Raw genomic sequence first — 72,089 nt, 5'->3', positions numbered from 1 at the left:
ACTCAATAAATGGCTTCATTCTTATAATAAGATTTATCTTTTATCCAATCAGAATTTGGATAATTAAAGTCCCCATAATGATCACTAGTTATCCATCAGAGTAAATTGACAATGCTTTTCATCGTCACCTGCAATGAGTCGACAGGTCTGTAGCAACTATTAGCCTCCACTTCACACTAGATAGTCTCAAATTCACTATTACCTGCCACTATTACCATTATTGTTTTCATACGCTTCTATCTAACTGGACTCAAATCGTCTATCATTAGTAGTTTCTCTTCCACTGATATCTCTTCTGTCATTACTAAAAATACTATATCCTTTACATTCGATTCCAGTGTACAATATCTGATTCTGACAGCCAGGTTTCACTAATGCCAACAATCTTAGGTCATAACGTATTCAATGAAGCGAAGAACTCAACCCCTTTATTTCTGATACTCCAGATATTTGACACAGACCTAACAAATTGCCACCTGGCCTTTTCTTATACTTAGATATGCGGTTTTCGAGAACTTTCTCTTTTCTCTCTTCAGACACATTCACATGGTCCGAACCCAAAGCGTACACTTCCACACCTTCGCCAGGTGCATAACCATGTTCAAAGCTATTCATATCTTTATCACTTCCGCGTACCATAGCTGAACCTTCACATACATTTTTTTCCCATTCTTCCCATGATGATCTGGTTTCCCTGACTCTGCAAAAAAATCCTTATTATAATGATTTCTCTCATCATGACGAGAATCCAATTCAGGTGTTTTCCAATTGAAGTGCGTAATGTCCCATTGTTTATCCAACTGCACTAGGTGGCTACATTGCTTTACAATATTGTGTGTTCTGCAATTGCAGTCCGCACGAGTGTGGAATCTTCTCTGTGTTTCCAGAATACGTTTTATAATCTTTAGAATGCAACGATTGTAATCTACGTTTGTAGTCTGCACAGAATGAGTATGTTGTAATTGCATGTCTTAAGATGTTTTCACATAATGCCTTATATATTACTATTTTTATTTATATGGGAGTATTATGCGATATTAAGACAATTGATGTCAAGTTATTAGTCTCTATATGTAAGTAGCTCAATCGTGTAGATACTTAACCGCAAACTGTGTTTGCTTACACTTGGATAAAGGATTAAACCAAGAATATCATTTCTTGGAATTTGTAATTTATATTATAACCAAGTGAAAAAACTTTCGGCATACATGTATCTCTGATCCAGAGTAATTTAAGTAAGGTGATACACTTCTGAATTATGCAGTGTTGACTCTGCATAATTCAGAGGGCCTGTCAGGAGGTCGAATTCCAGTTGACTGCAGTAAAGCTCCCATAGTTCCCAGCTATATAAAAAAAAAGTGAATAATGCTGAATATGGAATTTTCAATTAAATATTCCAGGTACTGGAATATTTAATTGAAACTAGAGGAAATTTTTCTAAGCCTTTTTTCGACCGGTTCCCGAGTTAGTCGATCTTGGCACGGGCAAGCGGTTTTTCCTCCCGGAAACTCGGGTTTTTCGTCCTGTAAACTCAAGAAAATCGACCGTAGAACCCACATTATTTCAGACATTAAATATATTGTGTTACGGTTAGGGACCACGAGATGGCGGCACATTTGAGCCGTCTCTCTTCACTGTGTACCGCTTAATTAATGATAGCCTTGGTCCATCTATCTCTGATTGGTACCAGTGGAGATTGAACTGCCCACTCAATCTCCAAAAGTTAGAGAGGGCTAAAATGGCCTCGCCTACTCCCCGTATACGGGAATAAAAAAGGCGTTAGCTTATTTTTTATTTTTTTTTATATTCTAGGTAAGATATATACTAACATACTTCAGAAGAAGTCGAGAAATATTGTGGAAGAGAAACATTGAGAAGAACAAGCTGGGTTCGGACCGAATACAGGCTGTCAAGATGAGATTTTCACTTTACGACAAACAGTTGAGAAATCATGGGAATATGACAAGGACCTGTATACTTAAGTAGTGATCTGGCAAAGGCAGATAACAAGATGCCAGAGAAAAGCTTTTCAAAAAGTTACAATTATATGGGGTAAATGGAACATTACACAGAGCAATAGTGGACGGCTCGTGCATAGGCACTGCGGAACTGCAGCACCCCCAATTTTTCTCGATATATAAATATATTTATTAATTTATTTATATTTGCTTGTAATATTTAATTTTATCATCAACAATCTTATACAATTCTCTTATTTTATATAAAAAATAATAAAAATTCATCTTGTAGCACTTAGGAGGACGAAGGACGCTAGCAGCACTGTGGTTATATACCACAGTGTCATATTGCTAGTATTTGCTACGCGCGCAAGCATATGCACGTCATGAGATGCGAGCTATTAGGATAATGGGCACTGTCCGTCGCACAGTTCCACTGGTTTGCGCCAGTAGTAGAGTGTTCGTAGTGCTTATCGTGTTTACTCCGTCTCTTTAAATATTTGGACATTACAATTAAAGACATAACATATGTTATAGTTTTTATTTTAGAACATTACTGGGGTTATGATAATGGATTTTATTTTTAAGTAATTTTGAATTATACTAAACTGCATAATTTTATCGATAATAAACAATATTTTTTCATGTTTAATTTTTTTTATAAATTTTTACCATCATTTTGATATTTTATCCAAACACGTATACTCTGTACTTACAGTGTGTATGTATATTTCGAAAGTTGCAGCACCCCCACGATTTCAAGCCACGAGCCGCCACTCTACGTAGTCTATATTTAAGTTGTACGTTGGTAGTTAGAACTGAAGGAAATGCAGGAAGATGGTTTCATATAAAATCAAGAAAGTGGCATTAGGCGTGATATTATAATGTAATTGTGGATGTGAAACTTAGTTCTTTGCTTTATGCAGATAGTGCTCTACTCCTAAACACATCTAATGTAAATCACCAGTATTTTCTAACTAAATTGTAACAAATTGGGCATGAAAATCAACAATAAAAAGATCAAAACTATGAACACATCAACTGCATATTGAATGGGGAGGCTACAGAACAAGTAAATTATTTCAGCTATTAAGGCAGGTTTTTAGTGAAGATGGAAGAAGCTGGTATAGTGGGTAGACAGCTGAATAAATTTATATGGAATAAGAGAGAAATTAGCCAAAACATCAGATTAACCGTGTACTGTGTTGAAACCAGTTTTAAGTTATGAATCTGAGAATTGGGTAGAAATAAAGCACTTTATCAGACTACCCACAGATATGGGAGTTCTGAGAAAAATCAGGTAAACCGGTGGCATCGATGGCAGAATTATATTAAAAATGAAGATATAAGAAAGGAACTTGACATTGTTAGCATTCAAGAATGTGTAAACAGAGCTAATTTGAGGGTATGGCCATTTAAATAGAACGGTTGAGGAATGGTTAGCCAAACAGGTGTTTGATGCAAATATGGCAGGAAAGAAACCCAGAGGAAGACCAAGGTCTAGGTGGATTGAAGCACGTGTTAGATATGACAATATTGAAGTGTTGACAAGTAATAGACTAATTCGGAGGAAAATTGTGGATAGGAGATTCATAATCATGTAAATCTAATCATGTAGTGATGTCATAGTAGCTTGAACATCCCTTGAGGTACACATCAGGAAGTTGATGTTTCACTACTTGTATATGGGAAATACGTGACTTCTGCATTACTTCAAACTTAATATCTCTTCTGGATGTGACTTTCTCTGATGAGATCTGAATAACTGGACACTACCCAGACCGGTCCAAACCAGTATGTGTACTGGTCCTTCTCAGAATGCATAGCATTTTAGACGTACGTACGAAAGTGGGTGTGTGTGTGCTTTGCATAATGGGATACTAAGGCAACTGATGCGAAGTCATTAGCCTCTTATGCAAGTAGCCCACTCATGAAGATACTTCACGCGCAAACAGTTTGCTTATACTTGAATAAAAAACCATGCTACCGGCCAGGACGTATATATACGTCCACATTTCCATGGATGCGAAGTGCATATTAAAATTGTAATACAATTGATATCCCATTGATATTTATGATGGATACGAACGTTTTGAGGGTGCGTATTTGATCTTCAATGGCCGGTAAGGTGGTTAAATCAAGAATATAATTTCTTGGCATCTTTATAGGGTGCAGATAGTTTATGTGGCTATTCTAACTTAGATCAGCATCGATGTGAAGTCCGACTTAAAAGTTAAAGTGTTATATTCACCTGTGTGATAGCTACGGTTTTAACAGAATCAATGCTATAGGGAGATGAATGTCGGATAGTAGGCGCATAGTTTTTGTTGTTTGGGTTCCGAGTGGGGGGAGGATTCAATACCTTTAGTTCTGTTTTTTCAGAGTTCATGTGTATGCCGTTTTCAGTTAGTTAATGGTGACCATATTAATGTTGTATAATTGTAACACAGTTGTATACGCTGTCTTTACATCATTATGAACAGAGACGATGGCCGTGTTGTCTGCGTATTGAAATACTTTCTAAGGGAACTTGGTTAATATCGTGGTGTATATGTTGACTAGAATCGGAGAAAGAATATCTCCAGGTTACCGGTAGCTCTTTGTTACCTGTTGTTCCTATAAGAGTGATGTGCTTTCTGTTTTCAATGTACGCTTTGACCCACAGGAATAGACACCCTCCAATCCCTATGTGTAAGTTTGTTCAACAAGGTTTTGTGCGTAAGTGTATCAAACACTTTTTAACAAACACTTTTGTTAAGTCAATAAAAGCAACTAATACTGTTCTGTTTTATCTTCAGCATTTATTAGGTCTGTGAAATCTTCCAGGAGTGTTGTTGTTGTTGTTCCTTTTTTCTTCTGAAAAGCATATTGTGTTTTCGGGATGATGCGAATTTTTCTATGTATGTTGAATGCTTACAATATGCAATGCGCTTCAAAATTCCTTAATTTCGTTGATTACCCTAACAATGTGGCGATGGGTCTGCAGTTAGTCATGTTTCTTTTTCCGTGTTTGTGTTACGTGTCGAAAATTTTGTTTAACAGTTTTCGTATAACAGGACAATCAAGTTGAGTGTCTTTTGGTCGTCTGATTCCGTCTATACCTGCTCCCTTGTTGTAGTTATTTGAGGAACTGCAAGTGACAGTTCTTCCTATGTTACCGTTGAGAATTGTATTGACCGGACTGCTTATGGTCCTGGTTTAAAGTATTGCTTTGTGTGGAGAGAGAATGCTTGCAGCAGTTTTTGGACGGGGTTCAGAGTGTGCTGGTTAAAGTAGTTTTCCACTTGTTTGAGAGATTTGGGCTCGCAAGCAAAGCTGTTTTATTGTTTCAGAGGCAGTGGCTTTATGTGTATTATCTAGCATTTCGTTGATCAGATGTCAGGTGTTTTATGTCGCTCTGGGTGTTAGTTTATTTCTATAATAGTTTCTTTTTTTGCGGTTCAACTCTGTGTTGTAAAGTTATAACTTTTTCTTTTATATTCGGCTTGTAATACAGTATTGTTAAGAGACCTATAAGTTGTTGCCATCTTTTTTTTTGTATTTCTATGAATATGTTTTCTGTTACCCATGGATTCACTTTGGTTATAATAATAATAATAATAATAATAATAATAATAATAATAATAATAATAATAATAATAATAATAATAATAAAATTGATAAAATTAATCAAAGACCAAAGAAAAGAATTCTTCTATTACTTGGAAGCAAAGTTTCCCTATAAAGCTTTTGGCCTCAGAAATGCCACTCCATAAACGCTATTACTACTACCACTACCAGAACGAGAAAGGATGTTACAAATGTTCAAAAAAATTAACAGGTAAAATGCAAAACTGATTTTTTTTTCATTCTGTCATCAGTGAAAGCGATGAATTATACATATAAATACTAATGTGCAAGTGATTATTCAATAAATAAAACTAATTCATGAAATCAACTCCTGCTGAGCAGTGCGACTGCATCATAGGCCATTTTCCAACATAGAAGTAATATCATTGATGTCACTTCTATGTTGATGTCACTTCAACAGCATGAATAATGATAATCTGTTGCTTTCATGTAAATATGTAATATTGTCTTATAACAACTGTTATTCTTGTGTCATTTATCTCAACAATTAATGAGCATGTAGCCTCTGTGCCTGACTGCGGAGAACCAAAACCGGTTAATACTGTGAACATAAGATTGTTTTACACACACACACACACACACACACACACACACACACACACACACACACACACACACACACACACACACACACACACACACACACACACACACACACACACACACACACACACACACACACACACACACACACGCACACACACACACACACACACACACACACACGAACGCACGCACGCACGCACGCACGCACACACACACGCACGCACGCACGCACGTAGTTTTTCCAATTGCGCTACGGAGGCTATCTGTACTTCGTACAGATCACAAATTGTCCTTAATTCACAATGCCTCAAAGTTGGCCTCCGTTATTTCAGTCAGTGGTATCACATATTGTAGGAGACAGGAAGATAAGGGTTAATCTCATAGGATATTATGAGAAAGCACACTATTATACCATATGTCATTATTATATTACATCATCGTATTTAACACGTACGCATTTGTCATTGTTGATTCGACTACTCTGTATTTTGACTGAAAACTGAAAATCGACATCAAGTGCTTCGCCGTCCAAATTACTTTCCCCACACCAGTCGTGTGTTCTAGCCTGATTCATTTTTGAAATAGTGTTAAAACTGGTAATGTGAATAAATTAAATGTGAGATTAATACAACATTGTTCGATCAATTGATGTTATCTCTATACTTATTCGCTCTTAACTCGGAGGGAAAAAAAAGTAACTACGGGTACACCCACAGAATAGAAATATGATGTTGATTTTTGTATGTAATAGCGGCACAGGTTTAAAAAGAAATAAGTAAAAAAAAAATAATTTGTAGATAGGAAGAATTAAAATACTTTGGACTATATTCACACATTAAGACAGCTCATTGAAAAATCAGTTGAATACAATAAACCTTATGTCTGGCCTATATAGACTACGAAAAAGGCATTTGATTCAGTTAAAACATCTGCAACACTAAAAGCACTTAAACCCAGGGAACTGAGAAACCATATATTGAAACACTAAAACATATTTACAATAATGCAACTTCTGTAATTAAGTTATATAAAAACAGTGAAAAGTTCCCAATACAAAAAGGCATCCGGCAAGGTGACACCATATCTCCCAAATTATTTACAGTCGCACTAGAGGAAGTCTTTAAAAGCCTTGATTGGGAAACAAAAGGAATAAGCATAAATGGAGAAAAACTGCATCATCAGAAATTTGCAGATGATATTGTCCTGATAGCAGAAGATCTTGAAGATCTGGAAGAAAGGCTAAATCAGCTAAATGAAACTTCCAGAGAAATTGGATTAAAAATAGAGAAAAAACAAAAATAATGATGAATAAATACATAAGCCATAGAACTATCAAAGTTGAAAACCATGAAATAGAACAAGTTACTTCATATGTATAGTTGGGCCAATTGTTATCCTTTGAGGAATGCCAAAGAAAAGAGATTGAACGAAGAATTCACCTTGGATGGATGGCTTATGGGAAAATGAGAGACATATTCAGAAGTGACATCCCTATGAGTCTAAAAAGGAAAGCTTTCGACCAGTGCATACTTCCTGTCCTAACATATGGAGGAGAAACATGGACTTTAACAGAAGCCCTAAACAAAAAGCTGCGAACAACACAACATCGCATGGAAAGAAGTATGCTAAAAATAACATTAAGAGATAGGAAGACAAATATCTGGATAAGATCTCAAACAGGTGTCATGAATATTGTAAAATACATTAAAGAGGCTAAGTGGAGATGGGCTGTCCATATTGCCAGATGCACCGAGAAGAAGGTGGAGAGATGAACTGGAACAAATTGCAGGAGTGAGGTGGATGGGAAAAGCAGAAAACCGAGTGATCTGGAAAATCATGGAGGAGACCTTCGTCCAGCAGTGGACAGAATCAGAAGGTTGAAGAAGAAGAATATAGCAAGTAAAACAAATTGCTGTTTTAGAATAGGAAAAAGAAAACTTACAATTTAGTGCTGAGGAGAAATTTTAGTTTTTTTAAAAAAAATCTAAATTTCAAAAACATTTGAAATAATTTTTTTTTCTCTCCTTGAACTGTTGACTGCGTCGGCTGAAACTCAAATTCTTGTTGTTCTTGACGCAAGCAAGAATCTGGCAGGGTCCAATGATTTTCGCTATTATCAGTGGGAACGGTGAAGTTTCTAATGTCAGTTGTGCTTGAAGAAGCCTCCAGAGATGATTTGTTGTTTTGTTATGACCTCGTAAACAAATAAAAGACGTCGTTTCTACTTGAGAAGTTTCTAATAATAATTTGAACGGAAAATTGTAAAGGTTCAATTTGGAAGAAAGAAACCGGGAATTCCGATTTTTTTTTTCCCAGTATATTAACTGCCAACCGTAAATAGATGCGAATTTACGAGAGGGGTCTGGAAAGTTCTGATAAACACCTCAAACAAAAATGAATTAAATTATGTCTTTTTATATATTTATAAAAGGAAAAAAATATCATTTAAAGATATTTTCTGATAAAATATTTTTGAAAAAACATTTCTGTTACAGGTGTTTATCAGAACTTTCCAGATCCCCGTCGTATATACATAGACTAATCACTGATTTTTTTATTTTTTAAATAAAAATGAGAACCATTATTCCCTCCAATATATGGACAAAATCTCTCCTAAGAGGAAGAAAGGAAACAGCTATATAATACTCATACAGTTATATGGTACTCATTATACCATATGTTATTATTATACCATTTGTACCCTACCCGATTACATCATATCCTCATATTTCACGCATGCGTAATTCTGTACTGCAGCTTTAATATAAAAAAGCTGTTCAAAGGACTCTTGATAATTATCGTTGTTAAAACGCAGGCGTTCGTTAATAATAATAACGATGATCTCTATGCTGGTTTCTGCCATACTTTTATGGGTAAATCTGGCCCATACAGCTGATGGTAATGGGGAATGTCTATATGAACAGAATGTGATCGATGATTTCAACAGTACTGAGGTAATAACGAATAGTTTTATGTTTATTCGTATGATGTTAGTGGTCAATTACCACTCGCTATTTTTTCACTTTTGCTGTTTTTGCATAAAATTATCGAAAAAGGGTGTAATAACAGAACTGCTCAGAGTTTATTGTATATAACAGACACAAATTAATAACATTGTAGTATCTGATTAATGCATTCGTCAGTGACGTAACTACAAATTAGGGTTCCTTTCCCCCTCTGAAGCAGGCTCTCGATGGTTCGTTGGATCTACTAACTGTAAGTTGTCAGAACATCACATTGGCCTTAACTGGGCAATAAGAGGCTAACCTAGTTATTTTAGCTCTTCCCATTGAGGCAAAATGAGCCTGACTGGGCCTGCATTGCTAATTTAATGAAGTTTTGTTTTCTTTGAACAAGGGCCTTGGTTTGTTCCTGGTGACGAGGCTTTCTCAGTATGATAGTTATGTTCATAACATTTAACAAATATTATCAACGGAACCGTTCATAATATTTGTTAAATGCTAATTTCAATTCTTTGCAGCTGTTTGGAACGTGGCATTGGGTTGGACGACTCGAACGAGATCCACCAGGAGGTTTCGGAAATATTTCAAATATGTGCTACGATGTAAAGTTATTTCCACATCCAGATTTTTCTCTGTGTATTCAACCATCTACGTAAGTGTCATGTAACATATGCGTATAATAGTGCATGTATATATGTACCTTAGATTCTAAATGAAGAATGGCTGAACAGATTTGCTCAAATTACTAAGTAATGTTAGAGAAAGATTACAGTCTACTTATATATTTCCATCATCCGAAGTTTCACTGACTGCAAAAATATACATTAATGGCATTCTATTTTTGAAACTTGCTGATAGATGGCGATAACGTGGTAAGATAAGTTGATAAAATTCATAACTATACGGTAACGCCATCTCTCAGTAAGTTTGAAAAACAGAACGTCGATCATGCATATTTTCGCAGTCGGTGGATATATTCATTTCAGCCTAATAGAAATTTATATGGACACTCAGCTTATGGTAAAATGTAACTCCTAATCTTGGAGAAAACTTTCAGTAAGGTTTTAAATAAATATGCACTAGCGAACATTATTAAGTAAACGACTCTTGCATCATTTCTAATATGATAAAGATTAATCATTCATCCTATAAAACTCAAAAGTACCTCAGCTAAAATATTCATAGTGGTTTCACCCTTCACTACATGATTTTTTTCTCGAAAGAAAAAAAAAATATAATTATTCATACACGAAATCCGTCACACTAAATATTTTTTTGAAAAACTTTCATGTTGCACATTGTGTATTATAAAGCATCTGTTTATTTTATTTAAGTATACTAAAGTACTAATACTAAATATACTTTAGTACACTTATTATACTAAAGCTTTTTTTTCAATGCGATATAGTGATGGATGACAATCGAGCTGAGTAAACCTTTTTCCATTAATATCGACTCTACAGCTTAAAAGGAAGCTTTGTAAACGATGCAAGAAAAGACAAATGACTTTTATAGATGTAAACCAGCATCCAGATAACACGATCTCTATTAACGACTGTTTAAGCCATTGGTGTGTCAGACTGACAAGTGCACATTCCACTTACTATTTATCCTATCTCATTATCTGGACTGTCTTGCTTACTTCTATGTTCTGCACCCTGTTATGATGATTACAGCACATGTAATCGGCTTCTTGCATTGAGCATCTATAAACAGCAAAAAATCGAATCTTCATCTTTACTTTCACAAAGGGAAAACGTACTCTGGCATTGCTACCAAACTATAGAAATAAGCCATCTTTAACATTCACAGAGAATTTATTAAGCCACTGTTTATTTTCTGACGTTTCTTTGCACAGGTTTAGTCCAATCTCTCTGATATTGTTTCTATAACGTTTGTCATTCCAACAATAATTTTGAAATTAACTTGGATTTTCAGGGAACTAATAATGTTAAGAATAATTTAATGTATTATTTTTTATGTTCCCGTTTCTAGACATTCTGATAGCAGTGGCAAACGATGTATAGCGGCACTCGAGCAAATAGGTGCTGAATCGAAATATCATTTGCATTTTGAAGGAGAAGAACCTGGTAAGTATTAGAGAAACGGATATTAATCAACAATTTTCCGCACAGATATGACTGTAACATGGCATCCTATCACAACGCCTTTTTCAAACTCCATCAGTTCCCTTCTGATCATATTTCTCCAATTCATACTGGCTACAAACATGTGACTCGTTATTTGGCACGATGTGCCTTGCCCATGGTGGGTGTCCGTTGACTTCTTTCTAAGCAGTATATATTACAAATTTGTTTCTCTAGAGTAAGTGTAAAGCTTTTAGAGAAGTTGGTTAGAACTCACACACAGAAATGGGTGGACAAACAGGATATAATTTGCAAGGAATAGCATGAGTTTACTAAAGAAAAGTCATACTTTAGCAATTTGCTCATATTTTATAACAATGTTACGGCCGAGTTAGATAAAGGGATATTGGGGATACACTATGATAATGTTGGATTTTTCTATGACTATCCAATAGAACAACATCCCTATCACATGAAAGGCAGTTATATAAACTAGAGAACATGGGATTGGAATATAAACTATTGGCTTGGTTAAGCGGGTGGCTGATTGAAAAGTATCAGAAAGTGATATATTCGGGATGTGAATCTGCTAGATTTAAGATGATTATTGGTGTGCCCCAGGGATCACTCCTTGGACCATCGTTGTTTAATGTATACATTAATGATATCGGAAGGGGGTTGCTCATGGGAGCTCTTCGGTTGTTTGCTGATGATGCAAAGATAGGCAGGGTAATCAGGGATTCTACCGATATACTGTACATCATTTACAGGGTGATTTTAATAAGCTGGAAGTAGAAACAAACGATAATAGTTTTCAGTTCAATGTAAGTAAGTGTAACGTTATGCCCTTTAGCGTGATGCGATATTTAACAACATGTTATATTGGTAGGATTATGCTTGGAGTAACTGACGAGGCAAGAGATTTTGAAGTTATGGTGGAACCTTGAGTTACCAGAAAGGTTTGCCTGTTGAAGTATCGAGTACATCTAGTGTGAAGGAGTTTAGAAGTGCGACAGTTGGTACGGGTGATGTATGGTCTCCTTCGATGAAGACTTGACTCCCAGGAGGTCTAATAATAATAATAATAATAATAATAATAATAATAATAATAATAATAATAATAATATGCCAAAAAGGGCATCAGAAGAAAGTTCAAGTTACATTACGAAATATGCAAATACAACTCAGAGGGTAATTCCGATGTTGAAACGAACATTGTTATCTAAGAATATCGAAGTCATATTGCCTCTTTATAAGGCCCTGATATGACCGCATCTGGACTACTGTGCAAAGATTTAGTCTCAGGGGTTCTAACGGGATAAGGAAGTTGCTGAAAGGGGCGCAAAGAAGAGTTAAAAAGATGATATACGAGTTATGGAATGTATATTAGATTGAGATTGAATATGTGAACTGCAGACACTGGTAAACAAAGAAAGAGGATGATAAGATAGAGGTCCATAAATTTTGAGAGGGATCATAGGATATCCGTTGATAAAAGTTTTCATTATATGAAAGGAGAGGACAAGTGGACATTCATGGAAGTTAACTTTGTGCACATTTAAGAAAGGGGTAAGTACTAGATTTTTCTCTCATAGAACCTTGAGTTAGCAGGAAGGTTTGCCTGTTGAAGTATCGAGTGCATCTAGTCTGAAGGAGTTTAGAAGTGCGACAGATGGTATGGGTGATGTATGGTCTCCTTCGATGAAGATAGAGGTCCAGGAGGTCTAATAATAATAATAATATGCCAAAAGTTGGCATCAGAAGATTTCTCTAGTATCTAAAATATGGCATACTAAACTCAATGATTCCAGTTCAAAGCTTTGTAGCAAGTCATCTAAGCTACTATCAATACTTTTAGAAATATTCATAAAGTCAACAGATCTTTCAACAATGTCAACTGACTTACCAGCGATTTCAACAAAATGAATAATCATTGTCATTTGCCATTCGCTGTTATTGTCAGGTGTCAAGTATGATCCAATGATATTTTGAATTAACTACGAATGGAATTTTTTCAAAAATATGACTGCTGCTTAAGTGAATGAATTCATTCTGCATATCGTTTTTTAAAGAGTGGTTAAAGATTTAACTTCTTATTTACTGAACACGCTCATTTAAAACTGGCCCGAATTTTGTTAAAAACTCCACTAATTTTAAGAAAAGCTTCCACTCGTTTGGCAATTTTTATTTTATTCAGCTACAAAAAAGGTACTTTTAGCAAAAGCAGTGACTCACAAATGCTGCCAAAGTGTGTACCAATAAATGTTTTCAGCATTAACCTGTTTTATTATTTCTTTGTCTGTTGTTTCACATTTATTTAAGTGATTTTCAACAAAAATAATTAGGTTCATGACCGGCAAGATTTTTCAAGTAAATAGACGCCTTCACTAATAAATTTGCATTTTATGGTTCCAAAACGTTTCCAGCAAAAACAATATATACTACTTTTCTTTAAAAAATTAATAAATTAATCACGAGCGATTAAATTATTAATTATTTTATCATTAGAAAACTACCTTATATAAAAGAAGGCCCGGGTAGCTCAGTGGAAGTGGCGCTTGCGTCTTCTGCGCTTGATGGCTCGAAGTCAGACTTAAGTTCAAGTCTAGGTGCTGACTGGAGGAACTTTTTCTAAGCCTTTCTTCGACCTATTCCCGAGTTAGTCGAACTCTGGCACAGACAAGTGGGATTTTCTTCCCGGAAACTCGGTTTTTTTCATCCCGTAAACTCAAGAAAATCGACCGTAGTACTCACATTATTTCAAACAGTAACCTATCTTGTTAGGGTTAGGTACCAAGAGATGGTAGCACTTGTTTGCCAGCTTCTTCATCGGTGGATGCTTTAATTAGTGATAGACATGGGAAAGCTATCTTTGATTGGCTACGGGTGGAGATTGAACTGGCCACTCAGTCTCCAAAAGCTAGATAGGGTATAAAGGCCTTGCCTACTCCCTATAAGGGAATAAAAGGTGTTAGCTGATTTAGTTATTTTATTTATTATAAAATAAGGCAGGTGTTGGAGAAGCTAGTAAGGATAAGGATTCAGAACTGGGTTGACAGCAAGCAACAGAATTCTCTTTAATGAACAACATGGGTTTGCCAAAGAAAGATCATGTTTTAGCAATCTACTTACTTATTATAACAAGGTGATGAATACATGTGACTGAAGGGCTCACTTTAGTGAGTACAGGCATGGCAAACCCGAGGTACCTGATGCTGGACTATGCCCTACTTCATGTAATATAGATCTGTTATATTATCTGTAGACTGGTCCCTCCCCTTCTTTCTTTACTTCTTTCTTTTCTTCTTGCTCCTCCCCCAATGCCATTACAGGGCTAGGGGTGAATTTTTCCTATTTTGCTATTTCATCTTATGTGGAAAGGGCCTCTGTAACCCCTACCACTTTCTTCTTGCAGTAACTTCACTCCAAAATGCTAATATGGTTGTGCCTTATAACGCATCTCATGCTGCATCGGCTGTCGCGCAGAATAATCAGAGCCGCGTTCAGGGCTTAGGCAGAGGGTCCTGTTTGAGAAGTATATTACCGTCTTCATCAAATGTCAGTGATACTGTGAATGAGCAACACAGAAGGTATAAGATTAATCTTAGAAGGGAATTTTACATAGGCACATGGAATGTTCGGGTGTACAGATAGGTACTCTTGAGATTGTCTGTAAAGAAATGGATAGGTATAAAATTGACATCCTGGGAATTACAGAGACCAGATGGAAGAAGGTCACTTCAAAAGACAGGATGGTAAGGTACGTAGTTATTTATTCAGGTGGTGACTCAAAACATCATGGGGTAGCTGTGATACTGAAGCCAGCTTAGGCAAGAAGCGTTCTTGGTTATGGTAGTTAAAGCATCCCACACGGATAGGCCCGGGGTCGGATTTAGACTTGCTGAGTCCCTAAGCTATACAGAACCCAGAGGGCCCCCCTACTGTTTTAAATTACATCAGCAAGTCTTTTTGTTTTTTTATTTGCGGCCCCGGCAGATTGCGAAGCCCTAACCTGTAGCTTTTTTAGCTTATACGTAAATCCGGCACTGGATAGGCCTGAAGAAGAGAGTGAGGAATTCTATGATAACTTACAAACTGTTTTGGACTGCCTACCAAGGAGAGACATACTTTACATCTTAGGGGACTTAAATGCAAAAAAACGGGAAAGAGTATGAGAGTCAGGCTGGAGTGTGGCATGTTTGGTCTGGATGAACGTAACACCCGTGGTGAAAGACTGTTGGAATTTGCTCGTGCTAACAGATTACTTATTACCAATACCTGCTTCCAGAAACATCCACGACGGACCTATACTTGGACATCTAACATTGATAGGTCAAGGCACCAGATTGATTACATCCTGGCTCTCCAGTGGTGAACGACAAGCATCTGTGATGTGCATACTTGTCCTGGAGCAGATTATGGTACAGACCATCAGCTAGTAAGAGCCAAAGTAAGACTAAGACTCCGAAACCTTCTAGATCATGCACATCCCACTAGATTAGATGTTAGAATAATTCCTAGTGGATTCTGTGAATTATCCCACCGAGTTGGAGTCCAACTCGGTGGGATAATTTTTGGAGACCAATGAGAAGAACTCACTAGAAATGTTTTGGGAAGGAGTTAAGCTGATAATACAGGATACAGCGAAAAAGTATCTCGCCCAATAAGAAGACTAAGAAACCCATGGATATCAGATTCAACATGGGAACTAATCAAAAGAAGGCGGTTGGAAAAACAAAGAGACACAGGAACCGAAGAATACAAGAGATTACATAGAGAAGTCAGAAGAGCCATCAAGCAGGAGAAGGGAAATTTTTATATTAATAAATGTGAAGAAATAGAGTTCCAGATGAGGAGGCACAATTATAAAAGGATGTTTTATTTAAGCCTAAATTGAATGTCATCAAAGACAGGAATGGAGCATTACTAACAGAAGAGTTGTAAATCAAAAGCAGATGGAAAGAATACTGTGAGGAACTGTACAACAGGGTGGATAAAGAAAATGTGGAGTCCTCCTACCAAGAAAATTTTGATCTGGAACCTCCTCCACTTAGGCATGAGGTAGAAAGAGCAGTTGAGCAGCTTAACAGCAATAAGGCCCCAGGTGCAGAAGAAATCCCAGAAGAGTTAATTAAGGCCACAGGGGACGGAGGGATAAAGGTATTTCATAGATTGATTGCAAGGATATGGGAGACAGGATCATGGCCTAGAGACTGGAAGAAGTCGGTTTTCATACCACTACATAAGAAAGGTTATATGAAGGCATGGAAGAACTATAGAACTATTAGTTTGATATCTCATGCAAGCAGAATTTTATTGAATATCATGCTAAATAGGATTAAGGCCAAAGTTGAGGCAGAGATGCCCAAGGAACAAGCAGGTTTTAGGAAAAATAAGGACACCAGAGATCAGACCCTTTGCCTTAGACAGATCATAGAAAAATATAAAGAATTCAGACTCCCTCTGGTAATGTGTCTCTTAGACTACTCTAAAGCTTTTGACTGTATTGAGCATGTGAAATTGTGGGAAGTAATGAAAAGAATGGGTTTTCCTCAACATACTATCAGGTTGATAGCCAACTTGTATAAGGAGGAAGAAGCCACGGTAAGAACAGGATTGACTGACTGACTTCCAGTTGGAAAAGGAGTTAGGCAAGCATGTTTACTTTCTCCTCACTTGTTTAGTATATATGCGGAGGACATCATGCTTGAAGCATTAGATGAGCTCAGGACAGGAATTAGGATAGGAGGTAGATTGATCAGTAATCTGAGGTATGCTGATGATACAGTACTCCTTTGTAATGACATGGAAATGGACTAATTCTTGACAAAGTTAACAAGATAAGTAATAACATAGGACTTCAACTCAATCTCCTAGCAAGACAAAGATTATAGTTCTCAAAGGAAATACAAACAGGGACACTATTGAGTAACAAGTGTACCTTAATGGAGAAATAATTGAGGAAATCAGCAAGTTTGAGTACCTGGGATCCATTATTAATGTGAAGAATTGCTGTTTTCAGAAGACGTCAGAAAAAGGTTAAGAATGGCTAAAAGTCAGAGACCTGTCTAAAATCTGGAAAGATGGATCTATTTCCATGGAAATAAAGTTGAGGAATTTGGATGCAGTTGTTTTTCCAACAGCGACTTATGGATGTGACACTTGAAACCTAAAGAAGTCAGATAAGAAACGGATATCCGCTTTTGAGATGTGGTGTTACAGAAGGCTGTTGAGGATATCATATACTTAAAGGTATACAAATCAATGAGTGTTAGAAAAGATCAGTAGAACTTTAGGGCTCCTTAAGGATATTGACAGAAGAAAGTTAAGATATTTCGGGCACATCGAAAGGATGGAAGGAGGACTTCTCAGAACAGTAATAGAAGGTAAAGATCCTGGAAAAAGAGGACTGGATAAATCATCAATGAGATGGATGGATGGTGTGTGTGTGTGTGTGTGTGTGTGGAGTGACTGATCTTCAGAGAGTTGAGGCTGCCAGAAAAGCAAACAACAGGACTACATGGCGAAAACTGGTGTGGCACATTACCGAGCATCGGAGTGACCATACGGCATCTGTGTAGATGCCCAATGAACACACACACACACACACACACACACACACACACACACACACACACACACACACACACACACACACACACACACACACACACACACACACACACACACACACACACACAGATGAATGCATTGGACAAAGGAGAATCTATAGACAGTAGTATAAAGTATTTAGATTTTGCAAAGACCTTTGATACAGTGACACATGGCAAGTTGATAATTAAATTGGAACAGATGGAGTTGCACAGCAGGTTAGTGTGTTGGAGTGAAGATTGGCTGTCTGGTAGGTATCAACAGGTTGTGTATGAGGAAGCGATATCCCAGAAGAAATCCTTAATGGTACCCCAGGGGCTATTATTGTGTAATTTATATGTAAATGACATTGGAAAGGGCTTAAATGTTGATATACAGTTGTCTGCAGATGATGCAAAGTTCGGGAGAGTTATGAGAAGTAGAGCAGATGTTGTAGTCTTGCAAGAGGATTTGAATAGACAACCTGAACTGGCAAGTATGTGGGATGTCAGTTTAATGTAACGAAGTGTAAGGTTTGAAATTTGGGAAGCAAAAATGGAAAGAAGAATATAGGATTGGTGGGCAAATCTTACAGCAGGTGGAGCAGATGAAAGATCTGGAGGTGGTGGTGGTGGTGGTGGAAAGGGACTTGAAATTTCGTGGACATTTTCCTAAAATTCTGAGGACAACAGCGGATTATGGGAATGATGCGGAGAACATTGACATGTAGAAGTAAGGATGTTATGATTCCATTGTACAAGGTTTTGGTCAGACCGCATATGGATTACTGTGCACCGACTTGGTCGCCTGCTTTTCAAAATGATGAGTTGTTTCTGAGTGTTCAGAAACGATTCACTAAGTCGGTTTCTAGTCTCCGAAATGTGGAGTATGACGACAGATTGAGAGAATGCAAATTGCAGATCCTAGTGAATAGAAGGAAGAGGGTAGACATGGTTGAGGCGTATAAGTTGTTAAGGGGTAATTAACAGATTAGCGTAAGTGAGATTTTTCAAACAATGTCTGGAGACGGGGGGAGTAGAACAAGAAGCCATCACTGGAAGCTGTATAAGAAGGCTGTGAGCAGGGGATTAGGAGTAGATTTTTGCATAAAGTGGTGGGTGATTGGAATGCATTGCCTGAAAGTGTGGTGAGTGCAGACAGTGAATCCATTTAAGCCAAGGTATGATGAGCTGTGGGACCTACAGCTCATCATAATTTTTTTTTGTTTCAGTTAGTAGACAATAGTCTACTAACTGAAACAAAAAAAATTCTTATTCATTATTTTATTATCATGAATAAACTGCCAATCTCGAAAAAAAAAAAAGAAAAAAAAACGAAACCATACACAAATTTACAACCATATAAAACATTTTATGTTACTGTCATTTGTCCACAATAGTCTACCATTGAGGAGATTCATATGAAATTGTATGAATGTCCACAATAGTTTCAAAGTTTCATAAAATAATATATCAAAAATATCGTTCAATATTTTTTGTAAAATAGTTCAAAACTGTCCAAAAGGGCTAATGTTTCAGTAAAAGGAATTAAAATTGTTCAAAAGGACAATTTTAATTCCATTTTAATTTCAATTTCTAAATAAGAGAAAAGGTAGTATTATTTGAGGGTTTTTTTTTATGTTACCTTACCCACAAAAAATTGTAAACCTATAGTACATTTTAATCGTGAGTGGGGCAAAGATTTGTTTTTCTTATTTTTTAAATGTATTTATTTTTATATATTTGTTTCTTTATTTTCGTACATAGTCTGGGATCTCACCTCTAAAGACCAAACATGGAACTTTTTTCAAGCCACTTCAGGCCTTCAACAAGTGGGGTAGTGGCCTCACTCCGGGAGATAAAATCATCTCTCACCCAAGGACAATCACAAAAATCACAAATATTACTACGTAACGGCTGGAAATGCAACAAAAGAATGCATTAGCAATATAGACAATTCCTAAGATAAGACCCAATGTCACTTAATATGTTATTTTTAGTTATCTAAAAGATTTATCTTTTTTTAGGTCCGGACGTTGTTATAGTAAATATGACTAATAACTACGCAATTGTTTCCATATGCAGCGAAAATCATTCTAGTGGTAAGTGAAATTTCACATAATATTGTATATGTCAGAGGATTCCGTTAATGTCCTATCTGACTAAATACAGAATTACTTAATTTTTACACTTAAAACTGTTAAAAAATTATTGTTAAAAAAATGCTACGATTTTCTTGATGTTAAACAATGTTGTTATTGGCTTTTCGCATAAAGATTAGTAGCGTCCTCTCAGTAACGGTAAATTTCTGTCAAAAGTATTTTCAATACGAAAATACTTTTTTTTTTTTAGATATCAAAAATGTCGTGATAAACCTTTTGGTCATTCTTCACATTAAAAATAGAACTGGTTAATTACACTTGTGTTTGAAGGAGAATGCACAAATGTGCGGAATTGATAATTAATTTCAATGTCTTTAATGTAACAATTTGTTATTAGCATTAAATTTCAGTTGCAGTTTTTATCAAACTATTAATGACAGTGCCATTATTCTTTTCAGATGAAGTTGTGATCATCTCTAAGACAGAAAGCCTTGATACATGTGAACAAGACCAAGTAATGCAGTTTGTAGGCAAAGAAAAGAGTGTACGTTTTAGTAATCATAATACAGACTGCCATCACCAAACAAATTAAGTGATCTAATAGAAGAAAATGATAATAAAAGTAGAGAATTTAAGCTAGTAATTATAATTGTGATCGATTCGTTGTCTCATATGAAGACTATGTAAATTTCAAATGATATTAAAAAAGAAATAACGTTTGAGTATTTCATTCAGCAAAAACTCATGATTCAGTCAGTTACTTTAATTACTTTCTTGTATAAGCGAAGGTAAAAGAATTATACTAATGATGATTCATTTGAAACAAACATCTGTGGTTTTCTGTTAATATTTTAAGGAAATTCGTCTTAGAGATTCTTATTAAAATGTGTCGAGCTTATATTGGACCATTTTAATGACTAAAATCAGACTCCAAGTGATAACAACTTAACTTATAGCGTTGTACTATAGCTCTAAAACAAAATTTGTGAATTTTCGAATCAATTACGGAAATTTACAGAGTGAAACATTTATTCAAGAATAATAAGACAACAAGAATAACGAATTCCACATTTGCTAGAAGTTTTAGGATTATTTCAGTGGCGGCCCGTACATTAGCACTGCGATACTGCAGCATCCCCCAAGGGAAAAAAATGAAAATTTTAAATTTTGTTTGTGTTTATAAATAATAACAATGCTTATAACATTATATAAATGCAGTGCAACATGTTAAAGGTTACAGCTTATGTTTCGACATTGATTGAATAGTTAATAATTGGAATTGTTCGATTAACGCTTTAGATTAGGAAACAAGTATACTGTGATCTAATGCAGTGTTGATTTTTATCACGTTCGACCAATCGTAGCCAGTCTCGCCGATATTCCTTTCCGCTTGTGATTGCACGTTACAAGTCATTCCGACACCACTCAAACGAGCAGTGTATCGTATGCTTGCGCGCGTTATTTCTGTGAGATACGAAACTTTTATTATTGGTGTTTGTTCGTGGTGAGGGTGAAATATTTTTAATAAAGCAATTTTTTAATATGTAAATTTATTTATTAATAAATTGGTTACTGATTAGGAAAAAATAATTTTTTTAATTTTAATTTTTTTTATTTTGTATATGCAGCACTCTCGCCACTGGATTATTTACATTTGTCGATGAAGCAAAGAGAATGATGCAGTAATGGCTGTGAGAGTAGAAGATTAGTTGGGTTGGGTTGTTTGGGATTAGGCCGAATCAAGTAACGCTGCGAAACGAGTGTAGTACATATGTTAACTGGGCGCCCTTCTTTGGCTGGTTTGTCTGATTATCAGAAAGAAAAACCCGAGTTTCAGGACGGAAATCTTTGATACCTCTGTTTGGAACTGAATAAATTCACTTTCAGTCTAAAAGACATTAATTCTCTTTCGTCCTACAAGAGATGGAATCTACTTTCAAACCAAAGAACATTTTCGTTACGCACTCACCTAAACTACGAAGGCTCAGAGAAGAAGCAAAGTAAAATCCTCTTTTATATACATAATGGTATATAGTAATGAAACTATTATGGTTTTCATTGTTGTTTAACAGAAGGCGAGTCTAATGTACTTTTACTCTCATCATTTACTAATCTACTAAATTATGGTACTGTTAGTACAGTTTGGACAACAGTAGAGTCCCAAACTTATATAACAAATCAGGCTCTGGCGAACATTGCTGCAGAAAACGTATATCTTCACTAGTTGGAGGAAACGCCAGTTTAGACTCCTAGGTGGTTGATGTCTTTCATCGTCCGCTGAAACACCACCACCATCTTGCTTATTAGAAATCTGAAGTGGCTACAGCCATGTTTGGTCGCTAGAGCAAAGATTCCAGTTTCTATCCTCCCCACGCTTCTCACATGCAGTGAGAGAGTGAAGATTTCAATAACATACCAATCTCACTGTGAGACACCCAGTCCCTCCCCATTCAAGGGTACAGCAGCAAAACAGTTCTGCAGGCTGGCCACTGGTTAGTACATGGGGCCGAACAGTTTAACAAATCTGGAGGCTTCCCGGTCAGCTAGCGAAAAATCGTTCAGCCACGTATTTTGCCAGTTCGTGACTGGAGGGAGACCAGATATTGTGGCTACAGGAGGAACTGTCGAGGCCACGTATGGACAGGTGATTGAGTTCCCTTTGTGTGGGGGTATGTTTGCGAGTCTATCACTCTCACTTCATGTCCCATTTTCTCTTTATCTCTTCCTAATCAAATATAATTGACCACAAACTAAAGAAATGCGATTTAACTGCAAATCACAAGAATTCTCCCACAAAAGATAGTTAAAAAATCACACCAAACAAAAAAATCCAACCATAACAAACATCAGAAATCCAACCAAAAGAATCATAAAAAAAACAACAGAAATCCAATGAAACAATCCATCAACATTAATTCTTACCAAAAAATAAAAAGTTTCCATATTCACTTCAACAATATCCGTGGCCTTAACAGCAATATAAACGACGTGCACCACCACCACTACCTTGTGTTGGTGGTGCACATCGTTTCCATATTTGACCACTATCCACGCAAACTACCCATTACAGCTATTTCCTTCACAAGCGCTGTGCATGTGCATTCACCAGAACTCATACACCATGCCAGAAACTGCAAGCCTTTGAATCCCCACTGTTTGATCAACTTTGGCTCACAATTTCTCTATCAGACCAACCTGCTCTTTTCATATGCTCTCTCTATTGCTCTCCAAACTCCGTCAATTACTTGGACTTCTTCAAATATTTCTCTCTAAATCTCGGGTTTCTGCAGCGTTTCGGAATATTTCGGGTTTCTGCAGATTTCCGAAATACCCCGATAGTGAAGTAATCCTTCTTGGGGACTTCATTGTCCACAACTCACATTAGCTCCTCTTCTCAAGTTTCACCAATCAAGCAGGAAGAGCTTCTGAGGTGTTTCCATCAGCAATGATCTATCTCAGATCATTAATCTTCCGACCAGAATACCTGACAATCCCCCTTTAAACTGCAAACACACTTGACATATTATTAGCAAGCCCCCCTTCCAAGTATACTGGGATTGTCGGTTCTCCTCTTGGTAACTCAGACCCAGGGCCGGCGGAATCGGGCATGCGATATATGCGGGCGCTGCTTTAAAGGGACCGCCGGGGCACGGGTCGTAAGTTCGTTTTTAAGAAACAAAATTTTTATCATAAAAACAAAAAATTCTTAGAATGATCAATATTAACATAAATAAGGCCAGATACACTGAATAAAAATTTTTTAAAAATTGTATATTGCCGGCTGTTTACAATTTTGCAGCGAGAGCAGGCTAAATGCTTGCCTCCAGAATCTAAAGTGAAACGGTGAACGGTTTTTATGCGTAGAAATGAATTTTCGTACAAAGCATTTGTTGCTACGTAACCAGTCATATGGTACTGTAAAACCTCGATTGTAGCTTAAATATTCCAAAGCACATTACATTCAATTGTTTACTTAGGTTACGTTCCATGTGAATATTGTAAAAATAAACTCTGTTTTTATCTGTATAGTTTGTTTTAGATGTTATTGTAAATAACACTCTGGAAGTTAACTGTATATACTGCTTTAATAAGAATATGTTAGAGTGTTAAAAACAAAGGCATTGTTTATATCGCCGAAGCTGCATGTAATAGATGTACATGGCGGCATTAGAAAGATTGTTATTAAAATTTGTTTGTATGAGAAAGGCTTGCAGGCTCTAAGTATAAACATCTGCTAAGCCAGTCAGAAAGGTTGAAACAACTTTCCGATGACCGGCAAATTATAATTAAAAGAAAGTGGATGAGAACAAACGGCGTGCCAAACTTGAAACGTAAGATGAAAGAATCATACTGATTCTTTAGGGGTTGCCAAACTTTATGCAAGGTCTCAGAGGAGGTGTAATAAAAAGGGACTGAAGCAAACAGAAGGGGCTGCACGGATCCAGAGATTGCTGCAGAAGTAGAGGGGGCTCGGTTCCAAAGACGTCCACAGAGAGACAGGAGAGGCTGCCTGGTTCCAGACGCTGTCAAAGAGGAGGCAGCTCGGTTCCAGACATTGCTAAAGCTGTCCGGTCCTAGACGTTTCCGAAGTGAGACAGAGCTGCTCAGTTCCAGACATCGTCATAGAGCATTCCAGATCCAGACATTGGTTGAGAGATGAGTTTTCTGCTTCCAGAAAGGAGCTTCTCGGTTCGAGACGTCGCTAGAGAGAAAGGACTTCTAGGCCACAGACAGGGCTTTCAAATTGCCGTTCATTTTTCTTGGAGGCGGCATTTTCAGTTTCTTAGAGGCAGCAATTCAAGCTACTTGAGACGGCAGTCGTCTAGGCATATTCGGCGAGCCCAACTAAAGGAGAAAAGGCGAGGCAAATTTCCCGAAGTACCTTCGCTTGTAAGTTTTTCTTTTGGCCGTGGGAGGATAACATTTTTCCGGAACTGTACAAGTCCCGCTACATTCGCAATTGATATAGCCGAAGCCAAAATTCCAGATGAAGATCTGAGATGAAAGAATTGCCACAGAACTTTTAGTGAAAGACTTTTGACTAATTGTGAGATACAGAGCCTTTGTAAGTTCAAAATTTTTATATAATTCCTCTTATAGTTATAATACAAAAAAGTATTATAAAGACTTTTAAGATATATGTTTAATGTTTAATAAGGTTAAGAAGTGTCCTTAAGAGAATCAATTGGCATGTTAGAAGTTGATATCAAATTTGTAAAGATAACTTAACAGAGAGATTTAGGTAACCTCTTTGCGAGTAAGCTTGGAGTTTAATAAGTAAAATTTGTAAACTGAGAGTAGATAACGTTTTGTGTTAAAGAAAGTATTTTAAAGTTGAAGAAAAAAGGTTCTAAATTTTGCTAAAGAGTTTTTATAGAAGGATAAAGAAAGCAATCTCCCTAATGTTTAAATTCGTGTACATTTCATAGTAATGTAAATAAATTTAATTTGACTTTCTTGTAAACATAGCACGTAATATTATAAAACGAGAGATTCTGAGAGAGAGATAGTGCGCACAGCTACATTAGAATAACGTAGAATAAAGTATAAAGTAAAGAAAAAAGACATCACAAGTAATTAATAGAAATTACAAGTCTACAAAGTTAAAATAATAATAATAATAATAATAATAATAATAAAATTTTACAATGTCGCAGTAATGACAGGATAGCAACAGTAGATTTATAACAGTACGCATCTCAATAGGCTACTGACAGTAGCGCAGTACGGATTATTGTTTTGTCTCTGTGTCGTGTTGTGTAATAATTTCTTGTGGGTATAAAATAGAAATGGAATCAATAATTAAAAAAGTTATCTGGTGCACAAAATCGTAAGCGTCATGCTGCGAAAGAAGCAGATATTAAGAAACAAACTGGGGCTCTTAATAAATTTGTTAAAATATTAAAATATTCTGATGCAGATTGTAACCAACTCGATACATCAGAAATCAGAGTTGACGAACCGTGCACATCATCCAGTTTGAATAAAAGTACTATTACAACTGTTGAACAAGATAACAAGACGCAGGATTAAAGTGAAAAACAGTTAGGAGAAGATTTAGTTGTAGTTGACCACGAATTCAGTTGTAGTTGACCATGAAAATTGGAATTTCGTGTGGTAGCCACGAAACTAACACATTGTTAGTCTCTGTAAATTTAGAAGATCCAGGTTGAATGGGGAAATATTGATGAAAAATTACGAGTTGTTTTAATTGAAATGGGGCCTGTTCAAAAGAAAAATATAATATATCCCAGAGATATATATGATCGTAAATTTGGCGCCACGTATTATAATAGAAAAATGGAAAACGGGGAGTTCGTGCCAAGAACATGGCTCATTTATTCCGAAACTTTAAATTATGTTTTTTGCTTTTGTTGCAAACTTTTCGCACCTACTGAATCAAGTAATCTTGTAGAAGGTTATAACGATTGGAGAAATGTAAGTACAACTTTGCATAGACATGAGACTAGTTTAGCTCCCATGAAAAATTTTTTAAAATGGAAGGAACTTGAAAAAATTTAAAAAACAAAACTACTATTGATTGCAAGACTCAAAGCATGTATGAAATGGAAAAGAAACATTGGACGATTGTTTTAGAACGCTTGATTGAAATTATAAAATTCCTTGGTAGCCAAAATTTAGCTTTTCGCAGATCATCTAATAAATTATATGAAAGGAATAACGCTAATTTTTTTAAAATTAGTCGAACTATTTGCAAAGTTTGATTCCGTTATGGAAAATCATGTTGAAAGGGCCCTACAATGAAACAATAGAGTACACTATTTGAGTAAAGACAGTCAAAATGAAATATTGAAACTTTAAGTAACGCAATCAGGGATACAATTTTATTATCAATTCGAAAATCTAAATATTATTCCATAATTTTAGACTGCACACCTGATGCAAGTAAAACAGAAGAAATGACCATTATTATTCGCTTTGTTTCTTGTGACAGAGGAATTGTCAAGATCAGCGAAAACCTTTTAGGTTTCGCAGATATATCAGATTCCACAGGACGTGGTTTATGTGCAACAATAGTGGAACAACTGGAAAAATAGAATATTTCCATTGAAGACATGCGAGGTCAAGGATATGACAATGGGGCAAATATGAAATGGAAAAAACTTTTGAACAAAAATACTCGAGCTTTTTACGTGCCATGTGCTGCTCATACTCTAAAGTTAATCATTAACGATGCAGCTAAAGTGAATGCAGATACAATTAGTTTCTTTGCAATTATTCAAGAAATATATAATTTCTTTTCATTCTCTTACAAATGTTGGGCAATCCTTTTAAAGTTCGTAAAAAAATTTAACATTGAAACAGCCATCAGGAAGGCACATAATGCCATTAGGAAAAAAAAAACAGGATGTCCTCTTAAACGATTCAACGATGACTTCTAAGGCCAGAACAGGCCATACTAGGCATAAATCCTTGATACGTATGATGATGATGATGATCAGAAAGGCGATGGGAAAGTAAAATTAACGCAATCCGCCCTCTACAATATCAGTTAGGAGAAATTTACGACACTTTTTGAAATTTTAAATAATGAAAATTTTAATAAAGAAACTCAGCATGAAGCACAAACATTATGTGCTCAAAATGAAGGACTACAAATTTATTTGTTCTCTTATAATTTGACATGATTTACTTAACAGAATAAAGCCTGTGAGTAAAATGCTTCAAGACAAAAATATGATCATTACACTTGCTTTAGAATATATCGAAAACTTAAAAATATTCTTACACGAGTGTTGATCAGATACAAATTTTAAAGAAGTTCTAAAAATGGCAAAAGAACTGAGTGAAGAGGTAGATGGAGAACAAGAATTTAAAACTGGTACGGAAGTTCGACGACGAAAGAAGACACGACAATTTAACTACGAGCATCATGACGAAACGCCACAATCGCCAGAAGATAAATTTAGAGTGAATATGTTTTATACACTTCTAGACATTGCAATGTGTTCGTTAATACAACGTTTTGAACAACTAAAAACATAATATGATAATTTTAATTTATTGTATAGATTACTACAAATTAATAACGAAGATTTACGAAAAAATTGTGATGATTTAGAGATTCTCTTGAAGGATGGCGACAATAAAGACGTAAATGCAGTAGAACTATATGACGAGTTATGTGCTTTCCGGGATATTTTTCGAAAGGATAATTTAAATATTCAAAATCCTTTCGATATTCTTAATTTTATTGTGTCCAATAATTTATCTTTCTCTAACTTTTCAATTGCTTTAAGAATACTATTAACCTTACCTGTTAGTGTAGCGAGCGGTGAACGTTCCTTTTCCAAGTTGAAATTGATTAAAACCTACTTAAGAACAAGTATGTCACAAAAAAGGCTTGTTAGTTTGGCGTTAATAGCTATTGAAAATGTATGTGCGGAATTAGACATTAAGACCATTATTTCTAATTTGGTGAATATGAAATCAAGAACCCTAAAATTTTAATAAAAAATTTTCAAGTATATTTATGTAATTTAATTTATTTTCTGTTATTCTGTAAAGATTTTATTTTTTGAATACTTATATTAATATTAATAAAATATTCTAATTATTATTTCTGAATTCTTTTCTTATTTTCTCATCTATTTTGAGTTTCTTTTATTTTCCTAAAAGATAGTTCCACTTATCAAAATTATTAAAATATTTTTACAACTTACTAAGAATTTAGTAAAATGCAAGAATTTTTTAAACTTTAGTTCAAATAAATTTTAATTTTAATTGAAATTCATTTTAATTTTGTTAGCGATTCGGGTCGGTGAGAAGGCTCTAATCCCTGTATCATTATATTCAACGATTAAAGTGAAGTAGCTTTATCAAAATTTGCTTTAACTTTTGAGAATTTTTTGAATATTCGGGTTTTTAATGATTATCCTGCTTAGTCAACACCCCCGGTTCGTTACATTTAGCGAACCAACGTGTGGCTGTTCTGTCAAAATTTATTTAAGAAATTTCAAATAATTTAAATTTTTATTATCGTAAAAGAACCACACACGCCTGGATCGTTACAGGGGCGCTTAGATCGACATTGCGTGCGGGCGACAAAGACCCTAGCGCCGACTCTGCCAAGACGAATGCCCTAGTGTCGGGTCTAAGACTCATCCTACACATTACATTTTTTCTTAGGCATATTCCAAGCTTTTCTTCATATAAACATAATCAGTTTGAATTAACCGGAACAACAAACGTTATTTCTAACTACACCCCTGAAAGAAATTCTAATCGTGACTTTAGCAACTGCCTGCCTTACTAGCTGCTTATCTTCAAGACGCTCAATTTGACCGCCTCCTCATTGAACGAATACCGTTGGCTCCGCCTACCAGGCTCTGGACACTTGAAAGTGTCCAGAGCCTGGATTATAGCTCCTCCCTTACTTGCTATCTCTTAAAAGGCTCATCCCTCCTTAGCTGAAACAGGAAATCTTTCCCTCCGTCCGCGCACGTGGAACTACTTGATTTGCTATCTGCTCTCCTATTACTGTGTCTCTCCAGCTGGAAATGTATTTTTATGTATGTTAGTGTTTATCAGGCTACCTGTACTTTATAATATTGTGCCACTGTATAATGTGTAGTAATGCTAGATCATATTTCAGTACATTATAATTTTCAAATGTATTCAACACAATTAACTAGAACTTAAATCTTGTAATAATAAATCTTCTAAAATAAGCGATAAAATCCATAAACTTTTTGCCAAACATTACATATTTATTTATACTTTGATCTTTGTAACCGTACATGGTTTTAGAACTTTCTTGACAGCAATACGCGAGAGCAAAAGTTATTCAATGTTTTTTTTTTTTTTTCGCTTGTGATATCGCCTATGATACTGTTTCTATCAATGCCATTTCAAAGCTATGAAGTGGCATTAATTCTAAGTATTTTGAATTTTTACTAATTGAATGCGAATTTTTTATGATATTGCAAAGATATTTATGTAAAATTTTTGAGTAATAATTTGGAAAAATTAAAATATTAAAAAAATTAAAAAAATCCTATGAGTACAGCGAGTAATTCAGTATCCCCATTCCTCCCGAGATATTTTCCACTTTAGAACTGAAGTCGTTGTAAATGGTCAGCGATAGTCACACTGATCTCCCCAAATGTCGGCATGATACCATTGTAACTATCGCTGAACGTGTTTTCGGTTTGTAGCCCATTTCTGAAACCTCTTGCTAATGTAAAGGACATTTACATGTGGTACATATAAGTTCTCTCCAACACGAACTCCTGTAGGGAAAAAAAAAAAAAAAAAAAAAAACTACATATGTCAAGCGCTTCGTAGTTCTTGAAAACTCAAAAGCTTGTGGAGAGATTTTTTTTTTCTTTTTTGAACGGGAAAATGAAAAAGGAGGCTCACAAAAATCAATTTTAAAGTTATGAATTAAATTATGGAACCCAAATTTGGAAGTTACTTCTCTGTTTAATCTTAGTGGTATTTATGGTTTATGATATTGATTCCTCCGAATCAGTCTATCACTTGATAGCACTTCAGTATTGTCTTCTAGAGCACTTCTGATTGAATAGATTCACGTAGATCTTGGTCTTCCTTTCGGCCGTTTTTTTCTCGCTATTTTGGCATCAAACACTTCTTTCGCTCGTCTTTCTTTTCCATTCTGTTTAAGTGACTATATCACCTTAGATTCGCTCTACTCACATTCTTGAATGCTAAATTTATTTTTAATATTATCATTTTTAATATGATTCTGCCATTGGTGCTATCTTTCACTCCCATAATTTTTCGCAGAAATGTTATGTAAATATTGCATGTAGTCTTTGATCAACTGTGTTTTTTCTAATCCAACTTTCAGATCAATATGTTAAAAGTAAGTTGAGAAAAGATGTCTAGTATAATGCTAGTTTAGTTCTTTGGTTAATTTCTCTCTTATTCCACATAAATATATTCAACTAGCTCATCACCATACCATTTTTACTTATTTTGTTGTCTATTTCCAGATTGAATTTGATATTTTCAATAAAAATTTTGCCTAAATAGTCAAAATATTTTGGCTGTTCTATAGATTCTCCATTGAGAATGCAGTTGAAATTTACCACTATCGATTTCCATAGTTTTGCGCTTCTTTATTGCTAATTGTATACAAAATTTGTTACAGCTGTTCTTCATTTTGGTTAAGGAATCCTGCAGACTTGCAACGCATTCTTTTAGGAGTATAGCATCATCTGCATAAAGAAAAGAGCTAAGGTTGATATCACCGATTCTGATATCAGATTTAACACCACCCTTTTCATGATGTCACTTTCTATATATAGAATGCATTCGATTTCATCTCATTTAACACCAGATTATCTCCCTGTACATCCTTTAATTCTAACTGCTGACCTACACTTAAATCCAGACTATGTACCCCTTAGTATAATGTTCCATTCACCTCATATACGGGTAAACTAAGCGTTCTATCACCTTCGTACAACTCTTGTAATATTCCCATGATTTCTCAACTGTTTGTCTCGACTATTACTATAACTACTACTATTAATGAAATAAATAAATGATAATTGTTTATATGTAATAGAGAAGTTGTAATATTGAGATGTATAAAGAAAAATGTGTTAAGATAGATGTGTAAAACAAAAAAAAAACTATAAATTGGGGCTTGTTATTCCCATACGATATTTTCTAGAATATCGTTCCCAGTTTATTTTTTATTTTTTGGGGGGGGGGCTTAATGCTGCTTCGTCATAAGTATCTGTGAACTGCGTACCACGTGAATTGAAATTAGTCTGCAGGATTTTGTGCGCATTATTTACTCGCCATGCTTAAATTTTACTTTAGTGGAAAAAGAAGATAACTGAAGCAGAAAAGACTGGAATTCGTGCCACAGGAAGGTTGCACTGAAAACTACACACATTGGACTCTCTCTCTCTCTCTCTCTGTGTGTGTGTGTGTGGTATGGATGGTTTCATTCCAATGCTAATTAACGATACAGTATGGCGCAAAAAATAGTACTGAACTTCGAGACCACACCCCCACCCCCCTTCAGTATACTAGGTATGAGATATGCCGTCTACGCCATTACATTTAGTAATGGTGTTGACGTTGGAAAAAAAAGACGTTTATTGTAAGGATTACGTGTAGATGAGTGAAGCGAGTTAATCCCACCTACTTCGAAGCTTGGGTTAGCTTTTATGAAAAGAGTGGGATTTAGCCTTCACTATTTATGCTGTTGTTACTGTTTATGCATGGAATGCTGGTGATTTGTGATGTGTATATTAGTGTTAATGGTATATTAACTTTGTTGGTATATTTTCCAGAGTTCGTGTTTTGATGTTCTGTTCTTTAGTTATCTATGTAACAAAACCACCACCACCAACAATAATAATAATAATAATAATAATTATTATTATTATTATTATTATTATTATATGATACCTCTAAGGGCTCTTCGTCAGAGGGCACTCGCACCCCATAAGTTACAGTCAACACATCTAATTTTCCACCTATGACTACGTCGCTATCTAACATCTACAAACTACGCCATCTACTAATAGCACTTTTGTCTGTTTTGAATCCATAGGCTTAATAAAATAAATAATGTCACATATCAGATAAAGAAATGCTAACAGGCGTATGATCATTTACTTATGTACATGGAAAAGACATGAATTGTTTTTTTTTTTATTGATCTCTCAAATATTTACATATATACAATTATCATCTTGAGTAACATTCAGTATATTATTTTACAAGGTTCAGCACGAAGTGCTGCATATAATGAAATTTCCATAATAATAACATAGTTTTTTTGCTATCTTCTAAATTAACAATAATTACAATTATATAGTTCGGATAATAATAATAATTTTTTTCTTTTAATAATAATAGTTTATTATCTCTCAAATAATTACATGAATATACTAAAATTTAGGCAACAATGCAACTTTTTCTTGCAAAATGGTTAGTAAAAATTATAATTACTCGTAATATCATTATCATTTGCAGAATTTCTCATTGACACAAGAGTATAAAACGTGTATTATTACCATTAATAATAATCACAGTAATGCTTTACAACTTAATAACTCACAAGTTAAACAATATTACTTATGTTGCAGTTTACATAATAATATTTTTTTTAAATGTAAATATGTAAATTAAATATATAATTTTAAATTTAAATATATAACTGAAGTATTACTATCACATTTTCTGTTTACTACTAGTATTCATTACAGAATGTTAAGTAAATAATGTTAGATAAATACTACTACTGGGATGTAACTCAACTGCACCCTCGAAGCTTTGTAATTAGCTTATCTGAGGGTGATACTGGTTATATATATATATATATATATTTGTTACTGATTTAGTTACTGTGTTGGAAGTAGGCAGATGTTTGATGTTTGGGAGGTCAAATGAATGATCTGAAGGTCTGATCAAAATGAAATTGCCCATATATATCCTGTGCTATTGCATCTGTCTTGATGGTCCACATTCTTTTTTATTGTGGGCTTCTTTTTGAACTATTTAGGAGGCTTTTTTTTTTTTTTTTTTTCACAGTGGCAGCCTTTCTATGTCTTCTGTGCTTTTAATTTGTATCAGCTTTGAAGTTTGTGACTTCCTTATGAATATCTTGGCATCTCTGGTCCACAAAAATTGGTAATTTTTTTCCGTTTTTGCTTTTCTTGCTTGGTACAACATATTCTGGTTGAATGGTGTTAAATATTCGGATAGGAAGATTGGTGTATCGTCTTGCTGTGCGTTCAAGTCCTTGGCAACTGGTTTTTTCTGCCTGCTGGCTTTTATGAGATTGTCTCTTGTGGACTTGCTCTTAAGACGAATTATGACTGGGGCAGGTCGTGGCAAGCCTTGGTTATTGCTCTTCCTAGGAATCCGATTTATGGTCTGAATGTCGTTAAGCTGTAGGAGGATATCAATTACATGGCCTAATTTTAAAACCACGTCTCTGAGGTTTTCTGTAGGTGCAGTTTCAGGAAGACCGTTTATGACAAGATCTTCTTTATGTTGTTGCTGATTTAAACGTTCGTATTGTAGTTTTAGAGAATGAAGTTCTTGACGGAGTTCGGATGTCTCTTTCATCAAATTGTGTTGCCTGTCATTTAGTGCGTTAATGCTCATTTTAATGTATTTTACCGTTTGCAACACTTCTATAACTGCTAAATTATTATGTTTTACCAAATCTTCGTATTCGCTAGATTTTTTTGTTATTTTTTCGTTCTGTTTATTAAAGAGTTCTTGCATAAGATCTACTAAGCTGGCTTTTATGGTCTCTAGACCGTTTCCTATTAGGATATTTAAATAGTTGAAATTATAGGACTCACCTGCATTTTTTGTCTGTTCAGTTCGTCGTCTGATTTTGCCTCCGGTATAATCGGATCCGTCGTAGGTGGCTGCTTTAGGTGCGTTTCTTTGTTCTTCCTACAGAGTATGCACTTCCATTCCTCGCGTGTTACATCGGATTTATATTTATGTTGCCCGGTTGTTTCTGAAAAGCCGGTACATTTTAAGTGTAGAATCCTACTGCATTTCGTACAAGTTATATTATTTCCGTTGGACGATAAATCCTCCAGGCATTTGATACACTTCATGACTCACCTTTCTTCCCTTAGGCAGTATGGCATGATTATAAAGATGGCGACGTCCTTTGTTCTTCGCTCGTTGTTGACCGGTCCTCTGTGTTCCCTTTTCAACACTTCAAAATTTGGTTTCTTCTTAGCCGATCTCGTTGAATTTTATATCACTGTCTTCGGCGTGATAAGTAAGGTTACTTGGGAGCACTTTCAACTTAAAACAGGAGTTGGAACCACTTTAAAACTGTAAAAAACTAGAGCAGCGATATCACCATGCACCCGTCCGTATGCCTACACAGCGCCCTCTAATTAATAGTAATAATAATAATATTATTATTAAAATCGAGTCAAGTCATTTATTGAGTTTCGTATAATATCATTCAGGTCATGCATTAAAATTCAAAAGAGTTTACTGTATTTTTTGTTTCTCGCCATCGTTCTAATACACTAAACCAGGGGTCGCCAACCGGCGGCCCAAACGTGCATTTTTGACGGCCCATAATAGGTTGACCATACTTACACGGCATGTGGCCCGTATGTTGAATTATTTAAATAATATGAATAATAAATTAAAAATAATTTTATACTTATACTTCGTGATATTGCCTTGCAACTTGGCGCGAGTTAACTGTGTGAATCATCATGAGGCGACTTCATCCGACGACAACTGAGATTTTGCCGCACTTTTGCAGTGCCATTCCTGGTCCATCTTTTAATATAATTCAATAACATCAACTATTATTTTCAGAGGATATATATTTCTTAAAAGTAATTTAAAAACTGAGTTCAAGAAAACGTAAAATTGTAGATGAAGGAAGAAGGGGTTTAATGATGAATGGAATAGCGAGTACTTCTTTTTTGAAAATGGGAGTATTCTATTTCTATCAATGAAAGACGTTATGGACATCGTGATACAAATGTCAATTAGATCCGACGCAACGGTCTGAAACACCGCCAATTTCAAGAATTCTTGATAGAAATAGAATCGGAGTGTAAAGACGTTAAGTGCTGTGCTAAAATAAATTTTTAATTTACATGAAGAAATAGATATTTTCATGAGGGAACATGAAAATACTGCTCACAACTATCGGATAAAAAAATGGATTATGTCTCTTGCATTTACAGTTGATATTACAACGTACCTTAATGAATTCAATGTGAACCTGTTGGGCCAAGGTAAATTACTATCTAAACTGTTTTCTGACATAAAAGCTTTTGAAGGGCAAACTACGTCTGTTGAAGAAACATATGATGGAAGAAAATCTACATGATTATATATTTTGCAAATCTGCAACATATATAATTGGATGGCAAACACAAAAGGAAACTTTTGTTGGTATTATTGAAGATTTACAAACGGAATTTTCAACAAGATTTGTGGATTTTCATAAAAATAGCATCGAAATGCGATTATTTTTAAACCCTTTTAATGTCGACATTGATGACGTATCAAACCAACTACAGATGGAAGTTTTGGAATTACAGCACAATAAAACATTGAAGAACGTATTTTCGTTAGAAAATGTTGAAAAATTTTATCGATGCTTAGCAAACAAATTTGAAGGATTAATCAGTTTCGCAAAGAAGATGATGGCCCCATTTGGAAGCACACACATTTGCGAACGAGCATTTTCTACCATGAGTTTTAGAAAAATTAAATTTTCTTCTCGACCTGACTGATGAACTTTGCATGCTTCGATTCGAATTCACATATCAGGTTATAAAGTGAATATAGATAATTTGGCTAAGGGGAAACAATCACAAAAGACACATTAAGCAGGGAGACACACATATTGTGATGCATAAACTATATTACTTTGTTTTTACGTGATAATAAGTTTTCAATAAGTTTCATTTTCATGCTTGTTTCATATCTCGTACTTCAAATATTTCTGTGTTTTTCAAGATTGATATCATAAAAATTCATAACTTAAGTATTTTGTTTCCACTCACTATTTTCTCTAATTAAAAGTTTGCGGCCCGATTATTAAAAATAAAAGTTGAATGTGGCCCACGAGTCTGAAAATGTTGCCGACCCCTGCAGTAAACTATTGAAATATGGGTAGAAAATTTCTAAATACTTTAACAGTGTTTAAAAATGTTGCTGCAGAATTCTCTGAATGTATGAAAAATATATAATCCTTTGTTTAGCTGAGACTTTGATCATGTCAAGAAATCCTAATCTCACTGATGAGGACAAAAACGAAGTAGCCAACTTGCTAAACGTCACTGTTGCAGACATAACCTTCAGAAATCATCTTGAAGATCGTAGCGAGGATGAGGATTATATTTTCATGATGATTATAATAATTATTATTATTATGATTATTATACAGATCCTTATAAAGATGATTATAATGGTTATTATAATAAGCATTATAATACTTATAATAATGATTATATTAATTGTTTATAATATAATATATCAAATATTACATTAATCATTATAAAAATTATAATAATCACGCCCAGATCCCTAGCCTCGTCAGTTTCTTCTTCTTATTATTATTATTATTAAGAGAGAGAGAGAGAGAGAGAGAGAGAGAGAGATCTCCAGTCACTCGTGTGCGTGTAATACTACACGCACCAGCAATCATACTTATTCTTGAATTCATTCACACTGCTTGCACTCACAACACCCAATGGCAATCCATTCAAGTCACGCACTACCCTTTGAGGGAAAAATCTAGCCCTCACTCCTTCTTAGCGGAATTCATTCTCAGCTTCTAAGGATGCCTCTTGTCCTTTCTCCACTTCTTTGCTACATGGCCTCTGAGCTACAGCTTCTTATCTACTAATACTCCCAGATCTCTCGCCTCATCAGTTTCTTTTAGCATAATCCCACCAATATAATACGACATTGGATATTTAATCACGCGTAAGTGAATGACTTTACATTTACTGACATTGAACTCACATCCATTTTCCCATACCTACAATTCCAGCTTATTATTATTATTATTATTATTATTATTATTATTATTATTATTATTATTATTATTATTATTCGTAACACCTCCAAGGAGTTCGAAGACTCATTGCGGGAGTACACCTACTGTATAACTCTCCATCTCCACCACTACACCGAACATGTACTACCAATCATCTATATCAACGCCATCTACTGCCCACAACCACCACCAGCACAGCTAGTATTTTTTGTCTGTAAATTGCGTATTCTGAAGGGCCGATTTGTCCGTATGAGAGATGAAAATCCCGAGTTTCCGGGAGAAAAAAACCTGCTACCTCCATATGAGATTGGCTAACTCACCTTCAATTGAAAAAGTCCATATAAAGATTCCTCCAGTCATGACGAGAATCGAACTTAGGCCTTTTTTAATCGAAAGAAGCAACTTACCGTCGTTCGTCCAACTGCACTACAGAGGATACAAAACAATCTTCAAGTACTGCATATCAGCAGCCTGATAAACCTACCTATCTTTGCATCATCAGCAAATCGCTGTATGTCGCTTGTCAAAGCCTTCCAAATATCATTAATGTACAGATTGAATAAGAGTGGACCAACCACTGATCTTGGTGGTATACCACAGGTTACCTTAAATTCTACAGACACTCTTCCCCCGTAGACCACTTTTTATGTCTGTCAGTCAGCCATCCTCTTATCCACGCTATTATTCTATAACCCAAACCCATATTCTCCAATTTATGCAACTTTCTTTCATTCTGAATTCTGTCAAAACAATTATAGCAAAATCCAAAAGTATCATGGTGTATCCATTCCCCTTGTCTAGTTCAATGGTAACATTGTTATAGAATGTGAGCAAGTTGCTAAAACATGACCTTCCCTTAGTAACCCCATGTTGTTCATTGCACAGTAGAGATTCGCTCTCAACCCATTTCTGAATGCGATCCCTAACTAATTTTTCCAAAATCTTCACCTCCATTCCTGAGACTGTTTCGTCGATAGTTGGATACATCGGTCTTTGTACCACCCTTGTGGAATTCGATTACCATACATTCCTTCCATTACGGCGGAACATTCTGAGACTCATATTAAATAGCCCTCATAATAAACAAACAAAAATCACCAATTTTACATGAACACTAAATTGTGTTCTGAATTTTTTTCACCGACCAACCACAATGTATTCTCGAACTGATGTCCATCATCAAGATATAACGACGAATAAGCCTTAGAATGAGATCAAATAACAGAAATTGGTGGCCACCTTTTTTTTTTTTTTGTAAACTTCTCATTCTCCTAAGTCCCAATATGCCGGTATTTAATGGAATAAGTTTTATACCATTGAAATGTAATTCTTATGTTGTGTCATGTATTCCATTAAATGTTGTTGAAATTTCAAAAAGTGGTTTGTTTATTTTTTATTTAATCATACACTGGTGTATAGTGCACTAACAGAAAAAAAATCCGAGGTAGTTCAAATATTAATTCCCAGCTATCTGAAGGCTAATACTTAATTACGAAAATAAATTTTTTTTTTGAATGATTATGTGATTTTCTGAATTTTCCCGTTTGTTAACTAAATAAAAGCACATCCCGAAATGAGCTCCGACTTATTGTCTTTAGGAGAACACGACCTTTAAATAAACAGTAACTCAAAATGATCCAATAAAGCTATATGATCAAATATTTATCTTATCGTTTGTGTAGCTCAGTGGATGTGGCGTTTGTATACCACAGCACTTAACCGCACGAAGGAAGACTTGGTGTTTCGAATCTAGTCGTCGACTAGAGGAAATTTTTCTAAGCTTTTTTCCAACGTTTTCCGAGTTAGTCGATCTCTGGCACGGGATAGAGGGTTTTTTCGTCCCGTAAACTCAAGAAAATCGACCATAGAACCCACACTATTTCAGACATTAAATATATTGTGTTAGGGACCACGAGATGGCGGCACTTGTTGAGCCACCTCTTCACTGCCCGCCGCTTAATTAGTGATAGCCTTGGGCAAGCTACCTCTGATTGGGTACCAGTGGAGATTGAACTGTCTACTCAGTCTCCAAAAGTTAGATATGACTTAAAAACGGCCTCGCCTACTCCCTATACGTGAATAAAAAGGCGTTAGCTGATGATTTTTTTTGATCATTTGTCTATTCATCATTGCCAAGTAGATGGGCATTAACATCATCTATCTACGATGTTTATGGTGTCAGTGATGATTGTGCTCAGGCATTATAACTGATTGATCAGTAAGAATGACGGTATTACGTTACCACTGTGGGTGCTGAAGCAGATAGAATGTACACCACCTTACAATATGTTATGTGTTATATATTATTTCATGGCCTATAACAATCATTTTGATCACTTATATTGAGCTATGATTAGATAGAAGGAATTAACAGTCTTTCGAATATAGATGCGAGAGAAGTCTCAGTTATCCAGTCAGAGCACTGAAGGATGGTTGTGATTTTTTAAAGTGGATCAATGATTTTCATCATCTGATGTGAGACCGGAAGCCTTGAAATAATTCTATATTCGTTATGTCGTACGTAGGATATGAAAAGAAAGGAAGCGTTCACAATTGACACTCAGTTCAAGATACGACTAGGTAGAAGTAAAATATTGATTGACAAAAGTCGATGCATCTTAAGAAATCTACCACCCCCTTATCGTTAGATCCTAGAGAATCTCTATATGGGGATGAGCAAGCAACCACAAATAGTCCTTCAAGTACTTCCACAACATATAGAGAAAGCTGCTGACTATGAATTCGATTTACACGGTAAAGCAATTAAAAATGTTGTCAAACTCCTCCAGATACACATTGATAATTATTGTGGCCCAATACATACTAATCCTTGACCATTGAGTTGTAGAAATAAGATATTCCTGTAAAGAAAAGAGCCATGCAGTCATATAGAACATGTTTCGTGTCAGTCTGTTAAGCCGACAGCGAAGTTTTGAGCTGGCAAAGTATTGATGTGCGGTTTCCTCTCGAGGCCGGATTTTAAGCGTATCGGTCATAGTGCATAGAAATATGACTACTAAGTGCTATATTGATAACTTAACAATTGTGCATGGTGTGTATTCGGAACATTTTATGATATACTGATTCTTGCATTTTCTGACAATAACGCTCCACATTACAAAACAATGATTACTGGTACGTGGTTAGTAAAAAATAATATCGAACATTATAGTGGGAAGCATGATGTCTCAAGTTGAACAAGACAAGTTCAGCTTGGGACAGGGTTTAGAGATGAACTCAAATAGAATTAGCAAATCCAGCAGCTCAGTCATTATTGTTGATGCCCTTTGGTTGGAAATACCTGAGTTCTCATCTTATCTAGGACTTTAAAGGGGACTTTTCAATTTAAAGCGATTTATTCGCAACAGAAAAAAAGTAGTGATTTTTTTCTTGGAAACTTATGCTTTTCGTCCCGCGAAACAGACATACTAGCAAGCACTCAGTTTGTCTTATTAATATATTGTCCTCATGGCCTTAGTTTAAAACAACAAGAATTATGACATATTCCCATGTCAGTATTCTTCACTAGTGACTCTCACTAAGACATTATTGCCCAAAGCTGAAAAATGTATTACTTAGTTCTGTCAGTTAAAGCGTTAAGTTTATATCTGCATGCTGATACGATTTTTGTAGTATAGTATATGTAAAGTCGGTGTTGTATATTATTATTATTATTATTTGTGAGACTTCCAGGGAGTCCAATGACTCATCGAGGGAGGGTATCTATTCTACAACTATCTCGACCACTCATCAATCCACTACCTCCACCAACGCCATCTATCGCCAACCACCACTAGTATTTTCGCAATCACAAACATCTACGCCCAGAGTGGGCATGGATATTTGTGATGTTTGTGTTATAAACTAAAAAGTTTGCTAAAAACCAACTTAACAAAAATGAAGTCCGTACTAAGAAGGAGAAGTTATAAACTACTAAGAAAATGCCAATACCAAATGGCAACAAGAAGATGAACTTAGCGATGAATCTGATGACACAGTTTTCAGGTTTTACTAGAAAATATTCTCCTCATAACAAAAAAATTTTCTGTTATCACCGTTCACCACATTCTACTTCTTTTTTTTTTTTTTTTTATCCGATGAGAAGATTTCTATTTTTTTACTATTTCCTTTTAATATTGCTCACTCTGACTCCTCTTGTCAGAGATAGATGTTTTAAAATGACTTTTTAAAATTGCCCACAGTTAAAAGAATACACTGCATAAGTATTTGTGGATTTTTTTAATCAATATCTCCTTCTGCATTAATTTATAGATTGCAGTAATGCTGTTCAAGGAATTTACGCAAATAAAAAATGCAATAACAAAGAAAGAGAGGAACCCGTGCTTTCTGATTTTTTTTTTTTTTTTTTTTTTGTTTGTTTCACAAAAGGATTCCCAGGTTATCCAATCCTTATCACGGCGTTCGAAATTTTCAAAATTCATGGGCAGTATTAACATTAAAGAAAAAAATCTTGACTAGTTATTTTGTTTAACTCGAAACATAATTGTGATTTTTTGTACCCAGAGACAACAGAGGGCAGCACTATCCATTTCTATATCAATAAAAATTAAGAAAAAAATTTAATGCGATAAATGGCACTTACATGTTAGTAGGTGCTCTTATTTTGATTTGATAAAATTTCGTATTTCAGGATGCATATTCTGACAGCAACAAAATTTACAACAGGTAGCAACTAATGAGATTCGTTTGAATCCATTACTAGTATTATCTGAAATGAACAATAGGATTAGCAACGATACTCGTATTTTATTCCATTACATTTTTGAATTGCTCATTAATTTAAAAGCGATGAATAATTTCATTTTCAACTAATATAAGACAAAGTAATGCATATTGTAATATTTGTGATTGCGAGCCTCCAAATCACTGTTGAAATAATTTTCCGATATAATGTTTCTATTTTTGCTAGATGGTAGCGATTCGCAAATAGCGTGAATATAGGAGATTTTTTTTTTTTTTTTTTTGCGTTATATGTAATCATGTCTTTTACTTGGAAAAGTTTTGCTGCAATGATGCGGAGTTTAGTATGTAGGTATTGTATATGTTTTATCCATTTACAGTGGCAATCTATGTAAAGGCCAAGGTATTTTGCATGTGTTACGGGTATGATTTCGGAACATTGGCAGTTATTTTTGTTGCTAATGCAGCGGTATGTGTGATAGTGTAGCAATGTTTTATCTGTACAGCCCTGCTGTAATGTGTGCCTATTTTTGTTACTTGTGTTCTGTTTTGAGAGATAGTTCCTGAACCAGGTATGCAGTGTTCCTTCTTATTTCGACTAAACGTAAGCAGTATGTCATGTTCAAGTGTATCAAAAGCTTTAGTCAATAAGTATAGGAACATTAAACTTATTTTTATCGAGAGCTATGTTTATGGTGTCGGCAGTATCTTCTAATACGGTGATGGTGCTTTTTGTTTTCTGGAAGCCGTATTGGTTTTGTGAGATAATGTTGTATTTCTGTAAATAGTTTTGTAGTCTAGTGTGTTATTTTTTCAAGAATTTGGGAGATGATGTAAGTTAGCTATTGGTCTGTAGTTCTGTGTATCGTTTTTTTTTTTTTTTGCCATGTTTGTAAATTGGCGTAATTATCGCAGATTTTAGTTGTTGTGGAATAATGCCAGTGTCGAATATTATGTTCACGAGTCTCAGAAGTATCGGATTTATTTGTTTAAAGTGTGTTGAAAGGTCTGTGAGTCTTATTTTGTCTATTCCTGGAGTGATCTTTGTTTTTAGCCGTAAGAGCGCTTCCTCCAGTTCCTCTTTGGTTACTCGTGGAAAATATATGGTTTGCTGTTGACTTTGTATTGGTAATTTTTTGTTGATCGTTGGGAGATTATCTTTTTTGAGTTGTGTGATATTGTTTGTGAAGGAGTACATGAATACGTCTGCTAGTCCCTTTTGGTTCATATCCTGACCAAAGTTCTTTGCGATAAAATCTTGTGGTGAAGTTTTCTTTTTTCTAGTTAGTAATTCATTACGTGTAGTCATTGTTTGCTTCATATTTTCCTTATATTCCGTAAATTTTTGATAGTAGTTGATTTCTTGTGTTTTCATATAATTTTTTAGACTTTTCCGTAGACTTTCCTTTAAAGTAATGCAATTTACAATGTCTCCATTTATCCATGGATTATTGTCGGTTTGTCGCCTCGTTTGTGTAGGCTTTGTTGCTTTTTTTGTATATTTATGTGAACATTAGTTGGAAGATCTCATATAAAGTTACATTTATTTTAAGTAGACAATTCCTGTCTGTATTTTTTACAAGGTTGTCGACAATGCTCTTTAAGAGTATCGAGTTTTGTCGATTTTGCGGTGTTGGGAAGTGTGGGGAGGTGACATAATGAAACGAAGTTGAAAAAAGCAGTGATCGTCAATTTTGACGTTAATTACCGATGATGTATGGATGGGAGCCCGTATATTGATATGGTCAATGCGTGATTGTGTTAGGGAATTGCTGAGTATTTGTGTTAGGATTGTTGAGTATTTCTTCTCTTGTTGAGAAGTTTATGGTAGGGTTTATGTTGTACTGACTTAGTATATCAAGGTATGTGTTAATGGTTGATGAAGCATGGTCAAGAGTATTTATATTAATGTCTCCTATTAGGATAAGCCGATGTGTTGTATGGTGCTCAATGCCGCTTAGCCATGCTTTTAGTTCATGCAGAAAGCTGAGTGGATTTTTATTATTTTAATCTGAGTGGATTAAATCACAAATAACGACACAATGTTTGTCCTTATTTGTGATTTTCAATATTAGTGTTTCGGCATGTTCGAAGCTAGTTTGTTTTTCGGTCGCACTGTATTTTTCTTTGATAAATGGCATGATTCCGTCACCTCTTTTGTTTGGTCTACATAAGGTATAGGACTGGTATTTATTGACGTTGTTTGCATAAGCTTACAATTGGGCAGTGTTATCAATGTAAAGCAGAGTTTCTTTATACTTCTTATGTTTGTGTGTATGATAGTGAAGTCGGTATTGATGGAAATGTTGTCTGTCCATTTCTTCAAAGAGTCAAAAACTTTGAAATTTATATTTTCTGACTGCATATATTTGCCTAGATTTGATATTTCGTGATATAATTTTTAAACTAATTTTAAATATTCTTTTTAAGGATAGGGAGAGTTAATGTATTATATTGGTAGACTGCGTAGGTCGGATTCTCTTGCAATTGTATAAACTGGAGTGTTTTCATTCTGGCTCATAAATATCTCTCAATCCTTAGTCCAAAAGAACTTGCAGTTTTTCTCGGTTTTGGTTTTGCTTGCTTGGTATAAAAGATTTTTAACGTATGGGGTCCAGTGCTCAGATATATATAGATTGGAGTTGGGAGTTTCTTGTAGTTAGGATCGATGTTGTTGGCCTTGTTTTCTTGCTTGCTGCTAGAATGCGGTCGCTCATACTTCTGCTGGTATTACTTTTCTGTAATCATAAATTGTAAAAAATTGTTACCTATTATTGATGTATTTCTGCCTACGCATATAGAATAACTTTATCTCTTTAAGAATGAAACCTTTGAATCTCAAAAATACTTTGGTTTTGAGAGACAAAATAATTAAATACTGTGCATTTTGTGCCTTTATCCAAGTGTAAACAAACAGTGTACACATGAAGTATCTTCATGACTAGACTACTCGTATATAGACTCTGTGTTGACTTCACATCAATTTTAGTTCATAACACAAAGCACACACTTCCTTTCAGATGGGACACCAAGGCAATTGATGAGAATCCAATGTTCTCTAATCGCAAAAATACTTTATGTGCAGACTTGATTTACTTACACTTGAATAAAGTATTAAATAATATAATTTCTTGTCAAGTAGTATTTACACGTACTTACTGTGTTTGTGTTACAGAAATCATCCATTTTGAAATGGCGGAACCCTTTATTTCCCACTCTCAAAATTCCCACCCAATAACTGACCACACTTTTGCAAAGTTCGAGGACAGTTTAAGGTGAGGAAAAAAAAAACTTCCTCAGTGTAGTTTAAGATAACATCTCGAGCTACATTCACAGCATACACTGAAGCCTCCAATGCTGCAAAATCATCATTAACAGGGCCAACTCTGAAATGAATAAATGTAGAAAGCTCAGCACCTGTGCCAATGAAGATAAAACAATGTAGACATGGGATGCAAATAAATAATTCACTACGTCTAATTAATTTAATAATTTAAACACACTGTTCTTCATCATCTACACGACATTATACTTAGCTGGGTCCATCCTACAACACGGAATGAATTCTATACGAGTATGTAGCCAATTGAAATGTTCATCAACAAATTATGGACCTATTGCTCTCACCTCAGTATCGTCTAAAGTAATGGGGAGAAAGGTCATTCAATTTCTTTTACATGAGGAGATCTGTCAACTAATCAGTGATCACCAATATGGATTTTACCAAACACGATCCACAGCAGATCTCCTCGCCTACATCACCCACCTCTGAACAAGTGCTCTGAAAAAAGATTTCCAGAAACCTGTGCTTTTACAGGAATGGAGGGTTTCTCAGCAATTGCCATATGTTATGGTTTGCTTTCCTCCCATCGTAATTGTATTGAAAGTTTTCTCTCAGGTGTTAAAAGCATGTAATAGTGGAAGGTGTTCTCTCTCTCTCTTCATATTATCTGACTAATGCTTGTGTTCCTCAGAGTACTATTATTTCATCCGTCCTCTTCCTCATATATCTAAATTATCTCTCACTGATCAAATCCCAACCAGTTTTCCTGCTGTTAGTACTTTCCACATATTCTACTCAAATGACAAACCTTGCAGGGCCCAAACATCTCAAGCTTCAGGATCGTCTACAGTAAGTGACCTATATACTGATCTAAATCGCGTTGGAGGTTTAATGGACTATTATCAGGACTGGGAAAAGATTAAAACTAATTTTAATGATTCCAATATTTCGTGTCAGTCACTGAGACATCTTCATGGATTAAAAATAACTTTGACAACACTCTCAAACACACCACAATACCAAATGAAGGACATCGGTTTCACTTAGTAGGAAACACATGGTCTGCAAGGCCAATCTGGCCTTGCAGACGATGGACCTCATACCAAACCGCTTTGAGGATTAATTTCCTGCATGTGTTGTATTTTCACTGAAAATTAGCGTGCACTGTAGTTCAATGCTACATCATTTTGCGATAGTTTGCTTTTCATGGACATACGAGATTTTGTTCATATAGATATTAAACAACGAGAAAATAAATGACTCCATCAGGCTAACCATGGATGTTTCAATTTGTTTGAAAGGTTTGTCTTCCGACTTCTGCACAGTTTTTTCCTCTTTTCCTCCTGCTACCAAGAAGGAAAAAACTGTACAGTTTTTTTCCACCTTGGTAGTAGTTTTTTATTTGCATCCTACTCAGGGCTGTAGTCTCACATTTGGATCCAGTAACTATATTCTTCTCTCTCTCTCTCTCTCTCTCTCTCTCTTATACTCCTTTTTAAGTTCAGGTTTAGAGGAGTTTCACCTTCCTTTTATCATGAACTGCCTTCGATTTTTTGGTCTTCCAGTGCTTTTATTCCATTTATTTTATATCTGTATAGTATTTTTGGCAGTCTACTCTTGTCCATTCGGTCCAGATGGTCTATCCATTTCTGTTTATGGTCATACGTGGTATATTATTCTTCTTATTATATAACACCTCCAGGGAGTCCAAAGACTCATCGAGGTTGGGCACCTACTCCACAACTCTCCGTCCCCACCATTCAATCCACCAACTACAACTACGTTCATCATCTACATCAACGCCATCTACCGCCTGCCACTACTACTAGTATTTTCACAGACAATCACAAAAATCCATGCCCACGGCGGATTCGCTCTCCAGCTTTTTGGTTGGAGAGCGGATAAGCTAACCACTGGGCCAGCCAGGCCGGCTAATATCAAGTTGTTTTTCAGAGAAATTTCATTCCTGTTGTTTGAATTCGTGTGTGTATACACTGTCTACCAATAATTGTACGGACACACCTGCTATTTGAAGTTATGAAACATTCCAGTTTCGTTAAGAACATAAAAATAGGTGTACAGATAGTAGGAAACAGTATTTCATCGTAGCAGTTAAATACAGGTGGTATGGCAGCACGATGTGAACTCAGTAACTTCGAGAAAGGTGTGATCGTGGTCTGTCACATTGATGGCATGTTCACAGGTACCATTACCGTTCAATTTGAGCATCTAAAATCAACGATTGGCGATGTGATCAACAAATGAAAACTCACTAGTGCTGGAAAACACCCAGGACAGCCGCCGAAAATTAGTGACAGGAACGGGAAGGTGTTAAAATGGGTGTCACGCAAAACCGGCTACAATCAGCACAGACCATCCAGGATGAGTTCCAGAGCACCAGTAACACCATGGTGAGCACTGATACTATACAAAACTTCGAGAAAGGTGTGATCGTGGTCTGTCACATTGATGGCATGTTCACAGGTACCATTACCGTTCAATTGGAGCATCTAAAATAATCAACGGTTGGCGATGTGATCAACAAATGAAAACTCGCTAGTGCTGGAAAACACCCAGGACAGCCGCCGAAAATTAGTATAATCATATCAATGTGACACTGATACTTTTTTTGTATAGTATCAATGTCACATTGATACTATACAAAAAAGAACTCCATTTTTTTCCACGGAAGAGCAGCAGCACATAAGCCGAACATCAGAATAAGAAACAAGGAGGCTCGTCTGGCGCAACTGGACAACTGACCAGTGAAAAACGGTTTACTGCAGCGATGAATCAAGGTTGACCTGTTTCCAGTCTGATGCCAGGGTGTGAGTATGGAGGCAGCCTAGTGAAAGCTTGTTACCACAGTGTGCTGTGCCCCCAGTAAAGTTTGGTGGTGGAGGAATAATGGTGCGGTGTGGGATGCATTCCCCTTGTTATGGGGAATGCACCCAATAAAAAGGGAATGCAGGGAAATGGCGACCAGTTGTGCCATTCCTTTTGGAACAGCACAACTGGTCGTTGTCCGTGGTTCCATGACGGCAGCTCGGTACCTTGATATTCTGAATAATCAAGTGCTGCCTACACTGTGGAGTTTCTATGGAACGGACCTGTGTTACTATCAAGATGACAATGCCTCATGTCAGAAAGCTTTCAGCTGTTATGGAATGGTATGAACAGGTTAACCGACTGTCCTGGCCTGCGCAGAATCCTGATCTCAACCCCATCGAACACCTGTGTGACGAATTGGAATGGCGATTGAGATCCAGAGCAGCTCGTCCTCGACAGATCGAGGACGAGCAGCTCGTCCTCGATCTGTCGCTGAACTCAGTGCTGCTTTGATGGAGGAATGGAGATAAATTCAACCTGATGTTGCCGCTAATTGGTGGAAAGCCTCAACGAGTACAGGCGGTGATCAATGCGAAATTGCTAAAGTGTCCGGACAATTATTGGTAGATAGTGAGTATATATATATATATATATATATATATATATATACTGTATATATATATATATTTTAATATATATATATATTTTTTTAATATATATATATATATATATATATTAAAAATCAAAGATGATAGGTTACATCCCCGCCGTACTCTTGATATACCCATACATTTTGATATTGTTCTAATTTGGTGCTATTTTATTTTATTTACTCCATTCTATGGATTGGTATATAGTTATTTCTTTGGTACCTTTTCGCTTTTCTTTGTATGTATTTCTTGAATATAATTTAAGAGTTATTTAAATTGTTGATATTTCAAATAATTTTTCTGTCAATTTTATTTAAGGTTTTTCATAATCAAGGAATATCACGTGTGTTTCTCTTTGAAATCCTCTTCTCTTATAAATTAATAATTTTAGCAAAAATCTCTACATATAGTTTGCACCTTTCATTTACTACTCTAATTCTTCTAAATCCCTTTATAAATTGGAATGACCAGTGATTCCCCCCCCCCCGAAGAATTAGAAGATATTCCAGAAATCCAAACCTCATTAAAGAATCCCAGAATTCTTTTTTTTTTTAATTTTGCACCTGTCTTTTTTGCTCATTTTCATATTTATATTGTATTCACCTGGTGCTTTGTTGAATTTTATTCGTTGTAATTTTTAGTTTCTGACATTCTAGTATTTCTGTTAGGTTATTCTATTTTTTTTTAATATAAAATTTACTTTATTATCATCATCAGTCCAGAGATTTTGAAAATAAGTTTCCCAATTTCCTTAAGTCTATTGTTTGTATTATTATCTTTCTTGTATTTCTTTGTTGGTATTTTTATTGTTTTATAGTTTTCTTATAGCATTGCTATATCTTTTTCTAGTTCTGTTACATATTATTCTCTCTCTCTCTCTCTCTCTCTCTCTCTCTCTCTCTCTTTACGTGTGTGTGTGTGTGTGTGTGTGTGTGTGTGTGTGTGTGTGTGTGTGTGTGTGTGTGTGTGTGTTTCTTACTTCGCTTTTTGTAATCACACTATTACTGCTTCTATTGTTTTGCAATAGAATTTAGCTATTTCTGGTAACTGTTTTTTTTTAATTATATTTCCTATTTCTCTATTCCAGTTACCCTATATTCCAAAGTTTTTGTTGGTGCTTTTTTCAGTTGTTTCAGATTTTCCCATCCCTCCTTTATTTCGTTTGATTCTCGTGCGTTTTTTTTTTTTTTTTCATGAGTGCATTTTTGGTATTGCTACCAGGCATGAGAATCTTGTAACGAAGAGATTTTGTAACTTTGCTGAAAAGCATTTTCTATTTAATTTTTTTTAGCCATTTTGTTTTAAATCGGACTTTTGCCATTACCATAAAGTGATCAGAATTCATTTTAAATCCAGATATGCTCTTACATCTAGGATTAACTAAGCTAGCTTAATCTCATAGTTTGCATCCCTTGCGATTACATACATCTTCGCCAAATCTCTCTATTTGTGTTTCCTATTTTCTGTTTTCTATTCTGACATTTAAATTTCCTGGAAGTAGCAAACAGTAAATAATCTGCTATATTTGTTTATCTATAATATTCTGGGTTTCTTTATAAAAATATGTTACTTTGTTACACTTTTCCTCTTCTAGTGCACAAACAGTGATTAGTGTTATGCAGCCTGGTAATGTTTTGAGTCGAATTTCTATTAATCCTTTTTTCATTAGGTATGTATTTTTTCATAGCTTTATGTATCATAATCGTAATGTCTGCCTTTGCTCTTTTTTTTTTTTTTTACTCTTACTATGGATTTGTATTATAGTTATTTCTTTGGTATACCTTTTTGCTTTTTCTTTGTTTCTGTTAATACATGAAATCTTTGCTTCGGCTTGGTTTAATTGTTTATCAATTATGTTTAGGGTCTAATTTTTATCAATCTTTCATTCAGTAGATATATATTTCTTCATAGTTTGATGTATCATAATATATGTGTACGATGTTTTTCGTGTGCGATGCTCGTTACATTCCATGTTGCAATTTTCATTATACGTGCCCGTTTCCAATTTCGTTGACCTTTTCCTGAGTTCATCTTTTTCCATGATAATCTGTCCAGATGTTTTTTTTTTTTTTTTTTGCTGAGAAACTTGAAAGTATAGTATATCAAAATTCCCCAGGACAGATTACTAACTGTTCCTGGGAGGAAAGTTCAACGGTAGGTTACTATCTATCGCCTCAGGACAGGCATTACTGATAGCATTTCTTCTGTTATGTGTTAGAGTTAAATCGCAATGTTTGGTCGCCTTGTTTGTTCTTTTGCGCTTCTCATATTCTCGCCCCGTTTTTTTTCACCTCTCCAAAATGCATATTTCTGTTCGATTAGCTAAGATATATTTAATTAATTAATTCAGGGTGAAATGTCGTTTTTCCTTCGATTAATCGTTTTCCGGTTGAAGTTTTGTATCTGTGGTATGTATATGTGGAATTTCAGATTAACAATATCGCATTATAATTTTATAGTGGATATATGTTATTACAGTTGGTGTTCTTAGCCTTCTTGGTTTATTAGTGCTAACAAAAACGCTCTTTTGACCGAGGAAAACGGATGCAAGTAATCTAAAGAGGATCAGCGGTTTGTTAAGTACATTCATCTTGTATGCTGAATGCCCGCAAACAGGTAAATACGTTGCAGGAAGAATGATTGTAGCGGAACGAAACTTAGGAGAAAATATCTGCTCTTGATATTGCACATTATCATTAACAAGTAGAGTTAGCAACGTGTTGAAGAAATGGAAGTCAGGAGATGATACTCTGCCTACGATATGAATAGATAAGCTTAACATATTGAAAGAAGAGCCAAGAAAGTTAGACACCTCATTTCGCCATCAGAGAATCTGTGTTTAGAGATGTGAACAACCAAACCCAATCTCCAATAAGTGCGTCCAAGGTGCACTGGTTGCTATTGGACTAAATTACACAAGAACCTAGACCTGAGAGCACTGGAAATTGGCATGTGGATCGAAAGCTTTCCTGTCTTACAGATGCTTTTAGACATGGGAAAACGCCTGGAAAACCTGAAGATGTTAATCAGATGAAGTCCGAAGATAACAACGAATAATATGAGATTTTCTCGGGTGTGAATTAGTTTCACTGGTCGAGATGCATTGACTTCTGACTGTCACATCACACACTAACGTCCTAGACATTATGCAAAATTCTAGCATTCGGCCTTCGCTTCTTCTAACACGATAATGCTTCATATTACAAGCCAGTGATTGTAAAAACCTAGTTTAAAAAAATCATATCGGAACACTGCAGAGATCAGCACAGAGTTCCCACCTGTCCCGATATGAGATGAATTGGAAGGTAGAGTTATAGCACGATCATGAGGGGCTTCTTCATTAGTGGAATTTACTAATGCTTTATAGAAACAGTTGAGCACACGATACCATCAGCTTTCTACCAGGTATTAGCAGAAAATCTTTCATGGTGTCTTAAAGTAGTTATTATGTCCGAAAGGGACCCATGTTATTGATTTCATTTTCTTTATTTCTAGATGTGTCCCTCAAAAAAGGATGATAAAAACTATATATGATTCTGATTTTGTATTTATGTGATTCACCATTATCATGAACATATAGCTAACACATTTCCTAAACTATTGTTTAGAAAATGTGTTTGTATTGTTCTAAAAATGTGGGAAAATATTAATTCGGTTTCATTTAGGAACAGACTTTCGTTGCATCGAAAACAGGACCTTATATGAGTTAACGCTGATAAAAATGAAATAGTCTTTTATCTCAATTTGAACAAAAATCTAATGATCTTCATCAACCATCGTAATGATTGCGAGAAAAGAAGATGATAAGATACCAGAACAGAACTGAGGCCATTTCTATTAATATCATGAAATGAATAATTGAGTTTAAAAAGTTCTGTAAACATTTAAATTCGTCATTTCGAATGGAAATATTTCTGAAACCCGCAGCGTCACTTTGAAACATAACTCTGTTAATGCATGATCATCTATTTCACATAAATGTATTTTAATTTCAAATTAGTTTGTTATCTCGAGCAAAAAAAAAAATACACGTAATTCACCTATGCCATAGTTCTTTGAGAATAAGAGAAGCAGTGCTTGCATGAGGAGAACACACACACACACACACCCACACACACACACACACACACACACACACACACACACACACCCTAGCAATGGTCCTAAACACAACAGTGCAAGAATGCTCTCCTTTTTCGGGGAAATGATTATTTGTGATAATAAATCTTTTTTATACCCTTCATCGCTCTGCATTACACGATGTTATGATTTAGCAAGGCTTACCGAGTTGCCACTTTTAAGGAACACCTTCCAGTTTTTCTAACTGGAGAGATCTTCTTAATAAAGTGACCACTTAATGTCTTTTATGATGACTTTTGATTTGTTTGACAACTTCTTATGAAACTGCTTTAAGCTCAAAACCAACTGAACAGTTGCTTATTTAAAACACACTCGGTTAACATGATCGAATGCTCTCATTAACGAGAAGCGAATATTTTTTCAGCTGTTTAAAGTGAAGAGTTTTGAATAGTAAACAGGGGTAGCTGAGATTTTATTTCTAAAGGTTACAGCTTTTCTAAGGTAAAAAAAAAGTAAGTCCCAAAATAATAAAAAGTGTACCGGATTCTCACCACCTTAAAACCAACTAATTACACTAAATGACCAAAAAAAAAAAGCTTTTATTTTGTCACATGGATAAAACTGGGCAGGTCTTGTCGCATTCATAACGCTGAATTTCAAATTTGCCACATCAGATACCGAAAATAGCTCTCATTTGTTAGAATGAGAGTTCGAATTTCTCAAGATACGAGGAATATATATAACAAGATTTAAACCGAAGGTGAGTTAGTTCTTCTAGTACGGGAGTAGCGGAGGATTTTTTCCTCTCGAATACTCGAGTTTATTTCTCCGGTAGATCATCCAAATGCATCTTCTCCCTTAACCAACCTAAAGCATCCAATATGAGTTGAAAGTTTTCCACTAGTTTTGAGTGAATAAAAATTAAACTGTGAACGAATTAAAAGACTTAGCAACACATCAAAGAAGAAATTGCATACTGAACTTACCAAAAGTTTGCGCACGGATTTATGCTTACATTGTCTACTGTGTGACATATCATGCCAATGTCTAGCAGCAGCAGAAGTAGCCAGTCAACTACAGATCTAACATCGCTTCCCCATTACAGGTATTTTCTGACGAAAGTCTACGTTCTTCATAAATAAAATAACAAACAAATAGTTAAGTAACTGAGTAATCAATAAATAAGTACATAAGTTGCTGACCAGATGAGGTTATAGTAATTATGTGCAAGTTACAGCTTTTCTGACGTAATAAAAAAAACGAAAGCCCCAAAATAATAAAAAGAATACGGTATTCTCAGCACCTTAAAACTTTAAAAGAGACGAAGAGTTGTACAGTAGGTGGCCTCCCGCGATGAGTCTTCGGACTCCTTGGAGGTGTTACGAATAATAATAAATGAAACTGGAAATAGTTAAATAAATGAGTAATTAATAAATAAGTGCATAATTGGAAACCACATGAGGTTATAGTAATTATGTGCAAAATTCCATTAACTATTTTAACTTTATAACCTGGAGTATGCGAGTTTTGATGTCACTGTAGTGAGAGATGATTCTATCGCTTGATATGAAACTTCTACCATTGCTTACTTGAACGATTTGGCAACGCTCTGCGTTTCGTATTTGTAGTAGAGTTTCCTGATTATTTAGCCATTAGGCCACCCATGGTAATCATGTGACTGTCATGAAATATATCGTTACAGTGCTCGCACATAGATGGAGTCGCCAGTAGCAGTCACACCGAGGGAATATCTAAGATAACTTACAATCTGTTGCCAATGAAGAGCAACTTCCTGTTTACATTTCCAACAGAGACTATACAGATGTTTGATTAATTTTAATTTTTATTTCATCGGCTGCTTGCGATCTACAGTGGACGATAGGGATTGAGAGAAATGAGTTGCCCAACTGTTACCTTTGCTTTACAGAATCTGAGGTGTATAGGGCGTCCTATTCACATGACTGAACGACTGTAAGGCTCCAGAAAAACGAACGTAGATCGTAAATTACACATCGTAGCGCCAGTAAAGAACTGAAAGGGGTTTTAAAGTATATTTCTCTGACCAGCAATCAGTATTTATGCATTCTAATGCAAGTCTAGTGTGATTTGACATATTACTTTGCTATGAGAAAAAGTAGCATGTTCCCAGATAAAGGTGATTTCAATGTGCGTGTGTGTGCGTGTGTGTGTGTGTGTGTGTGTGTGTAGAACACGATGTGCAGATTTCTGTTGGGTTTTGTTCTTAATTTCTAATGAGGAACTCAACACAAACAAATACGATTATTTAACTCCGTATTTATTATTATTATTGTTATCGTAAATTTGTCGAGGCATGTGATCCTTTTTTTTTTTTTCTGAAGAGGTGTAAAGGATATTTTCATAGTGCTTTATAGATAACACAGGATAAGAAAACATATCGGAAGAATGATCTGTTATTTTTAAATCATTTGGCAACTGATAAGGTTTCAGGTAGAACATTTTCAATGCGAAAATTTTCAATTCAAATGTAACTAAATGCGGGAATATGCAATTTGATAAGAAAGTAGTATTAGATAGAAGAGTGTTGAATAGGCAGACTTTAGAAAAATTCATATATGCAAGGATTTGGGACAGGAATTATACTCTTAAGACTAGGGGGTGTAATTAAAAGAAGTGTAACTTTTAATTAAAATTGACAGTATACATTACTCACCAGTTTTATCTGATTGGGTCAGGTAAACGTTAGATTTAATGGATAGCATACCCTTTCGTCACCATGAGTTTACGAGTTCGAACCTCGCCTTAAGCAGGGTTATTTGTGCTCGTCTTTAGTTGGTAGATGGATTTCATCTCCATCAAACCACTGTCTTGCTTATTGGTGACCCCTGAAACAAATTCCAGGTTCAGTTTCTGGATTATGTAAAAAAAAAAAAAAGGTTAGGTAAAATCTCTTTAAAAAATATAAATACTTAAAAAAATTACGCCACTAACGGTACTAATTTATTATGCCCTCAACTTTTTGTGGGTGAGAGTCGCATTAAGTAGATATGGTTCACATGCTGCTTACCTGTTCTGCTGTTCCAGTTCCCCCCCCGCCACATACATAACAATTGTGTCAATTTAGTTTGAAGTTAGTTTTCCTCTGAATGCTTCTGTTTTCCTCTCACAAACATGAAACCAATTCTCGAAGGCATTTATTACATTACTCCATCTTAATTCATACTTACAGTCAGGTAAGTAAGAATTTAAATAATTCATTAATCGTAATGTTATTTTGTGTTCTAAGAAAAAGTCAAAAAAATTATTAAGTAATATAAGAACTAAATATTGAAAAAACGTACATATAAAAATTGGCAACAAGTGCATATGATTTTTATTCCACTTGTTTAAGTGCAAAATATCTTCCTTGACTTGTACTCAAAATCAAATGTAAAATCATAATCAATCAGTTAAACGTTTGATGTTGTTCAATAAAGAAAACTCCTTCAAACTGTAATAGCGTGCTGCCATCAGGTTTTAAAGATTTTCCTAAAAGAAAATACTAATCTATTTATTACTTTTGAGATCGATGAGGTATACATTCAGCTGTTATGCATGAAGTGTACAATTTTAATGTCTGTGACCTTACGGTTTTATCTTTTATAATTTAACAAATGTAGTCTTTTAGTGCATTAAACACTAAAAGAAGATAATTTTTCCCCCCCATCTTCACATTTTATTAAGGATTTCAATAGAAAACAGGAAAGTCGGTCAGAGAAGCCAGAAAAAAAAAATACGTTGCCTGGACAAGTGCTCTTTTTGTTATTCATCTATAGAACCGACCTGTGACCTCTCTGAAGACCACTTGTGAATATTACTAGGCTTATGATGAACGATACATGACGTATCGAGCAAAGTGCGTTCTTCTGGAGAGTTTGCTCTTCAAAGAGGCAAGCAGACAAATAACGTTTAGAGCCATAAAACAGAAAGAAACAAAAACGAAACAAACAAACAAATTGACTGCATAGGTTTTTTGTTGTTGTTGTTGTTGTTGTTGTTGTTGCAGTGAGAAATGCAGTGATTTTGAATGACCTTATTTTCTTTCTCATTTTATTTTCATAATAAACAGATCTATTACATTACAATTTAAACTATTTAGACATTTAAATTCATATTTACTGAAGATTGTGATGTTCGTTCAGGACGATACTTTGTTGTAGATAAATAAGTAATACAAGTACCACTTAATGCGGAGTTCGAAATAGTGTTAAAACAGCAGTAAAAGTCATCATTATTCCAGTAATCACATGAATTTCAGGTGTCTTTTGACCATCATTTCCTTCAGCTCACGTCATTGCTGACGAAACGTCACCTGTACTTTAGTCATCTCCTCCTCCTCCTCTCCTTTCTCGACACACATCTTGACTTACATAACTGTTATGCATCTGTGAATTTAGAGTATGACGTGAGCAGTTTCCGGTTATCATTAACTGCATGCAGTTTAATTGAGCATTAGGTGATGGTAGTATGAGAAGAGATTTTTATGTTTATTAAATTAATTTGATTTTCTGTCAACTTTTGACTATTATCAGATAGAATCCGCGTAGCGCATCACAAGGACAACGACATATTTGCCTTTCAGTTGAAAAAGACCTCGGTTCGAATCTATATAGCGAAGAATTTTTATAAAAGTTTTTCAAATGCAGATCACTTATTAACTCATTTCATACAAACAGAGGTGGCACTTCATTTTGCTGTTATACGAACTAGTAATGAAGATGAACTCAAAGACACATTAAAAACAATTTATTTTTGAAGTTGAATTATAATTTGGAGAGTAATCTGTTAATGATGTTAGCTTGCCAGGTGGTTTACATCTTGTAAAACCACCTGCCATCTCTACACTCGTGAATTGTGCTTACAAGGTGCTTTACATCCTGTAAAAAAAAATAGGAAAAAACCAATGTACATACACTTACATGTATTATGCTTAACAAACCGATGTTCCATCTGTTAATACTCCTCCATGGCGTGATTCTCAACTGTTCCACTTCCTCATGTTTGACGCAGCTACAGTTCTATAAAAAAGCTACAAGAGAACATCGTGTGGACACTTGATTCGAAAGCAGAGACTTTGGTTTCTTTGATTTAACAGCTTGTAGTCTAAATATGCGTTTTCTACTGATGATTACATCTTTTTTACTAATAAATACTCTGCATACATCTAACGCTCATCATGAGGAGGGAAAATGCCTGGGGGAACAAAATGCTCTCCACGACTACGACAGATATCAGGTAAAACGATTGTTAATTTATTTGTTATGTTCATGATTTTTGCCTTTGTTTTTAATTATGTAATTTTCTTATATTGCTCATCATATTTGGAACAAGTCATGAAACTGCCATTCATGGGCATGTTTCTCTTTGTGAGTTGGGTTTTATATATTGCCTGTCCTAGCTTAAACACATCACATCCATAGTTTCCACAGTCTCTTAAAAACTTGGCATTCTTTTTGTTCAAAACATTACTTCTCTTCTGCACAACTTCTAACATTTTATCAACTCCAAAACTGCCGGATATTAGAATATTTTTCTTATATTTGTGGTAGAGTGCACCCAAAACCTTCCTCAGAATGCTCGCTTGTATCCAGAAGAAGAAGACACCTGGCTTAATAGATAATCTCTAACGGACTTCCTACAACCGATTTCTCATTGATGTTGTTGTAGGTAATTTCATGGGGACAACTCTACTAAACTGGCCACGGCCATTCATTTATTCATCTATTGGTAAACATCCATATGCAGTTCGCCTCCAACATATTATGTAACTTTTTATCATCTTCTTTCATGCTATTTACATCTATTCTTTAGAATAGCCTTCCTCATACCAATGAATACATCCCTCTCCCCAAGTCTTAAAAACATAAGGGAAAAAAAGTCAGATTCCTTCGTTCTCCTGACCCACTACCACACATACCACATATGTCATTCTTATATATGGTGTTCGTAACATTGCATATGTGTGTATAGGTCGGGGGGGGGGTTGATATATTAAAAACAGCAAAAAAAAAAACGTTTGGCATATTGTTGTGGTTGTCCTATAATCGCAGAACATTCTCTGTGTTTCGTTTTTTTTTTTTTTTTAATTTCTTGGTCGTATTCATATACAGTTTCTTCATTTTCTCTTCCCCCTTGTTCATGGGTAGGAGAATATGATTGTTACAATGATCAGCATTTCTCATAAATCCACGTACACGATGTTGTAAACGTTAGTTAGTTATTGACATGTGACGTTCGTCTTTACGCTGTATGATCACTGACCTCATCTGGGTTTTGGAAGCGAAGCCTTCTGCTACAAGAAGTGATAGGGTCGCAGATACCCTTTCCATATAGAGTTGTAGGAAAGTCACCAACATTCCATGCACTGGCGGGATTCGAACCCGCAGCCTCTTGGCTGGCGGTCGATACGCTAACCACTCGACCAACAAAGTAGGCAAAGGTAAGTTGGACGATCTCAATAGCATTATATGAGTGACAAATCATGTCCTAGTGAAGTATAAAGATAGAAAATTTCACTCAAAATAATTGTAGTTGTTCTCGGTTTCAATGGAGGGTTTGCTGTTACGTATCAAGCGAAACATCACCTTAAGCATATGTTCGACTTGAATGGTGCAGAGTGCTCACAGTGATTAGATCGTTGGAGAGTTATGAATGTTGAAGTCTAAATTGCCATACATGCTTTTCATCCTGAGGGGTGAAAAGTTTTGAAAAGAGGTGAGAGGTGAAAAGGTTTTGAGTATTCTAGTATGACATGTCATGTATAGCTATCAACTCATTTGTTCACCGTGGTAGTATCAACTAGTACTCAGGAAAATGAATATGAAATGATAGTGTAGACAATTTTTGTTTCTACTCTGTGGCTGTTCTGTTGAAAATTCGAATAACTCAATTGAGTTGAAAATATGTATAATAATATGGCGTCAAACCAAGTGTGGTGGCGAATGTTGTGTATATGAGATTCAAAATTTAGTCTGGTACAAACTAGAATACTTTCGTAAAGAATTAAATTATAGTTCAGGGTGAGACCAATACTACGAACTTCAGAACAACAAACGATTGATATCTGATTGGAGGAATGGAATAAAATGGAAAACCGGTGAAATTTGCATCCAAACTTTGTCAAAGGAGTGAATTTTATATATTCATTAACAGAGGTTGGAAAAATTAAACTTTTCCTAAAAACGATTGCCTATCGATATTCGATTCCACTATTGAGAAGATGCTTCACTTTCTAACTATTATTCTATACCCTATCTACTGCTCCATCGGCCTTTTACAATACATTACATAAGAAGGAAGTAATTATACAAATCGAAACCCAATCAATATGCATATCTCGTCCACTCATTTTCCACTTCTTCCTTCCCCTAAACCAGGTTATTTTTGCACGATGTAGTCTGAATCATCACGCCTTTTGAATATCAAAATTCTTGCAGTGGTAAAAATGTGTATTTAAATTCGATGTCGATAATAATTTAACCATTTTCATATGCATATGGCAAGATGTTCTCTTTAATAAGGATAATCATAACCTGGTATGCAAGCAGGTCTACCAGGCTATGATTATCTTTGGAACCCTATTGAGGGCATAACTGTTTCTGAATGTCTTCGGGTGGTAAGTAATTTTATCTTCAAGGTCAAATCATTTTGGAGATCTGAAGTGGTTTTAAAAACGTTTCATGTTAGGCTTCTAGAACAGGGGTTGGGCTTATTTAGCCTTTAGTCTACCATAGAACTAATGTACAATAGCTTTACACCTTGTGCTGGAGATTTGCATAAAAATGCTGTGGTTGAATTCATTAATTACTAATTAAATCACCTAATCGCTGCATGAAAGTAAGTAATCAGTCAAAGAAAGGAATTAAATCACTCATGTACGGACACACATATTAATAATATTCATATTTTTTCTTAATATTAAAAAAGAAATGTTAATTTTATGGTTTTACAGTTGGAAGGAAATCATTGTATTGTTGGAACCCTTCATTCCAATAACGGAACTATTTTGACCGCTTCAGAGTTGTGCTGGGATTTTATGATTAAAGCAGAGCCGACTTATTTGTGTTGGAAAATAATGAGGTAAGTCACATATTACGTAAGTAGTAAGGTTAAAAGATTTAAAATACTTACGTAAAGGAGCAAGAAGTTATATTTTTAGAAATTTATTGAAAAGAGTGAATTTTATATATATACTTATTTATTGATTTTAAATGTTCAGGAATTCTGCATCACAAAGGTTCATTCCTTTTAAGGCAACAGTTTGGTTAGCAAATATTTATTTGAAACAGCGATATTCCCAGCTTAACTAAACCCCGAAGGCTAATAAATGTATTAAAAATTAAAAATATTATTTATACTTTTAAAAATGGACCTAGACACTGTGCAAGAATTCTACTATTCAAATTTTTTTTCATGCTAAATAATCTAAACACATACACACCTCGAAATTGTAAAGATCACTCTTATAGATTTGAAAGGCAATCAGCACAAATTAATATTTAGGAAACTAGCAGAAGAACAGAGATTAACACGTTCTTGACTCACATATACCTTACATAATCTCATTTGTATGCATCTTTATAAACTAACTTTTCCGACTGAAGTATTTATTATGGCTGTAAAACTGAGAGACAACAACAACAACAACAAAAAAGAGTATAATATTCTATTTATTTTTAAGTAGCATAATTAGTTTCGTCTAAAGAAAATAACTGTGATTATATTAAAAACATGTTGCTTTTATTTAAAGTAATTCCGAATCTAATTGCATTGTTGAGCACGTGCGCATGGTAGAAGTCCTGCCTTCATAGTTGACTAGCATAGAAGATGTTTAATTGGTTGATATTTCAAAGGTTTATTTTTCACTTGGTTAGATTATAATAAATTTAGTTTAATCCTTTATCCAAGTGTGAGCAAACAAAGTTTGCGCCTGAAAATATCTTCCGGACTGGGGTAAGGTAGTACAACACTGGGCACCTCGTAGCAGCAAAGGTGCACCAAGCTAACAGCACTCCTATCTCAGTATCTCCCATAATGCAAAACACAGCTCCTCGCGGTTATGTATAATGTTATGCATTAAGGGAGGGGCCACTACCCAGACTAGTTTCGACCTTTATTGAGGTCTCTTCAGTTGGAGCCAGGCCCAGAAGTGGAGCTACTAGGCAGAAGCAATAGGAGAGGTCATCTTTACCTATAGGAGTTGCCAAAAGGTGTGTCACCTTTTTATTAAATTACTCTGAATTAGAGAAAGATGTTGAAAGTTTATTTTTCAATAAAGGTCGAAACTAGTCTGGATAGTGGCCCTTCCCTTAATGCATAACATTATACATATCCACTAGAAGATGTGTTTTGCATTAAGGGAGATACTTAGAAAGGAGTGATGTAAGCTTACTCCACCTTTGCAACGAGTTACCCGGTGTTGTACCACCTTACCCCAGTCCTGAAGATACTTTCAAGCGTAAACTTTGTTTGCTCACACTTGGATAAAGGATTAAACTAAATTTATTATGGTTAATATTTGATTTATTCCCTGTTTTTTAATTCATATTTTTGAAACTCCGACTTCCCTTATTCTGCTTTCAATTTATTCTGAGTTTCAGTCCGATTTCTACTCCAGTCCTCCAACCCCTCCCCCATAAAAATCCTTTCACTAATTTAAAATATCTGATAATATAATTTTTTTTCTTCCCTTCTAAAGATGTTCACGTATGTCTTGACATAAATATATCTCTCTAAGCCTGTAATAACCAAAAATGTATTGTAAAGAAGTTAATAACTGACTCCGAACCCTGCGTTTCAGAGTCATTCAGAGTTAGGAACATGGCACATCAGGTAGATAATTATTTATTGTAATTATACTTATGAAAAATAATTCATTAAGATCGTCCAATGCTCCAAACCCATGGGCATCAATTCCTATAATTACCTACCTATACTTCTTACTTATATAATTACTTACAAAGTCTGAAATTACTGAATTGTCTATTGATCGTAACTAAAGTTAAGAATAATAATAATAATAATAAAATAAAAACAGCATAATTTAAGAACTCTTAGTTTTATTATTAGACTTTAATCATTCTCATAATACTACATGATGATAATTTATTTTATGGTATATTTTATTCCACTGTTATAGGCATGGCTGCAAACACAACTGTACAGTGTTTCGATATAAAGCATTTCAAGTGTGCTCAGGCGAATCTAGGTTTACTCTGTGTGGCCATCTGCGTAAGTAAAAGAAGTTCTAGAACTGAGCTGACATCTTACTTATATATTATAATTATATATAATAAAGGTATAACATTAGTCTTGACTTGGATATCTGTATATTTGTCTGAAGATCAAATTTAGTTAGTTGATAAGAGGATTTTAGAGATTCCAGTCAACCAATCTTCCCTTTCCTGTTAGGCTCAATGGTCTGTCACAGCCAAGCATGAAACTAGGCGTATAAGAAACCTAATACTACTTATGATGTGATATGAAAAGTATATATATATATATATATATATATATATATATATATATATATATATATATATATATATATATATATATATATATATATATATATATACTAAAATTTTTTCTTGCTAAAAAAATAAATCTTTAATGTCGTCTCCAATGATCTAAACTGTATCAACACCTGTTATATTAATCGTATTTCATTACTGTTTATTGTTTATAATATACAGTATTATGAAAAAAATATAATAATAATAAATAGAATATTCTTATCTTAACCAGAATGAAAATAATAAAAAAATTATTATAATTAAAGTTTGTTTTTCCGCTATCATCGGATGCCAAGATTTTCAATGGCTCTATATGTTCGTGAAATATTTCTCCTATGTTACTCAAACAGATTTTTTAGCACTAGTTAACTCACATTCAGTTGTGAAGTTCTTATAAAGCTTCTTCGTACGTCCAATGGGATTCGGACTCAGTATTTGCAATAGGGTGTGCATTTTGCTTCGTTCTTTCGACCGTACTCATTAATCTCTATTTATTTGTTCCTGTATTTATTACCTTGCTCACAATTGGTGCTGTAGCTTTGGCAATTTTCGGTGATGCGATTTAAACAAAATTAAATAAATATCTTTAATATCACAGTTATATTTTGGGCTCTTACATTTTTTTTTCTTTTTATAGCTGATCATATGGACGCTTTCTTAACTGTGGTTTATCACTGTTCCAGTTTTACAATTATCGAGGTATGTGGTGAATGTAGTAACTGTTGTCATTCTCCACAATCAGACTGCGAGAGTCGAAGTAAGTATACTTTATATGGATGTTGTTGTAGTAAGCTAACAAAAAATTCTTTATATATATATATATATATGTGTGTGCGTGCGTGTGTGTGTGTGTGTGTGTGTGTGTGTGTGTGTGTGTGTGTGTGTGTGTGTGTGTGTGTGTGTGTGTGTGTGTGTGTGTGTGTGTGTGTGTGTGTGTGTGTGTGTGTGTTTTATTTGTCATTTATTATTAATAAATAAGCTGTATACGTTATATAAATATTAAAAGGCAGATAGTTCGGTTATGATAATTAATTATTTCGTATCCAAACACGTGTAGTAGTAAGTAAGTGGTACAACATTATTTACAACAAATTAGGATAGATTACAAATGAAAACAGCTTAAATTTGATAGGTGAATTATATGGAATAATAAGTAAAATATGAAAAAAGGAGCTGTACATAATTTATATATAATAAATATGGTCAGATGTTCCTCCGGTATCTTGCACAATCAACTGCTCTTTCTGTGCAGGATATAAAGTCCTCTTTTCTGTAAGGTGATTAGAGACAGGGAAAAGAAAGAAGGTGTTCCATGTACTGGGTTGTCCCGCACTCACAATTATCTGGTCCAGCGAGGTAGCCCCATTTGATGAGGTTGTGTTTGCAGCGTACTGTTGTTCGAAGTCTGTTGAGGCTTTTCCAAGTATTCCAGTCCAAGTGTGTACCACGCGAAAGATGTTCAGCAGTTGGAATACCAGTATTATTCTCAGGATATAGTGCAAGCCATTGTTGAAGTCTTGTCTTTGGAAGGTTTTTAGGTTGTTCAACAGTTGCTAGGAAGCTATGTTAGGATCTTAGTCTTTGGGGGCACTGTGGTCTGACCGAATAGTGGGTGGCGTGCATCATTCATTTGTCTGCTTCTTTCATCAGCTGAGAATGCAGATTTTCGAATTGAAGGGGGTGCAATAACAGCCAAAGTATACAGGTCTTTTAGTGGTGTTGGTTTCAGGCATCCTGTAATTAAGCGGCAGCTTTCATTCAATGCTGGGTCAAGTTTTTCAGCATGGCAGGATTTGGACCATACCAGGCAGGCATATTCAGCAGAAGAATAGCAAAGGGACAAAGCAGAAGATCTCATTTTGCTAGGATCTACACCTCATTTGGAGGAAATAAGCTTTCTTAGTATGTCGTTTCTTGCATTCACTTTTGCCTTCGTTTTTTCTGTGTGTTTCATATAAAAGGGGTGCAATCGAGAGTCACACCGAGGTAGATTGAATTCTAGGAATGTTCTAAATTAGAGCCTTCCCAAGAAATTTCTAACTTCCTATTGGCTTCCTTATTGTTAAGGTAGAAAAGGCCAGTCTGGGTTTTCAAGGGGTTTGGTTTTAATTGATTGCTGCTATAATATGTGATTAGACTATTTAAGGCAAGTGATAGAGCAGTTTCAATGGACTTGTGATAATTAATGACGTCTCTGTAAAAGAACGTTATTTCAAGATGATTTTTTTATTTTTTTGTCTCTAATATTTCCATACTTTACAAGAATAAAGTCTAAAATTTAAAAATCGTCGAACACCTTTTATTCCCCAAAGGGAATTGTCAGAACTCTTTTATCTCTAACTTTTTGAACACTAATAAGCAGCCAATTTCCATCCCTCAAGCAATTTACTGTTAGCGAGCCAGGACTATGCGTAAATGAAAACTTTTCAGGCGAGAGAGAGAGAGAGAGAGAGAGAGAGAGAGAGAGAGAGAGAGAGAGAGAGAGAGAGAGAGAGAGAGAGAGAGTACAGCAACTACCGCCATCTGGTGGCCCTAAATCCTACCACTCGTATTATTTTCTGTAATAGTGTGAGTTCTACGGTTGACTATATTCAGATGTAGGATTAAGAACCTGAGTTTCAGGATGAAAAAACTGTGCGTGCTCCTACTAGAGATCGACTAACTGGGGATTCTGTCGAAAAAATATGTGTTCTGGAACTAATGGTATTCTACAAGTCCAGAACAACATACTAAACATAAATGCATTTTCTATTGTCAAAAAAAGCACACTTTCTGTTCCTTTTTGAAGTTGAATTACAAACATTTGGACAATAATCACACTAAAGGAGTGTTTGTTGGTCTAAGATAATATTGCATTGTTAATTCTTGCACAATCCTTTTCCTTTTTTCCTTTTTTTTCTTCTATTCATGAGCTCACATTATATGGGCATACATATGCACATGCATATTTTTTTTATGCGAATTCCAGTAACGAGCGGTTTCAGATCTAATCCCTAACCCACTCGCATATTGCGAATTGGTTAAAGATTAAATAAATCGAAAACTTTCCTCTTAGAGACCAAGCATGAAGTTTTTTAAAGCTACTTCAGACCTCCAATAAACACAATATTTACGAATTATAATTTATAATGCGCATAGTGTGATAACATTTCTTTATTTTTACATTAATAACCAAAATAATGTTATTTAATTATTATTATTATTATTATTATTATTATTATTATTATTATTATTATTATTATTATATGACACCTCCAAAGATTCTTCGCTGGAGGCACTCGCATCGCACAAGTAATTCTTCATCTACAGACTATGTCGCTATCCAACATCTACAAACTACGCCATCTACCGTCTACTAATAGAATTTTTTGTCTGTTATTGAATTCATTGGCTTAATAAAACAAATCATGTCACCCATCAAATTAGATAAAAAATGCTAGTATGCTTCATGGATCCTTATCCATGTATGTGTATATAATGTGTATATTTAATAGTGATTTAATAGTAAAGGGTATATTTAATTGTAATAATACATATATCCATGTATTATTACTATTAAAATTCATGTCTGTAATAATAATAATAATAATAATAGTAATCTTAATAGTAATAATAATAATAATAATATTATTATTATTATTAAAATAGAGTCAAGTCATTTATTGAGTTTCATATGATGTCATTCAGGTCATGCGTCAAAACTCATAACAGTGTAAGGTATTTTATGTTTATCACTATGTTGAAATATGGGTAGAAAATTTCGAAATACTTTTAAAAATGTTGCTGCATCATTCTCTGAATGTATGAAAAGTATATCGTCTTTCTATGTTTTAGCTGAGACTTTGATCATATCAAAAAATCCTACTCTCACCGATAACGAGAAACAAAAAGCAGCCGAGTTTCTAAAAGTTTCCGTTACCGACTTTACCTTCAGCGATCATCATAAAGATTGTAAAGAGGATCATGAACATGGTACCGAGGAATGAGACTTAGCATTAGAGTAAGATCAATAACAGAAACTGATGGCCACCTTTCTTGTAAACTTCTTATTCTCCTAAGTCCCAATATGCTGGTATTTTCTGAATATGCTTTATACTGTTGAGATATAATTCTGTTGTCTCATGTATTCTATTAAATGTTGCTGAAATTTCAAAAATGGCTTGTTTGTTTTTTTATTTAATCATATAGTACACTAACAGAAAAAATTGGACGGTAGTTCAAATATTAATTCTCATCTATCTGAAGGCTATTACTTAATTACGAAAATAAATTATATTCTTTGAAACTTTTGTAACTTTTTTTTTCGATTTTTCCGTTTGTTAACTAAATGAAAGCACATCCCGAAATAACCTCTGACTTTGTCTTTAGGAGAATACGGTCTTTGAATAAACAGTAAATCAAAATGATCTATTGAAACCATATGATGAAATATTTATCCTATCATTTGTCTATTCATCATTGTCAAGTAGGATAGTCATTAACATCATCTGTCTGCCATGTTTATGACGTCGTTGATGATCGTGTCCAGACATTATAATTGATTGAGCAGTAAGAATGACGCTTTGCGTTACCACCGTGGGTGCTAAAGCAGATAGAATGTATACCACCTTATAAAAAGCTCTACATACTCTTCAGATTGCAAGAAAATAAATGTGACTATGTCATATGCAAAATTTCTGGCCTATAAAAAGTAAGCTTTGCTTACATGGAAATAGTTAACAGCCTTTCGAAAAATATCATTTGGAGAAGTCTCAGTTCTCCAGTCAGAGCACTGTAGGATGTTTTTGATTTTTTAGGTGGATCAATGATTTTCATCACCTGATGTGAGACTGGAAGCCATGGAATAATTCTGTCTTTGTTCTCTAGAGCGGAGAACAAAATTACCGAATCCTCAGCCCACACACGGTACTAATGTACGTTACGTTTATGTCGTGCGTTGGATACATATAAACTAAAATAATAATAATAATAATAATAATAATAATAATAATAATAATAATAATAATAATAATAGTAATAATAATAATAATAATAATAATAATAATAATAATAATAATAATAATAATAATAATAATAATAATAATAATAATTTCCAATTCCGTTATTTGCGATGCTTTGAAAAGGAAGAGTCCACAAGTGACAGTGAATCCAAGAAACGATCAGGTAGAAGTAAAATAATTGTTGACAAAAGTTGATGCACCTTAAGAAGGCTACTACCTTTTACCGTTAGATCCTAGAGAATCTGTATCTGGAGATACAAGCAAGCAACCACAAGCAGTCCTGTAAATACTTTCGCGACATATAGAGAGCTGCACACCATGAATTCAATTTACACGGTAAAGCAACCTAAAAGCTGCTGTCAAACTCCTCCAGATACACATTGACGATTATTGTGGCCTAATGCACACAGACGCTTGACCGTTGAGTCCTAGAAATAAGTCAGTCTTGTAAAGAAAACAACCATGCAGTCAGATAGAAGCGTTTGAACATGAGAAACTCCTATAGAACTTATTTCGTCTCAGTCTGTTTTATACCACAGCGAAATTTTGAGATAGCAATGTAACTCTTTGTGGTTTCTTCTTGAGGTACATTTTTAAGCGTATCGGCCATAGTGCATGGAAATGTGATTGCTAAGTCGTTAATTGATAACTTAACAATTAGGCATGGTCTGTATTCTGACCATTTTATGATACACTGACTCTTGCATTTTCTGACAATAACGCTCCATATTACAAAACAATTATTGCTAATACGTGGTTTGTAGAAAATAATCGAACATTATAGTAGGAAGCATGTTGAACCAGATAGGTTCAGCTTGGGACATCATGGTTCAGAGATGAACTGGAATAGAATTAACAAATCTCGCAGCTCAGTCATTATCGTTGATGCCCTTTGGTTGGAAATAACTGAGTTTGCATCTCATCTAAGACGAAGACTTTACAAGGACTTATTTAAGTTAAGGATTATCACATCCCATATTGTTTCTTAGCCGAATAAGAAATTCAAAGAGTTTCATGCCGAATATAGAAGATATATAAAGTTCGGCGATTCCAAGCGTAAGCAAATACTTGGATAGTGCAGCACCTGACCCATTTGGTAGTGCAAGCTGAAGCAACTCATAGCAAGGGTGGATCAAGATCCGATCACTATTCTTGGTATTTTCCCATAATGTGAACTTAGCTCCTAGGAGCTGTATTACTGTTCTACATTATGAGAGAAGGTCACCACCCAGACCGGTTTCAACCTTTATTTTGAAAATCATTTTGCCTAAGTATAAGTTCATGTCGCCGAATTGAAGCCTTTGGCTCATCATATAATTAGTAATTTATTAGGACACCTCTTGGCAATTCTCATGGAAGGGATGTAAGTTCTATTCGCTACAAACTTGGTATTAACCAGGTCTACCTACTCACTGATGAGACCTCAATGAGGGTGGAAACCGGTGCGGGGCGGATCTGGCTTTGAGAGGCTCCACTTGGAGGTAGGTTTTTGCCTGTCTCTGAGTGGGGCCACCGCTGAGATTATGGCTCTGCTTGGTGGTGGGGTGAGCTCTGTCACTGGGTAGAGCCAATGCTGAGAGTTCTTCTCGGTGACGGGGTGAGCCTGTCATCGAGTGGAACAACGCTGAGTTGGGCAATCTTTCGGGATCGTCTTATTTTTAGAGCCTGCTTCACCTATACATAAGGTTGAAACCGGTCTGGGTAGTGACCTTCTCTCATAATGTAGAACAGTAATACAGCTCCTAGGAGCTAAGTTCACATTATTTGAAAATACCAAGAATAGTGATCGGATCTTGCTCCACCTTGCTATGAGTTGCCTCAGCTTGCACTACCAAATGGATCAGGTGCTGCACTATCCAAGTATTTGCTTACGCTTGGAATCGCCGAACTTTATATAGTTTCTATATTCGGCATGAAACTCTTTGAGTTTCTTATTCGGCTAAGAAACAATATGGGATGTGATAGCCCTTAATTTAAATAAGTTCATGTCGCCGAATTGAAGCCTTTGGCTCTTCATATAATTAGTACTTTACAAGGACTTTTCAATATAAGTCGATATATTCGGAACAACAAGAAAGTAGTGATTTTAAGAGATTTTGAAACTTGCACTTTTTATCCAAAATAGACCAACTACCAAAATCGTGGCAACATGCAGGTATAAACAAGTACTCAGTTTGCTTTATTAATACAATGTCCTCATGGTTTTAGTTTACTGCAACAGTAGTAGCAGAATTATGACATTTACCCAAGACGGCATTCTTCATTGGTGACTCAAAAATTCATTATTACCCAAAGTGGAAAAATGCATTACTTATTTCTATCAGTTAAGGTGATAAGTTTATACCTGCATGTCGCCATGATTTTTTTTTGTAGTATAGTAAAGTAAGCGTTGTATAAAAAATAGAAAGATGGCTGAGAACTAACTTAACAAAACTGAAGTCCATACATGGCCCAGACGAAGAAGGAGAAGGAAAAGTAATAAACCGTTAAGAAAATGCAAATGTGAATGGCAACAAGAATATGAACTTAGTGATGAATCCGATCACATAATATTTAGGTTTTACTATAAAATATTCTCATCATAACAACGAAAATTTTCTGTTACCCCATTCACCATATTCTACTTTTTTATCCAATGAGAAGGTTTCTAGTTTTTACTATTTCCTTTTAATAATTTAATGACTTTGCTATTGCTCATTCTGCCTCCTGTTTTATGAGATTGGTGTCTTTAAATAACTTAAAATTACACACAGTTAAAAAAATACACGGTATAGTGTTTGTGATTTTTTTTTATTATTCATATCTCCTTTTTTGCATTAATTTATCGATTACAGTAATGCTGCTCGACGAATTTGTACTAATAAAAAAAAATAAAAAAATAAAAAAAAATCAGCTAACGCCTTTTTATTCCCGTATATACGGGAGTAGGCGAGGCCATTTAGCCCTATCTAACTTTTGGAGACTGAAATTAGAGAGAAAGAAAGGGAAACATGCTTTCTGACTTTTGGATTGGGCTAACCAAACCTTATCATGCCGCTCGAAGTTTTTAAATTTTCTTGGGCGATATTAGCATAAAAAAAATCTTGACTGATAAGTTATTTTGGTGAACTCGAAATATAATTGTGATATTTGCAACTAGAGACAACAGAGGGCAGCACTATCCATTTTACTGATTAATTTAAAAATTAGTCAATAAAAATTAGGGTAAATTTTTAATTGGGATAAATGCCACGTGTGTATTAGTATCTGCACTGCACTTATTTTGATTTGCTAAAATTTCGTATTCCAGCATGCATCGTCGGACAGCAACAAAATGCGCAATAGGTAGCTACTAAATAAGATTCAATTGAAACCATTACCACTATGCTCTCAATTGCAGTGACTTACTGAATTGGGATACAAATATTAGCAATTTGAAATATTTAATTAGGTTTACTCGGTTAATTTTTTTGAAGAGCTAATTAATTTTTAAAAAATTCATTTTCAACTAATACAAAACAAAGTAATGTACGAGAATATTGTAATATTTCGTTAATTCAAACAGGAAATGGATAATGCAGATAAGCTGTATATCACAGCAAAATAAAAGGAATATAATAATAAAGTAAAAAGAA

General features: G+C 35.0%; 2 protein-coding genes across 2 annotated transcripts; both read left to right on the top strand.

The window, feature by feature from the left end:
• Nucleotides 1-8,971: 8,971 nt before the first annotated feature.
• Nucleotides 8,972-20,468, top strand: LOC150094764 (uncharacterized). Its single transcript, XM_090411659.1, has 5 exons — nt 8,972-9,088; nt 9,616-9,749; nt 11,093-11,187; nt 19,802-19,876; nt 20,335-20,468. The coding sequence occupies exons 1-5, from the start codon at nt 8,972-8,974 to the stop codon at nt 20,466-20,468; spliced, it is 555 nt and encodes a 184-aa protein (XP_090267785.1).
• Nucleotides 20,469-24,814: 4,346 nt separating this feature from the next.
• LOC150094763 (uncharacterized) lies at nt 24,815-67,549 on the top strand. The gene is made up of 5 exons (XM_090410924.1): nt 24,815-24,941; nt 60,913-61,040; nt 63,100-63,191; nt 64,113-64,232; nt 67,310-67,549. The coding sequence occupies exons 2-5, from the start codon at nt 60,997-60,999 to the stop codon at nt 67,459-67,461; spliced, it is 408 nt and encodes a 135-aa protein (XP_090267050.1). The 5' UTR covers nt 24,815-24,941; nt 60,913-60,996; the 3' UTR covers nt 67,462-67,549.
• The last annotated feature ends 4,540 nt before the right edge of the window (nt 67,550-72,089 follow it).

The sequence above is a fragment of the Typopeltis vanoorti genome, chromosome 21 (assembly GCF_054136105.1).
Source record: "Typopeltis vanoorti isolate ZY-2024b chromosome 21, IOZ_Tvanoo_1.0, whole genome shotgun sequence".
NCBI classification, from domain to species: domain Eukaryota; kingdom Metazoa; phylum Arthropoda; class Arachnida; order Uropygi; family Thelyphonidae; genus Typopeltis; species Typopeltis vanoorti.
Note: the sequence above shows the minus strand (reverse complement) of the source record. Positions and strands in the feature narration are given on the sequence as shown.

Bases quoted from the DNA above. Each gene is read 5' to 3' on its own strand.
- LOC150094764 (XM_090411659.1), top strand. From the start codon at position 8,972: ATGATCTCTATGCTGGTTTCTGCCATACTTTTATGGGTAAATCTGGCC. The intron at 9,089-9,615 runs GTAATAACGAAT...AATTCTTTGCAG, and splicing joins ATGATTTCAACAGTACTGAG to CTGTTTGGAACGTGGCATTG. The intron at 19,877-20,334 runs GTAAGTGAAATT...TATTCTTTTCAG, and splicing joins CAGCGAAAATCATTCTAGTG to ATGAAGTTGTGATCATCTCT.
- LOC150094763 (XM_090410924.1), top strand. From the start codon at position 60,997: ATGATTAAAGCAGAGCCGACTTATTTGTGTTGGAAAATAATGAG. The intron at 63,192-64,112 runs GTAAGTAAAAGA...TTCTTTTTATAG, and splicing joins TACTCTGTGTGGCCATCTGC to CTGATCATATGGACGCTTTC. The intron at 64,233-67,309 runs GTAAGTATACTT...TCTATGTTTTAG, and splicing joins ATCAGACTGCGAGAGTCGAA to CTGAGACTTTGATCATATCA.